This window comes from Lithobates pipiens, unplaced genomic scaffold (assembly GCF_037356315.1).
Source record: "Lithobates pipiens isolate NorthernLeopardFrog02 unplaced genomic scaffold, aLitPip1_a1.2 Scaffold_8, whole genome shotgun sequence".
NCBI classification, from domain to species: domain Eukaryota; kingdom Metazoa; phylum Chordata; class Amphibia; order Anura; family Ranidae; genus Lithobates; species Lithobates pipiens.
Window position 1 is genome coordinate 541563753 of NW_027507903.1, and position 72089 is coordinate 541635841.

The following is a 72089-nucleotide window of genomic DNA, read 5'->3' on the forward strand; positions in this document are numbered from 1 at the left end:
ACGTGTCAGGCCATATGAGTAGTGAAATGTCATGATGCATGAAAATCGAAACGTGAAACGTATGAGAAACGGATGAGGAGACTTGCCACTGCCCAAGCCAATTGAAAATGATCATCTCAATCCCTTAGCACCCATAAACGTGATGGGTGACCCCACAGTGGTGCAACATCATAAGCCTAACACAGGAAAATATGATCATGTAAAATGTATGAGCCACAAAGAACATGCCAGAAAACCTTTGTGATCCCTGATGACACGTAGAGATAATACCTATGGAAAAAAAGCAACATAGCATAACATACCAACGCTACCACTTGTAAACAAGCATGGATTATTGAAATCATGTTTGAAAAAAAATTAACATAACTGAACCATGCCTGACTTGTGGAGTACAGGAACACAGGGAATGACCTCTAAATGGAGGAGCTCCGGATAATACTTGTGACCCCTGCCAAGCTATGATGTGGAGTGTCTAGGTGAAACAGGAGGGAGCTACACCTAAATGGACTGATGGTTTATTTTAATTTTTTCCCTGGTCATGCGAATTTGGTATACCAAAGCACATTAATAAAAAAGTTGAAGTGGTCAAAAACTGCCATTAGATGTCAGTATACTGCAAAACACTAGCAATCTAACTCGAAACAATTTAGAAAATAAATGAAATTTGGGCATGAGCAGAAACAGGAGTCCAAACTGCTTTAGTTGTTCATCATTTGACCACATGCCCACAGGGCACCCCCCCCCCCCCCACAAATGACAGCAGTAAACAAGGTGGTAGGCAGTGTTGCCCTATGATTGGACCACCAAACCCCAGTAGGAACAATCATGTAACAGGTGAAAAGATTATAATCATCCCCTACTGTGATGCAACACATGCCTCCCGGCTGTACCAGCCCTCCTAGAAACAAGTGCCACCAGGGACCGGCCCATAGACCCCAGCTACCCTGAGTGACACACTGTCAGAAACCATGAATCAGACCGAGACAGAAGTACAATTAAGTCACACTTGTTTATTAATAAAAATAAAAAGGTAAATAGAGTAAGCGTATCCAAAGCATAGCCAGAGTCCAGTAACCGGATCGAGTAGTCAGCCAGTCCAAAGTTCAATAACCAGATCGGGTAATCAGCCAGGCCAGAAGTCAGGGATCCAAGTAGAGCAACAGCAAGCAGGATAAGGAGCCAGAAGGGATGTCAGAAATCCAGTCTGAGAACAGACCCACAGGAGATGGTTTCCTGTGATGTGACCAAGGCGAAGGCAGAGATGAAGTGAGCTGGACAGTTTTAAGTAGGCAGGTCAGACGAGCTGGATAAGGAACAGCTGGTAACTGTGGAGAGAGATGAGAGCTGGCAATTAGCAGACAGCTGAGCAGCCAGCCCAGAGAAGGAAGGGCTAAGCCAGCCCTGGCACACACATCAAGCCACAACCTCCCTACCAGGAACCCCCAAACGACACCTTCCTCCTCTGGACGCTAAGACCCATGCCACACATGACGCTAATGCCCAAACATTACTTGCCTGGCTCTGCCCCCCCCGGCCCCTACATAGCCAGCACCAAGGCCCCCAATAGTCCAGATGGGCTTCCCCCACCCCGCCTGTAGCCCCTCTGATCGATACCCGTATCCCGCACATGAGAACGGGGAGAAGCAGGGCCTTCTGCAGCCTCATGTCCACCCAGTGGAAAACGAAAATGCGGAAGTAACGTCAGAAAGGTTGTGCAGGAAATGATGCTTATCGACTGTACATGAGAGAACCGTTGACAGGCAATGGAGGATAGAGGGCGTGTTTAAATAAGCCCGACTCATCCTACAAATATAGGCTGACCTGCGGTCAGCCTTCCCATTTGCAACTCCATTAAAATCACCAGCCTTTATATCCTATTGTATCAGTCATCATACCCATGGTTTGGAGGCTTCAAAATAGCAAGTCTACATACTGACTTGCTATTATGCACTTAAACACAAAAGAAAGGTCTGAGTGACAGCATAACATTTTCCATTTGTGGCTAACTAATACCATCTTTTCATCCACAATATATTGTATTTGATAGACTTTAAAACAAAAGTTGAAGGAAAAGGGCTTAAGAATTGAATGTTGACACAATGGATACTGCGTGAGCCAATGGGAAAGTCAAAGCCAAACCATAAATTGACTCTAGACCAGGGAATTCTGCTGCCTGGTGCTTTTATAACCGTGAATGATATATATTCTACAGAGCACCTAGGATTTTCTGTGGACAATCTGTTTTCCACAAACACTTATTTAAAGGTCGAAGATTTGGCTCAGTTGCCTTTGGAAAGATTTGTAAAGATGGAAAGCTTTGGCATGTGAAGGTTGGCAAATGCATTTCCAGCCCAAAATACAATTAAGGGACACGATAGTTTACGGAACTTCTCAAAGGCTTGTTCAACAAGGCAGACAGCAATGCGTAAATTGCAGTAACCTATAGTAACCAGTTAGGATTAATTTTGCACTGACCAGCCTACAGTTACTAGAGGATTATGTACTTTGCATGTTGCTATTGCTCTTTGCATTCTAGTATTGATGAAGCTAGATCATATGCTGTATGTCAAATTATCAAATAGTATTGGTAGTTAAGGGATTGTCTCACCTCTAAACAGAGATAATGTCCAATTTTTTGTTGAAGTGTTCTGATTACAGGTCCACTTAAACCACTTGACCTCTGGAAGATTTACCCCCCTTCCTGACCACTACGTCACTTGTCCCTTGCTCAACCCAGTTGGGGCTGAGCAAGGGACGAGTGATGTAGTGGTATGGACGGAAGAGTGGCCACCATCTTGTTGGTAGGAAGCGCTGGACGCTTTCCTTTTGCTTGTATTACATTTGATCTATGTGAGTCTAAGCCCTTGTACACACGGTCGGAGATTCCGACGGAATGTGTCCGATAGGAGCGTTTTGTTGGATATTCCGACTTTGTGTGGTCTGCATCGGACTGTTTCTGTCGGAATATCCATCGGACCAAATTTTCCAACTTGCCGGAAATATTTTCTGACAAAATGCTCCGATCGGACATACTCCGATCATGTGTAGAGAATACCGATCGGACAAAGTGCCACGCATGCTCAGATCAAATTCCTTCATCAAAGCTATTGGCTACTAGGCTGAACGTAGTCCCATCGTAACGAAATTACATCATCACGTTCTGAAAGATCGGATTTTCCGACAACTTTGTCTGACCGTGTGTATGCAACAGTTTCGGACAAGATCCGTCGGACAAAATCATACGGATTTGGTTGTCGGAATCTCCGACCGTGTGTACAAGGGCTTAGATGTAGCTTTTATAGAATAAACTTGCCCTTTCGTTGGATGTTTGCGCAATGAGAGTCTTTCTTCCATTTTCTGTATATGTGCTATACCTTTGGAGCATACCCTTTAGCCATGGGTTCATTACATGTGGTGAGTCAGTGGAAGAAGGACCTTGTGCTGAGATTAAGTGAACCGTTGGATGAGTTGGAGGAACCATGAATTTGACCATCTGTAAATCTGTTTATTGTGTATATCCCAAGCACTGGCAGTAAGGGTCAGTTATATTAGGTGTTGGTGACAGCTCTCTTCAGCCTACTAAATACTCCTGATGGACTATGTTTTGATTAATATATCAATTTCATATTATTGATGAACTTTTTGATTATTTGCCACCATTTTCTAGCGCTACACCTTTTATCCCCTATTTCTATTATTGTACCCAACAATATTGTGTTAGCAGCTATTTTTATTATTATTATTTTCCTGTTGTTTTTATTTTAGTGCCACAAATCTTATTTTCTATTTTCTATTTGATTACCTCTGCATTTTTAATTTTTTGCGCTATAAACAAAAAAAAACACGATCATTTTGAAAAAAAAGTATTACTTTCTGCTATAAAAACATATATCTAATTAAAAAAAAAAAAAAATTCTTCATCAATTTAGGACAACATGTAATTTGCTACATATTTTTGTTAAAAAAATCAGAATAAGCACATATTGATTGGTTTGCGCATAAGTTATAGCGTGTACAAACGATGGGATGTTTTTATTTATTTATGACTAGGGATGGCCGAACGGTTCGCCCGGCGGTCGTTTCGAGGCAAATTTTGGCTGTTCGTGGCCCGCCCGATCGTCAGACTATTGCCGCTGTTCGCCCAGCGAACTTCCGTGTTTACTGTGTAAAAGAACTTTGACCTATGATGACACATCCATCATGTGGCCAATTGAGACATTACAGCACATGGACACTTGGACATTCCCCATAACTTATAAATAGACCCGATCCGGCGGCCATTTTACATTCTTTCGTATGTCACTATAGGGAGAGGTTGCTGTGTGGAGCAGGGAGAGACTGCAGTGACACAAATCGCTAGCTATTTGGTACACAAAAGTTCTTTTAAGGACTGGTATGGTATAGGTGTTAGGTGTAGTTCAGGATATAGGTTTGAGGCACTGCTATTCAAGTCATTGTTGCAGCAGCCTGTCTTTTGTCAGTGTAGAGAGAGGGACAGGAAGCTGTGTGCAGCAGGGACAGTCAGTTTAATCATTAGCTGTTACTATTAGGTCCACAAAAGTCCTTTTCAGGACTGGTATGGTAAAGTAGTACAGGATATAGTTTTGAGTGCTATTCAAGTTATTGTTGCAGCAGCCTGTGTTTTGTCAGTTTAAATAGGGACAGGCAGGAAGCTGTGTGTGGCAGTGAGGGACAGTCAGTTTAATCAGTAGCTGTTACTATTAGGTCCACAAAGATTCTTTTCAGGACTGGTATGGTAATAGGCTTGTACATGTATAATATTCTTTCTTCCAAATATAGAAGGAATATTATACTTGACTGCTGCCCTTCTGCTGCAGTAGTCCTTTAGGAGTATAGGGACTCGTTTCACAAAGGTCCTTATAAGGACTGGTAAGGTATAGTGTACTACAGTACATAGGGTTGAGTGAGGTACAGTCTGCTATTCCTTAAGGACTGGTATAGGTCCACAATATATAGGGTTGAGGTGCACTACTGCTGAGTGCTGCCCTATACTGCAGCAGTCCTTTATCAGTATAGAGACTGAGGTACAGTCTGCTAATCACAACCTACTAGTTCCACAAAGGTCCTTATAAGGACTGGTAAGGTATAGTGTACTACAGTACATAGGGTTGAGTGAGGTACAGTCTGTCTGCTATTCCTTAAGGACTGGTATAGGTCCACAATATATAGGGTTAAGGTGCACTACTGCTGACTGCTGCCCTATACTGCAGCAGTCCTTTATCAGTATAGGGACTGAGGTACAGTCTGCTAATCACAACCTACTAGTTCCACAAAGGTCCTTATAAGGACTGGTAAGGTATATTGTACTACAGTACATAGGGTTGAGTGAGGTACAGTCTGCTATTCCTTAAGGACTGGTATAGGTCCACAATATATAGGGTTGAGGTGCACTACTGCTGACTGCTGCCCTATTCTGCAGCAGTCCTTTATCAGTATAGGGACTGAGGTACAGTCTGCTAATCACAACCTACTCGTTCCACAAAGGTCCTTATAAAGACTGGTAAGGTATAGTGTACTACAGTACATAGGGTTGAGTGAGGTACAGTCTGCTATTCCTTAAGGACTGGTATAGGTCCACAATATATAGGGTTGAGGTGCACTACTGCTGACTGCTGCCCTATACTGCAGCAGTCCTTTATCAGTATAGGGACTGAGGTACAGTCTGCTAATCACAACCTACTAGTTCCACAAAGGTCCTTATAAGGACTGGTAAGGTATAGTGTACTACAGTACATAGGGTTGAGTGAGGTACAGTCTGCTATTCCTTAAGGACTGGTATAGGTCCACAATATATAGGGTTGAGGTGCACTACTGCTGACTGCTGCCCTATACTGCAGCAGTCCTTTATCAGTATAGGGACTGAGGTAGAGTCTGCTAATCACAACCTACTAGTTCCACAAAGGTCCTTATAAGGACTGGTAAGGTATAGTGTACTACAGTACATAGGGTTGAGTGAGATACAGTCTGCTATTCCTTAAGGACTGGTATAGGTCCACAATATATAGGGTTGAGGTGCACTACTGCTGACTGCTGCCCTATTCTGCAGCAGTCCTTTATCAGTATAGGGACTGAGAGTTTTGTCACAGGGTCATTTAAAAAATGACAGGCAGAGGAAGAGGCAGGCCCTTCCGCAGGGGTGGTAGGGGTAGGGCAGGAGCAACAGGCTTGAGCCAAAGTGGGAAGTTGCAGAAGGTGCGTTCAATTACTTTAAAGGACGCACCAGACTTGGTTGAGTGGCTCACTCAGCCTTACTCTTCTGCACCCTCCTCATCCTCTCGATCTCCACCCTCTTCTTCACTCTCTGCTATGTGCACCCCCAAAGACACTACCACCAACAACACCACCACATACCTTCCGCTTGAGTCACAGGAATTATTTTCCGATCCATATCAAGACATTTCTGATGCGCAGCCACTCTTGGCATTGGATCAGGAAGAGGAGGTAGCAACAACCGCCACTCAGCAGTCTGACGACAGTACCCAGATCAGCCCAAGGAGGAGGTTGGCCCCCGGTGTTGCTGCCTACTCCGAGATCTCTACTTATAGCGGTGGGGAAGGTGACGTCGATGATGACGTGTCTAGTGATGTCACGTGGGTGCCCACAAGAGAGGAAGAGGAGGGGAGTTCAGAGGGAGATATGAACCAGCAGATAGGGAGGAGAAGCAGGAATAACTTACATTGCACAGGAGGGACAAAGCAGACTGCTAATGTATCAGGAGCGAGTCATCGACCATGTACGGTCACATCTGGCGCTTCCAGGACGCCGGCACATGGCTCCGCAGTGTGGGCTTTTTTTAACGTGTCCGCTGCTGACAATAGCGTTGCCATCTGCAATCTTTGCAGTCAACGCATTAGTCACAGTAAGCCCAACACTCACCTAGGGACGACCGCCTTAAGAAGGCACATGAACAGCCATCACCGAGCCCAGTGGGAGCAACGGAACACACAAAGCCACACTTCAGGCTCTCACCCGTCCAGCCTCGTCTTCTACTTCTCCTTCTCCTCTCTCCTCACAATTGTCCTCCACTTCACCTTCCATCACGCCAAGCTCACGTTTTTCTGCAAAAAGGCAGGCTTCCGTGGGCCTAATGTTCGAGCGTAAAAAAAATTATGACGCCGGATAACCCTCTTGCCCAACGGTTGACGGCTGGCTTGTCAGAACTGATAGCCCGCCAACTACTGCCATATAAACTGGTGGACTCGGAGGCCTTTTGAAAATTTGTGGCCATTGGAACACCACAATGGAAGGTCCCAGGAAGGAAGTATTTTTCAGAGAAGGGCATCCCAGAGCTATATGGCCATGTTCAGCGGCAAGTGAATGTATCTCTGGCACACAGTGTCGGTGCCAAGATACATCTGACCACAGACATGTGGTCTAGCAAACACGGGCAGGGAAGGTATATCACTTTTACTGCCCACTGGGTCAACCTTATGACGGCCGTCAAGCATGTAACCCGTGGCACTCGTGTAGATTTGGTTTTACCGCCACGGATTGCATGCAGGCCTGGCTCTTCTCCTCCTCCTCCTACTACATCCTCATCCCTCTCCTCCTCAGCTGACTCCTCCTTTTCTTCTGCTAGCGTCTCTTCCGCTGCGCCGCTACAAGCTCCCCAGAACCTATTCGACATGGCAGGTGAGACGTTGCCATGCCGTGCTGCATCTGTTGTGCCTGGAAGCCAAGAGCCACACTGGCCGGGCACTCCTTTCAGCTTTGCGTTCACAGGCAGATCAGTGGCTAACACCGCTCAATTTGACAGTTGGTAAAGTGGTGTGTGACAACGGTGCACATTGAAACAGGGCAAAATTACGCACGTGCCATGCATGGCACACGTCTTAAACTTGGTCGTGCAGCGATTCGTTGTCAAATACCCTGGGGTCCAGGATATCTAGCGGCAGGCAAGGAAAATCTCGGCCCATTTCAGAAGATCTTACACGGCCATGGCTCTCCTTGCTGACATTCAGCGGTGACACAATCTGCTGGTCAGACGTCTTATTTGCGATTGCCCGACGCAATGGAACTCAACCTTCTATATGCTTGATAGGCTGCTCCAGCAGAAACGTGCAGTTAACGTCTACCTGTATGAACTCTGCGGCAGAACAGGTTCTGGGGAGCTGGTTTTTTTTTTCATCGCGCCAGTGGCTGCTCATGCGCGACGCATGCAGACTTCTGCGGCCATTTGAGGAGATCACCAAACTGGTCAGTTGCAGCCATGGCGCCATCAGTGACATGGTACCTTATGCCTTCTTTATGGAACGTGCATTGTGTCGTGTCATTGATCAAGCTGTGGAGGAGCAGGAGCGGGAAGATGAGGAAGTCGCAATGCTGGATGAATTCCCAGGGGGGGCTACTCTATCTGAGACAAGTCAACAACAGGAGTCTGAAGAGGAGTCAGAGGAGGATGGTGCCGGGGTGGATAAGGAGGAGCAAGAAGAGCATGCTTTAAACCTTTCTGGGATCCCTGTTGTTGTGCGTGGATGGGGAGAGGAGAATGAAGAGGACGACATTATCCTGGATGATGAGCAGGAGCCAGGCCACCACACCGCTTCCAGTTTAGTGCAAATGGGGGCCTTCATGCTCCAGTGTTTTAATAGGGACCCCCGTATAAAAAGCATAAGGGTCAAGGACCAGTACTGGGTGGCAACTTACTTAGACCCCCGGTACAAACACAAAACGGCAGAAATGTTACCGCCGTCACAGAGGGCTGTCAGAATGGAGCACTTCCAGGCCTTGCTTCGAGAAATGCTGCATTCTGCTTTTGCGTGCGCTGGCAGAGGAGCAATTCCCACTCCCAGAGAAGGAGTTGCGGGTACCAATCCAACAGCGCCTGCAAGAAGAGGCCGATTTGAAGATGTGTTGGTGACTTCGGATATGAGGTCATTCTTTCAGCCGACCCATCGACAGGTGTCATCTGGATCCAGCATCAGGGAACACCTAGACCGTCAGGTGTCCGACTACATCGGGTTAACGGCCGATGTGGATGCTCTGAGGAGTGATGAACCCCTGGACTGCTGGGTGGGCAGGCTTGACCTCTGGCCAGAGCTTGCCCAATTTGCAATGGAACTGTTGGCTTGCCCCTCATCCAGTGTCCTGTCCAAAAGGACGTTCAGCGCAGCAGGGGGGATCGTGACCGATAAGCGTACTCGCCTAGCTCACGACAGTGTTAACTACCTCACATTTCTAAAAATGAATGAGGCATGGATCTCGGAGGAATTCAACACATGTGACCAGTAGACCATGTATATGTCTATAAACGATTTTTTTAATCGAGCACACAGAGCTTCTTTCTTCATTTGGCTCACTTCCTTGTCCAAAAAAAGCACACCGTACTATATGCCCGTACCTTCCTGTTTGAAGAGGTTGAGCGGTGTCATATTTCTACTGGGGCTGCTTATTATGAGGGGCTCCCACCATCCCTGTGCTGTGCTGACTTCCTCCTGGGGCTGCTTATTATGAGGGGCTCCCACCATCCCTGTGCTGTGCTGACTTCCTCCTGGGGCTGTACCTCTGCTGTGCATATTATGAGGGGCTCCCACCATCCCTGTGCTATGCTCATTATGAGGGGCTCCCACCATCCCTGTGCTGTGCTCACTTCCTCCTGGGGCTCCTTATTATGAGGGGCTCCCACCATCCCTGTGCTATGCGTACATCCTCCTGGGGCTGCTTATTATGAGGGGCTCCCACCATCCCTGTGCTGTGCTGACTTCCTCCTGGGGCTGTACCTCTTCTGTGCATATTATGAGGGGCTCCCACCATCCCTGTGCTATGCTCATTATGAGGGGCTCCCACCATCCCTGTGCTATCCTCATTATGAGGGGCTCCCACCATCCCTGTGCTATGCTGACTTCCTCCTGGGGCTGCTTACGGTGCAGGTGTCAGTGCTGTATATCACGGTGCTGGTGTCAGTGCTGTATATCATGGTGCTGGTGTCAGTGCTTTATGTCACGCTGCTGATGTCAGTGCTCTATATCATGGTGCTGGTGTCAGATCACTCTATCACGGTGCAGGTGTCATTGCTGTATGTCACGCTGCTGATGTCAGTGCTCTCTATCACGGTGCTGGTGTCAGTGCTGTATATCACGGTGCTGATGTCAGTGCTTTATGTCACGCTGCTGATGTCAGTGCTCTCTATCACGGTGCTGGTGTCAGATCACTCTATCACGGTGCAGGTGTAACTGCTGTATGTCACGCTGCTGATGTCAGTGCTCTCTATCACGGTGCTGGTGTCAATGCTGTATATCACGGTGCTGGTGTCAGTGCTTTATGTCACGCTGCTGATGTCAGTGCTCTCTATCACGGTGCTGGTGTCAGATCACTCTATCACGGTGCAGGTGTCATTGCTGTATGTCACGCTGCTGATGTCAGTGCTCTCTATCACGGTGCTGGTGTCAGAACACTCTATCACGGTGCAGGTGTCTTTGCTGTATGCCACGCTGCTGATGTCAGTGCTCTCTATCACGGTGCTGGTGTCAGTGCTGTATATCACGGTGCTGGTGTCAGTGCTTTATGTCACGCTGCTGATGTCAGTGCTCTCTATCACGGTGCTGGTGTCAGATCACTCTATCACGGTGCAGGTGTCATTGCTGTATGTCACGCTGCTGATGTCAGTGCTCTCTATCACGGTGCTGGTGTCATATCACTCTATCACGGTGCAGGTGTCATTGCTGTATGTCACGCTGCTGATGTCAGTGCTCTCTATCACGGTGCTGGTGTCAGATCACTCTATCACGGTGCAGGTGTCATTGCTGTATGTCACGCTGCTGGTGATCATCTCCTGCACCCTCTTCTTTGCCTACCCTGACCTTCCCTCTCCTCCATTGCCTTCATGCGCTCCACAGTCCTGAATTGTCACAATTTCACATATAAAAAAAGAATGCTTGTAGTTGTTGATCCCAGATTCACCTCATACATGTGTTATGTCATTGGCCATGTGGTGGGACTATGTTTGCACAGCTAGTAATTATTTTGGGGCTGCAAATTTGACCTGTAGGTTTGCAAAGTTCGCCTCCCATTGAAGTCAATGGGGCCCGCCGCGAACGTTACGGTTCGCGAACTATCGGCCGCGTTCGCGGTCCGCGACACGTCCCGTCGGAAGTTCGTCCATCGCTATTTATGACTAGAAATGGCGGCGATCAATGACTTATAGTGGGACTGCGATATTGCGGTGGACAATCGGACACTAACTGAAGCTTTTGACACCTCTTTGGGAAACAGTAACCCTAATATAGTGATCGGTGCTAAAAATATGCACTGCCACTGTACTAACGACACTGGCTGGGAAGAGGTTAACATCAGGGGGCATTTAAAGGTTTAAATCTGTTCACTGTAACTGCTTAAAAAGTATTAGCTGGAGTTTACCACTTCTGCCCCCCCCCCCCAGACTGACAATGTTGTTGTCTGTCATACCCCTTGTGCTCCTTCATCCAAAGTGGAGGCACTCTAATACAGGAGGTGTGTTACTGACCAGATCACCAGTGAAAAAAAATCCTAAAAAAGAAAACTAATGCAGCCACCATATCTAATAATAGATAGGGGTGCAATATATAACATTTTTGGGTTTAATACAGCTTTGAATTAAAAAAACAAAAATGTAAAGAAAAATATATATATATATATATATATATAATTTGCCATTATCTGATCACCTCTGATTATCTTTCCTGTGTGTCAAAGTCATTATTTTGCAATTAATCAACTGTCAACCAAGCTGTCAGTTAAAATATTTGTCTGTTTTCTTGGGTCTGATGACTGAAACAGCCAGTGTAGGCGAAGGACTCTGTGTTCGCCATAAGGGTTGTAGCACTGATTGTGATTAGAGATGTGCTCTGGTCCAGTAACAGGGGAAATTTACAGCCTGAATTCCATTTAAGCTGTCAGTGCACAAAGCTCTCCACCCCCCTGCAGCATTGTTCTGAAAATAATTGCAATGAAACTTTCCACTGTTATCTATCCAAAAAAAAAAAGCCTACAGATCCCAGGAACATAGTCTGACTCATTCAGGAAGGGAGTATCAAATGAATTGTCCCTTTGCCTTTACGGTTGTCAGAGAAACTCTCTACCTGCTAATAGATTTGCTCTGAAAGCAGGATCCTGCCTATTGTGTCCAGCAGGTGGTATCCTTGATTTCCCAGTAGTACCATAGGAAGACAATTTAAAGAACAGTTCCGGGAACAGTAAGGCTTTTTAAAGGCAGATATAATCTGTAGTAAGGCTCCCCACAGGCTGTAATCAATAGGGAGCAAAAAGTGGCTTACATTTGTGACCTTATGACTTTGCAACCATACCAGACCATGTGGCTATACAGTGACACCCATTTATCCCCCACATCCCCCAAAGCTCCCCTACATGTACAGTATCTCACAAAAGTGAGTACACCTCTCACATTTTTATAAATATTTTATTATATTTTTTCATGTGACAACACTGAAGAAATGACACTTTGCTACAATGTAAAGTAGTGAGTGTACAGCTTGTATAACAGTGTAAATTTGCTGTCCCCTCAAAATAACTCGACACACAGCCATTAATGTCTAAACTGCTGGCAACAAAAGTGAGTACACCCCTAAGTGAAAATTTCCAAATTGGGTCCAATTAGCCATTTTCCCTCCCAGTGACATGTAACTTGTTAGTGTTACAAGGTCTCAGGTGTGAATGGGGAGCAGGTGTGTTAAATTTGCTGTTATCGCTCTCTCACTCTCTCATACTGGTCACTGGAAGTTCAGCATGGCACCTCATGGCAAAGAACTGTATGAGGATCTAACAAAAGAATTGCCGCTCTACATAAAGATGTCCTAGGCTATAAGAAGATTGCCAAAACCCTGAAACTGAGCTGTAGCATGGTGGCCAAGACCATATAGCAGCTTAACAAGACATGTTCCACTCAGAAAAGGCCTTGCCATGGTCAACCAAAGACGTTGAGTGTACGTGCTCAGTGTCATATCCAGAGGTTGTCTTTGGGAAATAGATGTATGAGTGCTGCCAGCATTGCTGCAGAGGTTGAAGGGGTGGGGGGTCAGCCTGTCAGTGCTAAGACCATACACCGCACACTGCATCAAATTGGTCTGCATGGCTGTTGTCCCAGTAGGAAGCCTCTTCTAAAGATAATGCACAAGAAAGCCCGCAACCAGTTTGCTGAAGACAAGCAGACTAAGGACATGGATTACTGGAATCATGTCCTGTGGTCTGATGAGACCAAGATAAACTTATTTGGTTCGGATGGTGTCAAGAGTGTGTGGCGGCAACCAGGTGAGGAGTACAAAGACAAGTGTGTCATGCCTAAAGTCAAAAATGGTGGTGGGAGTGTCATGGTCTGGGGCTGCATGAGTGCTGCCGGCACTGGGTAGCTACAGTTCATTGAGGGAACCATGAATGCCAACATGTACTGTGACATACTGAAGCAGAGCATGATCACCTCCCTTCAGAGACTGGGCCGCACTTTCCGAAGTGAACTCCATGCCCAAGAGGGTTAAGGTATGGCTGAAAAAAAATGGTGGCCACACAAAATAGACACTTTGGTCCCAATTTGGACATTTTCAATTAGGGGTGTACTCCCTTTTGTTGCCAGTAGTTTAGACATTAATGGCTGTGTGTTGAGTTATTTTGAGGGGACAGCAAATGTACGCTGTTATACAAGGTGTACACTCAGTACTTTACATTTTAGCAAAGTGTCATTTCTTCAGTGTTGTCACATGAAAAGATATAATAAAATATTTACAAAAATAAGGAGGGGTGTACTCACTTTTGTGAGATACTGTATATTATGCTTTGTTATTACCAATACATTCCTTTTCCATTGGTCTTTGGGCCAGCCATGTAACATACTGGGTGCTTTTTAGATCTCTAGCTGTTGGTAGTCCTTGATGATACAGAAATTGTCACTGATAACATCAGCACTGCCCAATGCAGCACTGGGAATGAAGGACAATGTGGTGAAGCACCTTTAGAGGGCCCCCCATGACACCCTGTACTCACAGGATATCCTCATTCTTCCAGGTTAAATTATGTCTATGAAATATTGGGGACACCTGGTGGAGAAATAAGATTACTGCATGGGACAGAGCCAGGAGAAAGTGAGTATTGCAGTTTGAGCTGCTTTTTTTAACTAGCTGGGGGACCAAAAAATAGAGTTGAGCTTTCAGTAGGAAACAGCAAAATAAATTCTATAGTTCATTAAGGTTGGGGGCACATATGCTGCAGCCGTGGCTCACAGCAGGGGGTCTGATGCGTGTCTGTCCACAGTTTCAGGTGCAAATCAGGTCCAAATCTTTGGCTGAATTCGCACCTGAAATGGACCAGAAGACGCACAGGACCCTTCTGCAATGCAGACCGCGGCCGCCCTGAAGGAGTGTGAACCAGCTCCATTCAGAGCCAGTCACACACTCCTGTCAGGCGAATTGGATGCAGGAAAACACGCATTCAACTCACATCAGTGTGAATCAAAGCTTAAGCCTAGGTTCACACTGTAGCGATGCAGGAACCAGCACAATTCCAGCACCGGTTCCTGCATGACATCTCTTCCGCAGGCAGCTCTCCGTGCGAACTGCTGCAGGTGTCAATACAATGTTAATAACACCCCCAGAATGGTTCACAGATCACAGCGCAAACTGTGGTTTCGGACAGGAATCAGATTGCATGGGTGAGAACACCCACCCATGTGATCCGATTCCAGTGTGGGGAAAAAAAAGGACCCTGCACCTTTTTTGTGCAAATCCAATGCAAGTTCAGCCATATGATTGTATGGCTGAACTCGCATTGCACAGACATCGCATGTGATCAGCACCGCAATGCGGATGCGAATCACATGTCTGTATTCGCTATAATGTGAACCCAGGCTTAAAATATCTTGTGTTTACAAAATAATTTTACATTTTAGGTTTCCACACTGTAGAATGTATGCTGCTGCTTTCTTAAGCTTCAGTTGAGCTTTATATATGAATATGGAAAGATGTATTCATCTGATATATTTAGATTTTTCTAAAGCATTTGTGACCAGTATAGAAGCTGAATGTGAGGATCTGGGGCAGCTATTCTCCACCAGGGTTCCTCCAGAGATTGCTAGGGGCTTCTTTAGCTGTGGCTAATTGGCCTACCATATGATGGTGCCTGCATAGTCCCAGAGCCAATACTACTTGTCAAAACAAACACCATGACTCAATTATCTTTTTTTAGCTCTTTATAAGGGTTGCATTCCGATCTTCACTGTAAGGGTAAGATTTTTCCTAATGACCACATGTTAGGGGAGTCTTCCATAAGGACCCCTGATTAATTGGCTTTAGTAAGGGTTTCCTAAAAACCTGGAAACTATTTTAGAGGTTCTTATTGGGTAAAAAGGTTGGGGAACGCTGATCTAGGGGCAAGAAATGGTTAAAGATGCATTCTGGACATCTATCATTCTCTGCACTTTTAATAATATCACAGATCCTCAATACATTTAATGGAAGTGAATTTATTTTACAAAGACAAACCAGACAACATTTCTTACATACCATATATTAATAGAAGCAAATGGTCAAAAAGAGTAAATTTTATATTATCATTATATTTAAAAAGAACAGAGAACTACCACTTATAAATATAACATTTTTTCACATCCAAAATCACATATAATCTGTCCCTCATAATGTTATATAACAATGAACTAAACTATGTTTTTGGTGCTGAAATATTGCATGTAGACAAGGCATGGGTCATGACATCAAATTTACAGTAAACCTGAGCTTGGGCCATTCAAGGCAAAGCATCAGGTTAACTTCATTTATGCCCTTACCATCTTGACTATTTGCTCACTTTGGATGCTTGGAGCGATAAGCCATATCTGGTTCTTCCAGGTTTGGGGACCATGTAAATCACTTCCCTTTCTCACGTACCCAATTCAAGAACTTTGTGACAGGGAGTGAGCCCTTTGTAATCTCTAAGTTGTGACCCACAAAGAACTTCCTCTTTTTACACTTGGCAGCTGATAGAAACAACGGGGTGCAAAGGAAATAGTATTGGACAAAGCACAGGTTTAAAGTGTAGCTGCAGTGATATGTACCAATATAAACCTTCTGCCTGCAGAATATAAATGCAGGTACAGAAAGATTATAAATATTGCTCCCCAGAAGCCTCCACAACCTGTGGTGCTCTAGTATGCAAATGACAACTTCACCTTGAAAAAAACAATAAATTAGATAAAACCCCCAACCAAATACTAGAAATAAATAATATACTGGTGGTATAGCCGCTAACCCCAAATGTGTAACCACAAGGCATAGAGTGAGGGATCGCTTTACTTGAATATATAGTGCAGATATAGGATGAAAAATAATTCAAAATTCCATAACAATATAGCTTACAGGTACAATAATGTTAACAATGAAAGTTCACGCACATAGTAAAGTGCAAATAATTCATAAGGTATTGAAAAGATATACCAATATATAAAATGTAAAAATAAACAGTGCTTTAAATAAATGTATATTTTTCTTCTTCTTAAACAAAATCTTCTTTTATCTCCAAATGTGAAATGTCATTACACCATCGCCATCATTTTCATTCGCACCCAATATGCTCTTCTGGAAAAACACTCACAAGATTGCCATGACCCCTTTAATCAAAATCTTTAATAAAGAGGTCATGGTAATCTGGTGAGTGTTTTTTTCCAGTAGAGCACATTGGGTGCAAAGGAAAATGATAGTGATGGTGTTATGACATTTCACATTAGGAGATAAAAGAAGTGTTTGTTTAAGAAGGGTAAAAATGAACTTTATTTAAAGCACTGTTTATTTTTACATTTTTATACTTTTTCAATGTCTTATGAATTATTTGCACTTTACTATGCACGTTCACTTTCATTGTTAACAATATTGCATCTGTAAGCTGTATTGTTATGAAATTTTGAATTATTTTTCATCATATATCAGCACTATATAGTCAATAGTGCCCCCTCACTTCATAACTTCACCTATAGGCTGGATTTGCAGAACGGCTTGTAGCAGGGGGTCCGGTAAATCCCCGTTCACTGTTTCAGGTCCGAATTAGATTTGAATTTTTGCCTGAATTCAGACCTGAAACAGATCCAAAGGACCCTTCTACAGTGCGCTCTATGGCCACCCCAGAGATGTGTGAACTGGCTCTATTGAGAGCTGATCACACTCTCTTGCCATGCGAATTGGATGTGGGGAAACCCGCATCCAATTTGAATAAATGTAAACCCACCCTCAAAGCTTTCTCTCGCTTGCTGCTTTCTTTACTGCTGGTTTATTAGTGTGGTGGGTGCAGAGGATGAAATGGAAAACTTCTCAGCTGAGGTCAATATTTAATTAAAAATGTGCTGTATGTTTTGGAGCTCTTAAGGTGTTCTGAAGATAACTTAAGTTATAACCTCTAAATGTCTGCATGGATAAGTAACTTGAAGCAGATTATAGAGCTTACTGCAGATATTAAGGTTAAGTTGAAATTTCCTTGGACAAGCTTGGTGCTTCATACAGGAGATCCCTTATGAAAGCACTACATGCTTGTCACATCTGTTGGCCAACTTTACAATAGCACATTTCTACAATCTAGGCGTGGCCAAAGGTAACAGATAGATGTCCACATACTATGAAACTATTGAATTACTTTTCCCTCTCCACATGCTACAGAGATGCTACAAGTATCTTTTCCATGTACCCAGCAAACACCTAAGGCATTACTAGCAATAGACATAAAACACAAAATTAATCCAGCCAATTGATTAGTTCATAATCAGCCTTCCAATTGTGCCTGAAGCACCCTATAGACATTATGAAAGGATTGGGTAATGACCATCTATAAGGAATATTGGCCATCTCTGTTGCATATGTTAAATACAGTCACTAGTATCTATGACAGTGAACATTAGATTAAGTGCATGGGCTTCGGAGAATGTATTGGAGAGTATGCTGGAGACAAGCCCAAAAATACTGGGCAGGCCCCGGCTCCAGCATAATTTCCAATGAGCTTTCTGAGCTTTTGGTGCATGTGCTTTCACAGCCACCATGCTATGTGGTAGGGGCTACACATAGGCAAAGTTAAATGTACAAGCTGCCAGAACCAAGACCAGAATACATGGTGTAAATGCTAGTCTGGACTTCTTAGTCAGTATTTGGTACATGCAATTAGGGCAGCCACTGCATACAGTTTCCTAAGTGCATAGTTTGCAGATTACACTAGAGACAGGACCTGAATATACTGTTTGACCTTGAAAATTGTTTTACAACTACGCAGTGTGCACAGAGCACCTAGTCATGTTAATGTAGCTCAATATTATATGTAGTGACTATAACCATTGATAAATTGACCAGATATGTATAACACAGCTCAATCATTATAGTCATAAAAATATTATTTCCCTATGAGAAAGGGGCCTGGGAGAACCACTATCTAACCCCTGACACAAATAAACAGACAAAATACTTTATATTGAAGGAGGCACAGCTTCCCAGTAGAGGTCTTTAGAAAGAAGGTCTGACAATACAACAAATGGTATTAAATATTATCCAACTCTTTGGTCATAGACAGTTAATCATCTTCAGAGGAGTCCTGGGTGGAGGAACCTGCAATAGTTCCTTCATTGCGGAAACTGCGCAGATACACCCGAAGTTTCTGTGGATCGACATTTCTCTTTCGGTTAAAGTCTGCTTTGGGCAGTTGCTGGGAACATTTGTCACCTTGCAGGGTTTTGAAAAGGCTGGCTAAATTAGGGCCAATCTGGGTCATTAGATTACTCTTGATGGATTTGACAGTCTCTTCATCACAGTCCATTATGCTGCTTAACAGCTTGTTGTAATACCTGGAAATAAAAGAGAAAAGTCAGCACTCATGGACACTATTGGACGTTTTCGGTATGGTATAGTTATTTATCTAAAACTTTGTTAACTGTATTTAAGATCAAGCTTTACCATACATATTCAATATTACAATCGTATGGAGGATTTATTATGCACTGTTGGCACCTCTCTATTGCCTGCAGGGATGAATACATTGACTAGCATGAATATGGCTAGTTAACTCCAAGCTAAGGTTTGCTAGGTTGTGTCACTTTAAACCCATTCTGCTCAGTGAACTGTTCAAATGTCCACATGACCACTTACCAATTCAATTTTGCATATTGAGTATACTGAAACAGGAAGCCCTGGCTGAGAACTAGAGGTTACCCAGTGTGATCCAGTAGGGATACTGTTTTTTTGTTGAATGGGCAATATGGCTGGGAAGAATCCCTACCCCACTGACAATGGCTTAATAAGGAAGTAGCAAACTTGCATGGCACTTCTTACCCACCCAGCCTTAATAAAATGGTGCCCCTAGGCTGAGCCAGGATCCAGACATGCAGACTGGGTAAACTGATCGCCCTGATATTGTGAGTATAATGACGGTTATTTTATTTTTAAATAAAATGTATTGTGGTATTGCGCTAGGTCAGTGTGCCCCTCTCTTGTTGTTATTTTGCAGTCTATAAAGATACCCACTGTCCTGAGGGGGCAGCAAGGCCATAAGCACCAAGGAAGAGATTCCTACACCACATATACCTCATAGTTCACTATTTGAGCGCAGGAGAATGACTTTTGCATGGACTAATCACCCGTCTGGCAGTGCCTACTTAGTTCTGGTGTCAATGTCATTTTGGCAGAGTTAGAAGCAGAGGTACAAGTGCAGCGTTTTCTCTTCTTTGTTTCAGATAACTAAACAATGTCAACAATGACCTTGCTTTTGCTGGGTATGTAAAAGGCCATTTCTCATGCCATTCACCACCAATTCAAGGAGGCATTACTTTTCCCACCAACCACAAATGTAAGTAGGCATTTAAAGTAATCACCAGTGTAAAGGGGCTTTTAATAGATCTGGTCCCTTTCACTGGCTATTAGTGTACAGGTAAACTTTATTAGGAGGCAGGTTGTCCTCCGGTCATGAAGAATAGAAAATAAGAAAGCTACCCAGGCCACCCCCAGAATCAGTAGATAGGAGGTATAAATGGGTGATAATAAAGGCCACTGGCCACCTGTGTTAAAGGTGTTTCTCATTAGTGTTTCAAATTGGGTGCCACAGAGATTTTACTAGAATTGGGAAAGGGGGGGGGGGGGGGTAGCTAGGTAGAAGAAGTTGTGGAAGTGCATAGAGACCTGTGATTAGTATTTGGTCTCATAAAGAAGACGATTACATTTTGCTCAGGAGATATTTTGAGGGTCAATTCTAACCAGGAATCTCACAGGAACGTGCTTGTGTTCTTGTGCAATTTGATCGCAGTGCATTTTCAGCCCATTCATTTGACTTGGGCTGAAATCGCATTGTGCCACACCAAAAGTAGTGCATGCACTACTTTAAAAAATGTACTGTAAGCAGATTGCTTGGTACTTCTGTAATACTTTGGATCTGGTGCAGGCAAATGCAATGCAATGCAAATGCAACCTTCATTTGGGGCCTTAGCATTTCATTGACACCAACTGTAGATCGCAAGGGCAGTGTATTTTAAATGCAGTGTGGGAAAAGCTCACAGAACGTGAAGTTTCTGCACCATGTTCTGGTGTGGACTGCCCATAAAACAGAACAACCGATGCAGTCTCTTCCACATCAAACCAAAATAAAAAAATGCATAACAATTAAGGAAAGAACACATACTGTAACCTAATCATGCAGCAATTATTGGGCCACATGCATTTTCCTCCTGTCCTCACAAATTTTATGTAAAAAACAATTACCTGTATACATTACTCTAGAACATTTGCCAATTGCCTGAACATTTGTCCAGAATGAAAGAAAAAAAATCAGGAGATGAAATAGGGTAATGACAAAAAAGACATACTTGTTGGAAAATTGCTGTGGCAGGTGTATAACCTCTGTAATTGCTTCTGGGTTATTTTGGGCAACACTGCAGAGCTCTAATTTGGAATAACAGTCCTCCTGGACTTCAGAGATCATTCGCTGCAGACTGGAGCATCTGCGGATAGCCAGGAACACCTTGGAAGTTATTCCTATCACTATACACTTCAAACTTTCCTTCACAAACACTTTACCCTGTGGGAAAAGGGAGAGAGATGAACACAAGTTAGTTAGAACCACATCTCAGTGGGAATGGTAAAAATAAGAAAACACAGGTACCACACTAAGGACCAGCCTGGAATACAATACATTTTTCTTTTTGAGTTTGGATATACTTATTGTTGTGGGTTTGTGTCACCAGACGCACAAGTTTGAACACATCCTGCATTACTATGTCTTTATTTGGCCATTTGGAGAATTTTACTAAAACCAAAGCACCCAGAATCTGGTGCAGCTGTGCATGGTAGCCAATTAGATTCTAACCTTAGCTTGTTCAGTTAAACTGTGACAAAAACTCGAAAGCTGATTGGTTACTACACACTGCTTCACCAGATTCTGTGTGCTCCAGTTTTGGTTAATCCCCCCCCCCCCCCCATTGTATTTTTGAAGGGACCAATTGAAATTACTTGTATTGTTACGTACAGGTCTTTCCAAAGGTTCTATCTGCAAGACTTTCTTCCAACATTATACAAATTATTGTTGGAAGCAGGACTTGCTGTAAACCATGTTCTTTTTCATGTTTGCACATTTTACCTGTTTTTAAAATGAAACTCCACTGTATCTGAGCACCACAAACCAAAAATGCTATTTAATTCATTGTTAATATTCAAAGCAAACTCACCCATCAATTCAGGTCTCTAAGCATTATTTTGCTGAGAAATCATTTTGAAAAACACCCTCCTAGCATTTCTGGTAGTGGCCATCTTGAGTAAGGGCAGATGATTCATGTAGAATTTACTGTCTGGAATTCATCTGCCCTTAGCTAAGGCTGAGAACCCTCCCTCCCCTCCTGAGGACTGCTGGGAGGTATGACATCATTTGCCTAGGCCTAGAAACTAGAGAATAACTGAAGAAATGTAAAAAAAAGTTTAAATCAAGTAAATATGATATACTTTGCTATCTATTTACTAATGCTAACAACACAAGGATTAAAAACAGTCCATGTTTATTTAGAGAGTGAAGTTCTGCTTTGAAACACACTGCAAAATGCATAAAGCCCCTTTTCAGAGGGGTGGACTCCACCTGCGCAATGGGGGATCTGTACACTGATCCCCCACTGAGTAAGCGGATGACAGGTCTGTGTCCGTTCTGCTATTGCCCGCTTTCCTCTATGGGCGGTCGGATGGAAAAAGACCACCTGTCCATTTCCACCTGACTGTCATCCGATCTGATCCACAAGGTGGATCGGGAATGGATCCCCCATCAGTTTGTTTTTAGGTTGAATGTTGGTTGTTCGTTGACATGCGCTGCTCTGTAGAAAGCAATGGATGGTCCATTCGGGTCTACCTAAAAAGTGGCACACTGACTTGATCATCGGCCCGCCTGTATGAAAGGGGCCTAACAATGTATCAAATGAGAAAATGCCTTGCTGTAGTGGTGACAAAATTAAAATGGAATTATATTTCATAAAATTAGGACTCGCTTCAAACTAGTGTGGATTCTGATGCGACTTGAGTCGCAAAGAATCACATGACAAGGGAAATCCCATTGATTTCAATGGTGCATGTCCACATCAATGGAACTCAGAATGGTACGGTTTCGGTAAAGGTTATTGTGCTACTTTGGTGCTATTAAAAGTGCGACTTAACTCCACATAATTCACATCAAAGTCGCAGTGTGACCCAAGCCTAAATGCAAATTAAGTTAATTTTACTTGGAAACAATTCACTGATTTTTTTTTATTTTTTTATTTCATTGCCTTGTCTACATTAGTATTATTGAATAAAAATTGAATTATTATTTGATAAAGTATTCACATGTATATATGCATTTTTCCACTTAGTTAAACTGTGATAAATTGACTTTGACTGTTTGTTTTAGTAACTGAGCAGAAATTAATATTACTCTTAAAAAAAACGACTCCATGTTTAATTATTTTATTGATTTACCTAAGGGTGGTCGGTCATACACGCCTTTTTAAAAAAAAATCCAATTGATTTGTGGTTCGATCAAAACAATAAAATCTGCAAAAAACTGAATAGCCATAACTTCCCTTCCCGAAATGTATCAATCATTTTGCATTGATCGGCAGCCCTTACAGTAGATACCTTATTCATGAATAATACCATATCAGATAATTAGATTACATGATGGAAACAGAGATACAATCAATGATTTATGATTGTAAGTTATGATCTTATCTTAAATATTGATCTAAATCTACGTTCTGTGTGTGGCATAAAAATTTGCTGTCGACTATGGATTGATTATTCTATTCAGAAGAGATCAATCAGAAAAGAAACTGATTTGTTTATTGAAGCATGTTTGGCCACCATTAGATAGTTAGATGTTTATTGCCTGTTCTTATTTTAGAAATCTCTACGATTTATTATTTCATTTACAGCATTATATTACATAGTTACATAGTTAGTCAGGTTGAAAAATACACAAGTCCATCTAGTTCAACCAAAAAATAAATAAAAAATAATACAATCCCATATACACAATCCTTCACCCACAGTTGATCCCGAGAAAGACAAAAAACTCCAGAAAAGCATGCTCCAATTTGCTACAGCAGGGAAAAAATTCCTTCCTGATTCCCTGAGAGGCAATCTGATTTTCCCTGGATCAACTTTACCTATAAAGGTTAATACCCAGTTATATTATGTGCATTTAGGAAAGAATCCAAAAATACAACTATTCTAATAAACTGCTAGAAGCAATACCCTCCCAATCATGCAAAATAAACCATTACAGAAATGACACAGTGCCCCTTAGTGGTCAAGTTCCAAATTATGTTGGTTAATTTTTGCTAGGCTGAAAAGTGAGCAGTGGGTGGCCCTGGCTTCATAAAAGTCAATTATAAAATTGAAGGTGGAAGATTGTTGGCTGTATAATGACTGTATCACCCAGAACTGATGAGCACTCTGATATTTCTTTAAAGTATTTTTTTTTTAAATAATAAGCATGTCAATGGTTTTGCACAGGGCAGCCCTGAACCTCCTCTTCTGTGGTCTCTCGCTGGCGCTCCTGGCTCCATCACTTCTGCGAGTGCCCCCCTAGGAATCTGCTTCTTATGGAGGCTCTTGTGTTGGCTTAATACAGAGTCGGGCTGCCTGCATATGCAGACATAGACTGTGCAGCTCAGCCCCACCCCTTCATCTCTGGATTTGATTGACATCAGCAGGAGTCAATGGTGCCCGCTGCTATCAATCTGCCCTATGAGGAGGGAGAGGGGGGATCATCTGCACTGAAAGTTTTTAACCCTAATGCAAAGAATGCATTAAGAAGGCAAAAAACCTTAAGGCTTTAGAGCCACTTTAATTTTGCTAGGACATGTATAAAGGTGATGCAAGTGAATGAAGTATAGGCTTATACTGATGTCACTTTCTCTGTACTACTTCTTTACAGGGCAGAGTGACATCACTTTTTCTGATTAAATGCTGCTTGATCCACGTGTCTACTGAACAATGCAAGCACTTTCTCTTCTTGACTCCATGGATGAAGAAAACAAATACAGAGCGGCGTGTATATAGAGAAGCAGGAGTATCCTGAGAGCCTATGACAAATGGTTAGATGGCACTGTGTGTTTACCAATCTGGAATGAGCAATATTCTGATTTGCGGGAATGCCTTGTAGCACTGGTTGATGTAGGTATGTCACTTTACCTGAGTGTCAAACTTGGCAGCATTGAAAAGAAAAGACTTGCAGATGTCATATAATCCATCGGTGTCACAGGTGGTATTCTCCAAGCAGGCAAAGGCTCCGCAGCCAACTTGCAATGCCCCATTCAAGCAGCGAACTACTTCTACTAAATGGGAGAGAGAAGAATGCAGTGTCAGTATTAATTCACCTATATCACCACCTACAACAAATTGATTCACTTACCCCTATTAGTGGTACACATAGTTTTATTGAAGATTACAGCAGATAAAACATTTTCACAACTGCATTTCTATACCGGAAAAAGAATGGTAACCTCAATGCCCAGGGCAAAGATTCCAAAGAGCCAGGAGGAGGTGGTGGTCGGGGGGTGTATAATAACATAAGAAACAGTGTGCAAGCTGTCAGTGTACCTGTATGCAGAAGCTAGCAGTTGTGTTTACAGGCTTCAGGAGCACTGCACTGACAGGAGGGAGGAGCTGGAAGGCGAGAGAGCACAGCCCTGCCTCCTCCTGGCTCTCCTCCACTCCCAGCTCTGTCCTGGACACTTGTGCAATTGGCTGTGGGCTGTGCTCTCACTCCCCTCCTGCCTCCTACCAGTGCAGAGCTCCTGTGTCTGTGACTACTGCTGCCGGCTTTTGAATATAGGAGCGTTGTCCTGGCAGGAAGGAGGAGAGAAAACACAGCCTGCACCACTTCCCTCTCTCCTCTCCACTCCCAGTACTGGACTATTAGGAGTAGTGATGCTGATATCATTACTCATGTCAGCCTTGTAACAGAAGGAAAGCACCCCCATCCCTACAATAAACCATTGCACCTGGTGCATCCGCCCCTCCCAGGCCACCCCATGTCCCGGCCCTGGGTAACCTAATAACAATAGGGCACATTACAAACTATCTGTATTATTATGCACATAGTATATCATCTTACATTACAGAATAATGTTAAAATGTAATTATAAGAAATGAAGAATTACCTGCATTGAGATGTGAACCAAAGTATATCATAACTCTTGCATTGATTAATAAAATAAAATAAAAAACTCATAGAAAGGAGTACATTCCTACCTTTCCCAGAGAAAATGCTACTCTTGGCTCTCTTTAGTTCTGACAACAGGGGGAGAAGCAGTGGACAGTCTCTTCTTTAGACTTCTCCCAGCCAGGCCCCCTACCCCAAAGCACCTTGTCACCCAATGGCACTGCCCCCTTCTGATGTCACATGATGCCATGTGTAACGTCAGAAGAAGCGGTGCCACCAAGGGGCCGTACCCAGGTGGCCCCACCGTTGCGTAAAAAAGAGCTGTCAAACCCAAATAGAGTTTATACATGGGGAGACCTCTTAGAAGGTGAAGCGTCTTTTCCATTTTTTCGGGTCGCAGGCAGCGTGATTGATGGTGGATGGACATCGGGGGATACTATTTTTTTCTTCTTTTAATAAAGGATTACTTTTTGAGACTTATTTTGGTTAATGGGTACCCGATACTCATTTACATAGGTGGGGAGTGGGTTCCAGATTCCGATAAGGTAGAAGTGACAGAGACTAGTAAGGATAACTGAACATTTACATTTCAAACTAAATATCGTGACCTTCACAATTTTTACTTACTTGCTGCTCAATATTTTCTTCCATTTATATACTGATTTGTAATGACTCCCCTATGTATCAGGGAATGTGATTATTAAATAGTAAGAGGAGCAAGGAGGAACAGACACTGGGCAGTAGTGATGGACGAACTTCCGACGGGACGTTTCGCGAACGCGAAATGCGAACGGACCCAAACGTTCGCGAAACCGACCGTTCGCCGCGGGCCCCATTGACTTCAATGGGAGGCGAACTTTGCAAACCTTCATGTCGAATTTGCGGCCACGTGGTAATTATTAGGGGGTAAAACGTAGTCCCACCATCTGGACAATGACATAATACATGTATGAGGTGAATTTGGGATCGATAACTACAAGCATTTTTATTTTATTTGGGAAATTGTTCTAACAATTCAGGACTATGGAGCTAATGAAGGCAATGGAGGAGAGGGAAGGTCAGGGACCAGGGTAGGCAAAGAAGAGGGTGCAGGAGATGATCACCAGCAGCGTGACATACCGGAATGACACATGCACCGTGATAGAGGCATCTGACAGCAGCACCGTAATACAGAGCACTGACAGCAGCACCGTGACATACAGCGCTGACAGCAGCACCGTGACATACAGCGCTGACAGCAGCACCGTGACATACAGCGCTGACAGCAGCACCGTGACATACAGCGCTGACAGCAGCACCGTGACATACAGCGCTGACAGCAGCACCGTGACATACAGCGCTGACAGCAGCACCGTGACATACAGCGCTGACAGCAGCACCGTGACATACAGCGCTGACAGCAGCACCGTGACATACAGCGCTGACAGCAGCACCGTGACATACAGCGCTGACAGCAGCACCGTGACATACAGCGCTGACAGCAGCACCGTGACATACAGCGCTGACAGCAGCACCGTGACATACAGCACTGACAGCAGCACCGTAAGCAGCCCCAGGAGGAAGTCAGCACAGCACAGGGATGGTGTGATCCCCTCATAATAAGAACCCCCAGGAGGAAGTCAGCACAGCACAGGGATAGTGTGATCCCTTCATAATAAGAACCCCCAGGAGGAAGTCAGCACAGCACAGGGATATCATAAGCAGCCCCAGTAGAAATATGACACCGCTCAACCTCTTCAAAGAGGAGGGTAGGGGCATATAGTACGGTGTGCTTTTTTGGGTCAAGGAAGTGAGCCAAATGAATTAAGAAGGTCTGTGTGCTTGATTAAAAAAATAGTTTATAGACATATACATGGTCTACTGGTCACATGTGTTGAATTCCTCCGAGATCCATGCCTCATTCATTTTTAGAAATGTGAGGTAGTTAACACTGTGGTGAGCTAGGCGAGTACGCTTATCGGTCACAATCCCCCCTGCTGCGCTGAACGTCCTTTCGGACAGGACACTGGATGAGGGGCAAGCCAACAGTTCGATTGCAAATTGGGCAAGCTCTGGCCAGAGGTCAAGCCTGCCCACCCAGTAGTCTAGGGGTTCATCACTCCTCAGAGCGTCCACATCGGCCGTTAACCCAATGTAGTCGGACACCTGACGGTCTAGGCGTTCCCTGATGCTGGATCCGGATGACACCTGTCGATGGGTCGGCTGAAAGAATGACCTCATATCCGAAGTCACCAACACATCTTCAAACCGGCCTCTTCTTGCAGGCGCTGTTGGATTGGTACCCGCAAATCCTTCTCTGGGAGTGGGAATTGCTCCTCTGCCAGCGCACGCAAAAGCAGAATGCAGCATTTCTCGAAGCAAGGCCTGGAAGTGCTGCATTCTGACAGCCCTCTGCGACGGCGGTAACATTTCCGCCATTTTGTGTTTGTACCGGGGGTCTAAGTACGTTGCCACCCAGTACTGGTCCTTGACCCTCATGCTTTTTATACGGGGGTCCCTATTAAAACACTGGAGCATGAAGGCCCCCATTTGCACTAAAGTGGAAGCGGTGTGGTGGCCTGGCTCCTGCTCATCATCCAGGATAATGTCGTCCTCTTCATTCTCCTCTCCCCATCCTCGCACAACAGGGATCCCAGAAAGGTTTAAAGCATGCTCTTCTTGCTCCTGCTCATCCGCCCCGGCACCATCCTCCTCTGACTCCTCATCAGACTCCTGTTGTTGACTTGTCTCAGATAGAGTAGCCCCCCCTGGGAATTCATCCAGCATTGCGACTTCCTCATCTTCCCGCTCCTGCTCCTCCACAGCCTGATCAATGACACGACGCAATGCACGCTCCAGAAAGAAGGCATAAGGTACCATGTCACTGATGGCGCCATGGCTGCGACTGACCAGTTTGGTGATCTCCTCAAATGGCCGCAGAAGTCTGCATGTGTCGCGCATGAGCAGCCACTGGCGCGGTGAAAAAAAACCCAGCTCCCCAGAACCGTTTCTTTCGCAGAGTTCATACAGGTAGACGTTAACTGCACGTTTCTGCTGGAGCAGCCTATCAAGCATATAGAAGGTTGAGTTCCATCGCGTCGGGCAATCGCAAATAAGACGTCTGACCGGCAGATGGTGTCGCCGCTGAATGTCAGCAAGGCGAGCCATGGCCGTGTAAGATCTTCTGAAATGGGCCGAGATTTTCCTTGCCTGCCGCAAGATGTCCTGGACCCCAGGGTATTTGACAAGGAATCGCTGCACGACCAAGTTTAAGACGTGTGCCATGCACGGCACGTGCGTGATTTTGCCCTGTTTCAATGCGCTAAGCAGATTGGCACCGTTGTCACACACCACTTTACCAACTGTCAAATTGAGCGGTGTTAGCCACTCATCTGCCTGTGAACGCAAAGCTGAAAGGAGTGCCGGGCCAGTGTGGCTCTTTGCTTCCAGGCACAACAGACGCAGCACGGCATGGCAACGTCTCACCTGGCATGTGGAATAGGTTCTGGGGAGCTTGGGCGGTGCAGTGGAAGAGACGCTAGCAGCGGAAAAGGAGGAGGCAGCTGAGGAGGAGAGGGAGGAGGATGGAGTAGGAGGAGGAGAAGAAGAGTCAGGCCTGCATGCAATCCGTGGCGGTAAAACCAAATCTACACGGGTGCCACGGGTTACATGCTTGACGGCCGTCAGAAGGTTCACCCAGTGGGCAGTAAAACTGATATACCTTCCCTGCCCGTGTTTGCTAGACCACGTGTCTGTGGTCAGATGTATCTTGGCACCGACACTGTGTGCCAGAGATACATTCACTTGCCGCTGAACATGGCCATATAGCTCTGGGATGCCCTTCTCTGAGAAATACTTCCTTCCTGGGACCTTCCATTGTGGTGTTCCAATGGCCACAAATTTGCGAAAGGCCTCCGAGTCCACCAGTTTATATGGCAGTAGTTGGCGGGCTATGAGTTCTGACAAGCCAGCCGCCAACCGTTGGGCAAGAGGGTTATCCGGCATCATCATTTTTTTACGCTCAAACATTAGGCCCACGGAAGCCTGCCTTTTTGCAGAAAAATGTGAGCTTGGCGTGATGGAAGGTGGAGTGGAGGACAATTGTGAGGAGAGAGGAGAAGGAGAAGTAGAAGACGAGGCTGGACGGTGAGAGCCTGCAGTGTGGCTTTGTGTGTTCCGTTGCTCCCACTGGGCTCGGTGATGGCTGCTCATGTGCCTTCTTAAGGCGGTCGTCCCTAGGTGAGTATTGGGCTTACCGCGACTAACGCGTTGACTGCAAAGATTGCAGATGGCAACGCTATTGTCAGCAGCGGACACGTTAAAAAAAGCCCACACTGCGGAGCCATGTGCCGGTGTCCTGGGAGCGCCAGATGTGACCGTACATGGTCGATGACTCGCTCCTGATACATTTGCAGTCTGCTTTGTCCCTGCTGTGCAATGTAAGTCATTGCTGCTTCTCCTCCCTATCTGCTGGTCCATATCTCCCTCTGAACTCCCCTCCTCTTCCTCTCTTGTGGGCACCCACGTGACATCACTAGACACGTCATCATCAACGTCACCTTCCCCACCGCTATAAGTAGAGATCTCGGAGTAGGCAGCAACACCGGGGACCAACCTCCTCCTTGGGCTGATCTGGGTACTGGCGTCAGACTGCTGAGTAGCGCTTGTTGCTACCTCCTCTTCCTGATCCAATACCAAGAGTGGCTGCGCATCAGAAATGTCCTCTTGATATGGATCGGAAAATAATTCCAGTGACTCAAGCGGAAGGTATGTGGTGGTGGTGGTGGTGGTCGTGTTGTTGGTGGTAGTGTCTTTGGGGGTGCACATAGCAGAGAGTGAAGAAGAGGGTGCAGATCGAGAGGATGAGGAGGGTGCAGAAGAGTAAGGCTGAGCGAGCCACTCAACCAAGTCTGGTGCATCCTTTAAAGTAATTGAACGCACCTTCTGCAACTTCCCACTTTGGCTCAAGCCTGTTGCTCCTGCCCTACCCCTACCACCCCTGCGGAAGGGCCTGCCTCTTCCTCTGCATGTCATTTTTTAAATGACCCTGTGACAAAACTCTTAGTCCCTATACCGCTGAAGGACTGCTGCAGTATAGGTGAGCGGTCAGCAGTGGTGCACGTCAACCCTATCTATTGTGGACCTATAGCGGTCCTTACAGAACAGCAGACTGTACCGCACTCAAGCCTATGTACCGTAGCACCCTATACCAAGTTACCAGTCCTTATAAGAACTTTTGTGGACCAAGCAGGTTGTGTATTAGTGTTTAGCAGACTGTACGTCAGTCCCTATACCGCTGAAGGACTGCTGCAGTATAGGGCAGCGGTCAGCAGTGGTGCACGTCAACCCTATCTATTGTGGACCGATAGCGGTCCTTACAGAACAGCAGACTGTACCGCACTCAAGCCTATGTACCGTAGCACCCTATACCAAGTTACCAGTCCTTATAAGAACTTTTGTGGACCAAGCAGGTTGTGTATTAGTGTTTAGCAGACTGTACGTCAGTCCCTATACCGCTGAAGGACTGCTGCAGTATAGGGCAGCGGTCAGCAGTGGTGCACGTCAACCCTATCTATTGTGGACCGATAGCGGTCCTTACAGAACAGCAGACTGTACCGCACTCAAGCCTATGTACCGTAGCACCCTATACCAAGTTACCAGTCCTTATAAGAACTTTTGTGGACCAAGCAGGTTGTGTATTAGTGTTTAGCAGACTGTACGTCAGTCCCTATACCGCTGAAGGACTGCTGCAGTATAGGGCAGCGGTCAGCAGTGGTGCACGTCAACCCTATCTATTGTGGACCGATAGCGGTCCTTACAGAACAGCAGACTGTACCGCACTCAAGCCTATGTACCGTAGCACCCTATACCAAGTTACCAGTCCTTATAAGAACTTTTGTGGAACAAGCAGGTTGTGTGTTAGTGATTAGCAGACTGTACGTCAGTCCCTATACCGCTGAAGGACTGCTGCAGTATAGGTGAGCGGTCAGCAGTGGTGCACGTCAACCCTATCTATTGTGGACCGATAGCGGTCCTTACAGAACAGCAGACTGTACCGCACTCAAGCCTATGTACCGTAGCACCCTATACCAAGTTACCAGTCCTTATAAGAACTTTTGTGGACCAAGCAGGTTGTGTATTAGTGTTTAGCAGACTGTACGTCAGTCCCTATACCGCTGAAGGACTGCTGCAGTATAGGGCAGCGGTCAGCAGTGGTGCACGTCAACCCTATCTATTGTGGACCGATAGCGGTCCTTACAGAACAGCAGACTGTACCGCACTCAAGCCTATGTACCGTAGCACCCTATACCAAGTTACCAGTCCTTATAAGAACTTTTGTGGAACAAGCAGGTTGTGTATTAGTGTTTAGCAGACTGTACGTCAGTCCCTATACCGCTGAAGGACTGCTGCAGTATAGGTGAGCGGTCAGCAGTGGTGCACGTCAACCCTATCTATTGTGGACCGATAGCGGTCCTTACAGAACAGCAGACTGTACCGCACTCAAGCCTATGTACCGTAGCACCCTATACCAAGTTACCAGTCCTTATAAGAACTTTTGTGGAACAAGCAGGTTGTGTGTTAGTGATTAGCAGACTGTACGTCAGTCCCTATACCGCTGAAGGACTGCTGCAGTATAGGTGAGCGGTCAGCAGTGGTGCACGTCAACCCTATCTATTGTGGACCGATAGCGGTCCTTACAGAACAGCAGACTGTACCGCACTCAAGCCTATGTACCGTAGCACCCTATACCAAGTTACCAGTCCTTATAAGAACTTTTGTGGAACAAGCAGGTTGTGTATTAGTGTTTAGCAGACTGTACGTCAGTCCCTATACCGCTGAAGGACTGCTGCAGTATAGGTGAGCGGTCAGCAGTGGTGCACGTCAACCCTATCTATTGTGGACCGATAGCGGTCCTTACAGAACAGCAGACTGTACCGCACTCAAGCCTATGTACCGTAGCACCCTATACCAAGTTACCAGTCCTTATAAGAACTTTTGTGGAACAAGCAGGTTGTGTATTAGTTTTTAGCAGACTGTACGTCAGTCCCTATACCGCTGAAGGACTGCTGCAGTATAGGGCAGCGGTCAGCAGTGGTGCACGTCAACCCTATCTATTGTGGACCGATAGCGGTCCTTACAGAACAGCAGACTGTACCGCACTCAAGCCTATGTACCGTAGCACCCTATACCAAGTTACCAGTCCTTATAAGAACTTTTGTGGAACAAGCAGGTTGTGTGTTAGTGATTAGCAGACTGTACGTCAGTCCCTATACCGCTGAAGGACTGCTGCAGTATAGGGCAGCGGTCAGCAGTGGTGCACGTCAACCCTATCTATTGTGGACCGATAGCGGTCCTTACAGAACAGCAGACTGTACCGCACTCAAGCCTATGTACCGTAGCACCCTATACCAAGTTACCAGTCCTTATAAGAACTTTTGTGGAACAAGTGAGTTGTGAATGTTTAGCAGACTGCAGCAGAAGGGCAGCAGTCAAGTATAATATCCTTTCTATATTTGGAAGAAAGAATATTATACATGTACAAGCCTATTACTGTACCACTGATACCAGTCCTGAAAAGAACCTTTGTGGAACTAATAATAACAGCAAGTCTTTAAAATTACCCTCACTGCCTGACAACACTGCTTCCTTCCTGTCCCTATACAAATTGGCAAAAAAAGAGAACGATTAGTGGTTACTGGAACAGCTCTTTTGTGGACCTTGATAGTAACAGCTAATGATGATGATGATGATGATGATGATGAAAGACTAATCTGGCTGTCCCTGTAGCATACACCGTCCTTTCCCTTTCTCTAAACTAACAAAAGACACTCAGGCTGCTGCAAGAATCAGCAGCACAGCAAACCTATCAACACCTAACACCTATACCAGTCCTGAAAAGAACTTTTGTGTACCAAATAGCTAGTGGTTTATCTCTCCCTACTCCACACAGGAACCTGTCCCTATCTTAACAGAAGAAAGAATGTAAAATGGCCACCGGATCGGGTGTATTTATAGGTTAGGGGGAATGTACAAGTGTCCATGTGCTGTCATGTCTCAATTGGCTGTCCTGTATCACATGATAAACGTGTCACCAAAGGTTAAAGTTCTTGTATACATTAAACACGTAAGTCCGCCGCGGCGAACGACGGAAAAAGGCGTTCGAACGTGCGGACCGCGAATGTCGGAAATTCGCCGCGAAACGACCGCCGGGCGAACCGTTCGGCCATCACTACTGGGCAGCACTGCTAAGCAGAGCTTACATAGACAATGGGCAAATATTACTATCTGAGTTACACATACTCTATAATATGAATATAAATATACATATAATTACCTAAATGTAAACCCTTAAATTCTAAAACAGGGCTTGACAAATTTGCTTTGAATCTAGGAACCAGCTAAAAAAGTTTGAAGCAATTTTTTTAGCTTAGCATGGGTTGTCAGTGCCCATGTCAAAGTAAGTTATTTGCACCCCCTAACCCTAACTTACTTACAGCAGAGTGGCCAGCCAGTAACCCCCGACATAACACCATTATGTCAGGGTTATAGGCTGGCCAGAAATAATGTCAATAAAAACCTGTTATAGGGGGAAACTCTGCTTCGTTAGGACCCTTTCACTCCTGGGTGTTTTGGGATTGCGGCAGAATCGCTGTGATTCTGCCTTCAATCTCAAAACGTACTACAATCGCAAAACGCAGGTTCAGGAGCCATTATTTTCAATGGCACCTAAAACACAGTGCGGTTTTGCCAGGACCGTTGCATCATTTACAGCACAGCAATCACTGCAAATCGCATTGCATGAATCTTGTCACCTAAAAAGGAGCAAGGAGCTTATTTTGAGTGACAAGCTTCATGAGATGGGACTTGCCGCACGACAAACACAGCAAACATGCACCACGTTGTAGGTGCCATTGAAAATAATGGCACCTAAACCTGAGTTTTGTGATCCCAAAATGCCCAGGTGTAAATAGAGCCGCCCTGGTTCACACATATGCGATTCTGGATGCATTTTGAAACTCATAGATACACATGACAGGCTAGATATTATGTGTTCCCAATGAGGCGGTTCACACAGATGTGATCCACACAAGTTGGATTTTAAGTGCCATTCAGAAAAGGGTCCTATACGAGTTTGTAGCAGTGCGTTTCAGACCTGCAAGTGGTAGCGTGGAATGCTGATATAAGCGTTAACATAGGATTGCTTTTGACAGGAGTTTTTGGACTGAAGTCAATGGGAGGTGTTTTTGCATTGAGGTCAGTGGACGGCATTTTTGCATTGAAGTTGATGGGAGGCGTTTTTGCATTGAAGTCAATGGGATGCGATTTTGCATTGAATCCAATAGGAGGCAGTTGTGAAAGGAGAGAGAGAAAGTCAAAATCACACCTGTACTGAAATCAAACAGAATAACATTGTCATTTCAGTACACAGGTGTGAACCTAGGCGCTAGGATGCAATTTCTAGTCACCTGGGATTTGTCGAGCCCCATTCTAAAACATAAACTAACAAAGGATCTTGTATTAAGAAAAATATGGAGGCTGCTATAGCTTACCTGATAATGCTAGCTGCCTGGCTGCCTAAAGCGTATAACCTATATTATACTGTATACGGGGCACAGACCTTGGACAAACATGCAACCAGTAAAGTCAGAATGAAGTCATCACTCCTAAGGGGCATACTTGTTCCAGATTAGTGACTCAGAAAGAACTGCAACCAGCGGGTCAGCATGGCAGGCAGGCAACTAGCATTTTCAGAAGGAAAGGTTAGTAGTGGCAGCCTATGTTTTTCTTTTCAGTGTTCCCAATAGCAGTTCAATTCTATCATATTTCAGATACAGGATAAAATAGTAATCTCCCCAATATTTCTCTTTCAATATTTTCTATTTTAGGTAAATAAAGTGCAACCTGATACATTTTATTGTACATTTCTACATTCTGTTTTATATATTAATTTAATTTATAATTAAAACTAAAAAATAAAAGGAAATACTGTGTGGATGTTAGCACAAGGACCCCCATGTACCATATTCACACCCTGACATGCCAGTGTGCCCGCATGTCACAGAAATCAGCACACAGACCCCCATGTAACATACTGACACCCCAACATACCAGTGTACCCCCATGTCACAGAAATCAGCACACAGACCCCCATGTAACATACTGACACCCCAACATACCAGTGTACCCCCATGTCACAGAAATCAGCACACAGACCCCCATGTAACATAATCGCACCCCTACATACCAGTGTACCCCCATGTTCTAGAAGGCAGCACACAGACCCCCATGTAACATACTCACACCCCAACATACCAGTGTACCCCATGTTCTAGAAGGAAGCACACAGACCTCTATGTACCATACTGACACCCCTACATACCAATGTACCTCTGTGTCATAAAAGTCAGCCCACAGACCCCCATGTACCATAATCACACCCCAACATACCAGTGTACCCCCATGTCAAAGAAATCAGCAAACAGACCCCCATGTACCATAATCACACCCTACATAACAGAGGTCAGCACACAGACCCCCATCCATGTACCATAATCACACCCCTACATACCAGTGTACCCCCATATCACAGAGGTCAGCACACAGACCCCCATGTACTATAATCACACCTTTGCATACCAGTGTACCCCCATATCACAGAAGTCAGCACAAAGACCCCCATGTACTATAATTGCACCTTTGCATACCAGTGTTCCCCCCTATCACAGAGGTCAGCACTAAGACCCCCATGTACTATAATCACACCTTTGCATACCAGTGTATCCCCATATCACAGAGGTCAGCACAAAGACCCCCATGTATTATAATCACACCTTTGCATACCAGTGTACCCCCATATCACAGAGGTCAGCACAAAGACCCCCATGTACTATAATCACACCTTTGCATACCAGTGTACCCCCATATCACAGAGGTCAGCACTAAGACCCCCATGTACTATAATCACACCTTTGCATACCAGTGTACCCCCAAATCGCAGCGGTCAGCACAAAGACCCCCATGTACTATAATCACACCTTTGCATACCAGTGTACCCCCATATCACAGAGGTCAGCACAAAGACCCCCATGTACTATAATCACACCTTTGCATACCAGTGTACCCCCATATCACAGAGGTCAGCACAAAGACCCCCATATACTATAATCACACCTTTGCATACCAGTGTACCCCCATATCACAGAGGTCAGCACTCAGACCCCATGTACTAAAATCACACCTTTGTATACCAGTGTACCCCCATACCACAGAGGTCAGCACACAGACCCCCACGTACTATAATCACACCCCTACATACCAGTGTACCCCCATACCACAGAGGTCAGCACACAGACCCCCACGTACTATAATCAAACCCCTACATACCAGTGTACCCCCATATCACAGAGGTCAGCACTCAGACCCCCATGTACTAAAATCACACCCTACATACCAGTGTACCCCCCATATCACAGAGGTCAGCACACAGACCCCCCACGTACTATAATCACACCCTACATACCAGTGTACCCCCAAATCACAGAGGTCAGCACACAGACCCCCACGTACTATAATCACACCCTACATACCAGTGTACCCCCATATCACAGAGGTCAGCACACAGACCCCCATATACTATAATCACACCCCTACATACCAGTGTACCCCTATGTCAAAAAAATCAGCAAACAGACCCCCATGTACCATAATCACACCTTACATACCAGTGTACCCCCATATCACAGAGGTCAGCACACAAACCCCCATACCCCAGAGGTCAGCACACATTGCCCATCACACTGCCATGCCCTCTCCTCACCTGAGCTCTGGGATTGTCCTCTGCTCCTCCTGGCTCCAGGGAAGTCGCTGTGGTCTGTCTCATAGGCTGAGCTCAGGCAATGTACGAGCAGAGGGAGGAGGAGGAGGAGGAGAGGGAGGAGGATGCTCTTGTCATTCATTCTCTGCCTGTGTGTTCCGATCGTCTCTGCACAGTGATGGATCGGACACAATTTATACACTACTCTTATCAGCGGCCAATCAGCAGTCTCCTCCCAGCAGCCAATCACTGACCAGGCTCATTCATAAAAAAAAAAAAAAAAGAATTCTGATCCCCTCACTCACAGGTTATTCCCAGAAATCCCCAGCACCTGACACCACTCCCCCTGACACTGGGGGGACATGTGTCTCTGGGGGGGTGGCATGTGTCATTGGGAGGACATGTATCACTGGGGGGCCATGTGTCTGGGGGGGGTGGCATGTGTCATTGGGGGGACATGTATCACTGGGGGGACATTTGCCACTAGGTAGGGGGACATGTCTCTGCTCAGAGTAGCATATATCACTGGGGGAAGGGAGGGGGGGGATGTGTCACTGTTTTGTTGGACAGGTGTCTTTATGAGGGGCATATATCACTATACAGCATCATTGAGGAAGGGGAGGGGTCATGTGTCACTGGGGGACATATATTATAGGGGGGGGGGGGGTGACTTCCAGTAATAATACACAGATATACAGGGGAAAGGGTGCAGCTGGCAGTCTGCTGTAGGTTAGTTCAGATTCTTATATTTTGTATTTATTTGTCTGTAACCCTTTCCTGTTGTCTTGTTTAATTCACATAGTAGCACTCCAGCTACAATCCTGGTGTTAAGCCCATTTCAAAACGATCGTACAATATTCAGGTCGTTAGTACAGAGCTTTCGAGAGCTGATCACGACAGTTCATCCGATATTATTCTATCGGACATGCATGAAATTGTTTTCTGTACAATGCCAGATTTTTGTTTAAGCAGTACAGCTGTCGTTCGAAAATGCAATACAACATATGACATCACTTCCGAATTTGTTTTCTGTCGTACGGAAACTTTCATGACTTTAGTAAACTCATCAGATTCGATCTGAGATTAGCATGAAAAAAACAAACAAAAAAACAGACAATCATTCGTCCGATAATCTCATTGTGTGTACCGGACATTAGTAGCTCATCCAACAACTTCTACATTAAACATAAACAATTAAACCCGAAAATGAAGATAATGATGAGCAAAGCACCAATCTCACAAGATCATTACATAGTATACAAAATCCAGCTCGATTTTGCTACATAGAAAACATTTGTATCATTGTAATTCGTGCAAAGATCCCCTAATGAAAACATACTGCTCAATACTTCTACACAGGGTTGGGACAAGGTAATCTAGAGCTCAGGGCGAACATGCCAAATTGCCCCCCCCCCCAAGATGTATGAGCAAAATCCCCCCCCCCAAAAAAAAAAAAAAATTGAGGACCAGTCTGCATGCTTACCCTCTAAGCAGAAATGCCCATTCCTACCAGTACAAATCCGCCCCCCTGCTGAAAGCATAAATCTTTGACCCCCCCACCTTACATCCTCTCTCTGCCAGTATGCTAGCACAAATCCTCTACCCCTCAAATTTCCCCTTCAAGCACAAATCCTCTCCTCCCAACTCCAGATCCCCCCTCCCAGCACAAATTCCACTCCACCAACCTAGCACAAATTCTCCCTCCTAACATAAATCCCCCAAATCACCACTCCTAGCACAACTTTCCAAACCTCCCCTCCTAGAACAATTCTTACCCACTGCCGCCCCCCCCCACATCCCCCCAACATAAATCCCCTCCGCCCTATCTCCTTGAGGTACTCCCCCACCTCACATGATACCACAGTTCCCAGCGCAGCCACCCCTCCTGCCCACCCCTTGTCCCAGCCCTGCTTCTACATCCATCTATAGATGAAATATTGACGAGTATGTTTTTATTTAGGGGATCTTTGCACGAATTGCAATGATAAAATTTTTTCCTATGTAGCCAGAGTTGGACTTTGTATACTTTGTAATTTTTTAGTTTGACTGATGCTAGGTTCGCACTATTGTGGGTGTGTGAAGGCCTTCCAGCACCCACAGACAGCATCAAAATTCTCTGCGACTGCGTTTTTCCCTGCATTTTAAAGTGGAGTTCCACCCCCCCCTCCAAAAAAAATGTCATTAATGTGAATGAAATAAAAATTTTTTTTGGAGAAAATGTTTTTTTTACTTTTTTATGCCTGTTGCTATGTGGTCCCTCGAAATCTGCCTCCTTCAGCGCCTGAGCTCCTGACGTCACTTCCCTCGGCGCCTCCGCCCCCTACTGCTCCTGGGAGATGTGCGTCATCATTTCCCAGGAATCAGTGGGCTGCGCCAAGGGCTAGGTTGCCATAACAACGGGACGGGCACTTCCGACGATGCTGCCCGTTGTTATGGCAACCTGTATACTTTACAGAGCCCTTACGACGCATTACTGCGCATGCGCGAGAACAGGGCGCACCGTAACCAGGAAGATAGTACTTGTGGGCTTCACATGCCCACAAGCAAAATGGGAATGGCCTGGACACGATTATATAACTGAATTTTTTATAATACAGTGGACATCAGGGGACGAAATCTAAACAAGTGAGTGTTATGTTAATGTTCTGACCGAGAAGTGTTTAAAAAAAAAAATAGAACATGTCGTTGGAACTCCGCTTTAAGCAGTCCATTCGCACTGATCATTGAACGCAGTTTATTCCTCTCAGAAAAAAGCGGCTGAAAAAACGTGTCTCCGCACGTGTTTAGACGCGCTTATGTGTGTTCATGTATTTGGTAATGCCATTAGAATGCATAAACGAGCCTAAAAGCGTCTAGAGCGTTTATGAGAGTTTATATATGTTTTGTGTTTTTTCTGCTCAAAGCTCCTCTCCTGAACATGCTGTTGATGGGCTTTTTTCAGCCTCTAAACACTCCTCTTCTCATACACCTGCACGTAAACATCTATCTGTGCAAGGACACATAGGGATGGATTTATTAAAAGCAAGTCCAGAAGACTGTGCACAGCTTAGTGAATGAGGTAAAGTTTCACTTTGCAAAGAACATCCAATCAGATGCAAGGACAACTAAAAAAAGCATTTTTGCCTGCACATGATTGGATGATGGATGTCAGCAGAGTTTCTGCTCATTTACTAAGCTCTGACCTTATTTTAATAGAAAAAAAAAAATTAGACTTTACAATCACTTTAACCCCCCTGACGGTATTCCCGAGTCTGACTCGGGGTGGATTTTTCATACCAAAAGCGGTATCCCCGAGTCAGACTCGGGACTGCATCGCTGGATCCAGGAGGAGGTTTACTTACCTTCTCCCTCGGATCCAGCGTTGTCTCCCCGCTGTACGAGCGAGCCGTGTCTCGCTCGATGCATTACATCGCCGATCTCCGTTCCCTGCGAGCGTTGCGACGCACGGGCACGGAGATCGGCGCCAAATTCAAAAAGTGAAACAAACAGTAAACATACAGTATAATGTAATCTTACAGATTACATTGCTGTATGTAATTATTTCACATCCCCGTTGTCCCTAGTGGTCTGCCCAGTGTCCTGCATGCAGTTTTATATAATAAAAACTGTTCTTTATGCCTGGAAACTGGAGATTGTCCATAGCAACCAAAACTGTCACTGTACATCAAAAATGATTTTAGACCAGCTAGAAAACAGCGATAATAAATTAGAATCACTCGCAGAATTGAGCGATAGCGATTTGTGGGGAGATCCGTCATCAAATACTGAAAAGTAATGACAGTGACAATTCTGCAACTGAGCAAATTTCAGTGTTTTTGATTTGATAAAATTATTGAATAATTTTTATTATTGTTATATTATTATTTGGTACAATTTTTTATAATTATTTATTATATTATAATTTATGATTTAATTTTTCAAACTTTATCATACCCGGGATGTCTGCTAGACTCTGGTTTGGACAGATTTAAGAGAGTTATTCCTAAGAATTACAGGACTACAATATAAAACGCCAAATTTTCATGCAAAATAATGGTACCGCTTTTAGCACCTAAAATCCGAAATAATCGTACCGCCAGGGAGGTTAAAGGCAATAAAAAAACAAAACAAACATGTCTATACTTACCTGCTCTGTGTAGTGGTTTTGCACAGAGCAGCTCCAATCCTCCTCTTTTCGGGTCCCCTGCCAACGCTCTTGGCTCCTCCCTCCTGCCAAGCAGCTTGCTATGGAGGCACCCCAGCAGCCTCACTTCTGAGCCGCTGATCTGCGTGTCCATCCACACACAGAGCCATGGCTCGCCCCCGCCCTTCTTTCTCCTCATTTGCTCACTGGTTGTGATTGACAATGGCTTTGCTGCTGTCTCAGCCAATGAGGAGAAAGAGTTCCCAGCGAGCCGAGGCTCTTGTATGCTGGATCGCAATTGGGCTCAGGTAAGTATTAGGGGGGCTGAAAAGGAGAGGAGGGGGGTCTGCTGCACACAGAAGGTTTTTTTACCATCACGCATAGAATGCATGAGGGTAAAAAAAATCCTGCCTTTAGAATCACTTTCACCTTTTTTTTTTTTACATATGCACACTCCCAGGGGGATTAACTACGATTGGAAAAAAATGCACCAATTTCTATATGCACATTTGTTTAGCATTTTATGTACTAAATAAATAAAAATAAAAATGACAATTTGTTAATTTGTTGCATGACAGTGGTGCGCTGGTTTTGGCAAAACAATGTATACAACTTATGTAATAGCATTGTTAATTTTGAACATGAAAAGGGCATTGATATTTACACTGATGTGTACAAAGATGTGTTTTCCTTTGTTAAATCTGTGTTCCAGCCTGGGGGAAAAAAAATGAAAAGTCAGCAGCTACAAATACTATAGCTGCTGACTTTTAATATAGGGACACTTACCTGTCCAGGGAGCCTGCAATGTCGGCACTCCAGCCAATTTTCGGATCGGCTCTCGGTTGCTGCCACCGCCATTCGTTGTAAGGGAAGTGAAGCACACTGTTCTTTGTAACTGGCTCGGCATTGGAGGAAGGAGGGGTGGGGATGGCACCGCGGCACAGTCTCCTGGAAATGGGGACAGTACCTGTTAAAAACAGGTGCCCGTTCCTCCCTTCTCCTGAAAGGTACCAAATGTGCCACCGGAGGGGGAGAAAGCAGATCAGTAGAGGTTCCACTTTTTGGTGGAACTCCTCTTTAAATCCCTCCCTTATGTCCATTTACCTGCCACCATCACATACGTCATTTGCAGAGTATATCACTGCATAAGAGCCACATCTTTTAAAAATACTTGTTAAATGCATGATTTGCCTGTGTATGCTGACACTTACTATGATCCCAATAAACTAGAAGGGGTGTACCATCAATTCACTGTTGGTTATTCCTAAAGACAGTCAAATCCCTAATTGGGTGATATTTCATTTGTTAAAGTGATTGATATTTAACATCCCTGGCGGTATGATTATTTCCGATTTTTGGTGCTGAAAGCGGTACCATTATTTTGCATGGAAATTTGGCGTTTTATATTGTAGACCTGTAATTCTAAAGCCTCATACACACAGTCAGACTTTGTACAAACTTTCCCGCGGACTTTTGTACAAAGGGCGTTGGCCATAAGTTTGAATTGCATACACTTGATCTGACTTTTTAGGTAACAAACACGAACGTAGTGACGTTTCAAGGTACTGACAACACTTCAAAAGAGGACGTTCAATTACTCCTGCGCCACCTTTGGTCAACTTCTGTATTGTTGTCCAATCTTTTGTATTTGTTCTCAGCAAGCGTGTACTACTTTGTACAAAAGTCCGATGGTTTTGTGTACACACGATCAGACTTTGCTCCATCAGACTTAAGGCCCGTACACACGATCTGACTTTTTGACAACAAACATGCAAATTAGCTGTTTTGGCAACATCTGACCGTGTGTACGCTCCATCGGACAAACTTTTTCGGTTTTCATCGGACTTTTGTTGGCTGTTTGAACGAACAAACTTTCTGGCAACAAAAGTCCGATGGAGCAAAGTCTGATAGTGTGTACAGTAAACCATAGGACTTTTGTACAAAGTACAAAAACGCATGCTCAGAACCAATGCAAAAGATCAGACAACAATACAGAAGTTGACCAAAGGTGGCGGTAAAGAGCAGAAAAAGCACGTGATTTGGTGAAAGTTGGCTGAAAAAGTCCTGCTGTGTGTATGCAATACAAGTTCTCGGCTGACGCCCCTTGGACAAAAATCCACAGGAACGTTTCTACAAAGTCCGATCGTGTGTATGAGGCTCTATGTTGTCAAAAAGTTTGTCCGTTCGCAGAGCCAACAAAAGTCTGATGAAAACCAAAAAAGTTTGTCCGATGGAGCATACACACGGTCAGATGTTGCTCCAAAACAGCTCATTTGCATGTTTGTTGTCAAAAAGTCTGATCGTGTGTACGGGCCTTTAGTAATAACTCACTTAAATCTGTCCAAACCAGAGTCTAGTAGACATCCCGGGTATGATAAAGTTTGAAAAACAAAATCATAAATTATAATAATAAATAACTATAAATAATTATACCAAATAATAATAATAAAAATTATTCTATAATGTAATCAAATAAAAAACCCTGAAATTTGCTCAGTTGCAGAATTGTCGCTGTCATTACTTTCAGTGTTTGATGACAGATCTCCCCACAAATCACTATCGCTCAATTCTGCAAGTGATTCTCACATATTAACGCTGTTTTCTAGCTGGTCTATAACCACTTTTGATGTAAAGGGACGGTTTTGGTTGCTATGGACAATCTCCAGTTTCCAGGCAGATAGAACCGTTTTTATAATACAAAACTGCATGAAGAGCACTGGACAAACCACTAGGGACAAAGGGGATGTGAAATAATTTCATACAGTAATGTAATCTGTAAGATTACAGTGTACTGTATGTAATGTGTGTGTTTCACTTTTTGAATTTGGTGCCGTTCTCTGTCCCCGTGCGTCGCAACACTCGCAGGGAACGGAGCCCGGCTCCGTGATGAATCAAGCAGAGGACGAGCCGCTCACACTGCGGGGAGACATTGCAGGATCCAGGTAAGTAAGTTCTTCCTGGATCCTGCGAAGCAATCCCTAGTCTGGCTCGGGGTTACCCCTTTTAGTTCTGAAATTCCACCCCGAGCCAGACTCTGGAATACCGCCAGGGTGGTTAAAGAAATATATTTGTATTTACAAACAGGTTCATACTTACCTGCTCTCTGCAATGGTTTTGCACAGAGCAGACCCTAACCTATTCTATGGGTCTCCCACTGGTGCTCCTGGCTCCTCCTCTTCTCAGTGGTATTCCTATGGGGTACCACCTGTGGGCTCACTCCCGAGTTCTGTTGCCTGCATCCATAGACACAGGCAGTGCAGTGTAGTCTGACTCCTGCTCCATCCTCACAGGATTTGACTGATAGCAGTGGAGGCGCATGGCTCCCAAGGCCTCATCAAAGGCTGTGAGAGTTAGTGAGTGCTTTTTACATCTCAGTGCTATTGAACACTGTCTATCTCTATATGTGCACATTTTAAAGGGAGAGTCCACCTTTTAGACCATAGGGGTTATTTACAAAAGGCAAATCCACTTTGCACTGAAAGTGCACTTGGAAGTGCAGTCACTCTAAATCTTAGGGGAAGATCTAAAATGAGGGGAAGCTCTTCTGATTTTATCATCCAATCATGTGCAAGCTAAAATGCTGTTTTTTATTTTCTTTATATGTCCCCTTCGGATCTACAGCGACTTTACTTCCAAGTGCACTTTCAGTGAAAAGTGGATTTTCCTTTAGTAAATAACCCCCCATGTTTCATGTTGCTCCCATATTGTAACATGAGGCATAGTGGGTGATTTGCTAAAGGCAAATAGACTGTGCACTTTGCAGTTGCTCCAGAATTTATTAAAAAAACCCTTCCTGCAGACCGTACGCACATATGCAGCCTTGGTTTTAAGGGATTATACCGGGATAGTACCGTCTTTTAGAGCAAACTTTTGGCTCTTCAGTGATAACAACCAATGTGGCTAAAATTTGCTCGGCTGTTATCCCGAAGGAGTAAGAAGGGACATCCCCCCCCCCCCCCACTTCAGCAACTCTTCCTGGACCTCCAGTCCCACTGGGGGACCCGATCCATGATCCGGCACTTCCGTCGGTTAGAGTAAGATTGGAAGGAAGACGAAAATGGCTTCAATCCAGTCTCCTTTGTGTAAACACAGAAGTGACGTCATTATTATTATTATTATTGATTTATATAACGCCAACAGTTAACGCATCGCTTTACAATGTATAGGGGAGACAACACAATTACAGTACAGTTCAATACAAAAGGTACAGGAGGGCCCTGCTCATAGAGCTTACATTCTAAAGGGAGGGGGTGGTGGTACAAAAGGTAATAGCTGCAGAGAATGATTTGATGGGGGTGGCTCGGGGACAGTTAGGTGGGTGTGGGATAGGCTTCCCTGAATAAATGAGTTTTCAGGGAACTCTTAAAGGTGGACAGGGTAGGGGCTGAGTGGACAGACTGGGGCAGGGAGTTCCAGAGGATGGGAGAGGCTCTGGAGAAGTCTTGAAGACGAGCATGAGAGGAGGTAACAAGGGAGCTAGAAAGCAGGAGGTCCTCAGAGGAGCGGAGGGGACGATTTGGGTGATATCTGCAGATGAGGTTGGTGATGTAGATGGGGGCGATGTTGTGGAAGGCTTTGTATGTTATGGTTAGCATTTTGAATTTTACACGTTGGGGTAGGGGAAGCCAGTGAAGGGATTGGCAGAGAGGGGCAGCAGTCACGGAACGATTAGTGAGGTGTATTAGTCTAGCAGCAGCATTCATAATAGACTGGAGGGGGGATAGCCTGCTTAAGGGTAGGCCATTAAGGAGAGAGTTCCAGTAGTCAAGGCGGGAAATAATCAAGGAGTGAACGAGTTGCTTTGTGGTGTCATTAGTCAGGAAGTATCGAATTCTGGAGATGTTGCGGAGATGAAGGCGGCAGGATTTAGCCAGTGATTGGATATGGGGGCTGAAGGAGAGGTCAGAGTCAAGGATTACACCCAGGACCCTGGCATGTGTGGAGGGACCAATGGTTGTGTTGTTGATATTAATGGTGAAGTCACAGGGGGGGATCGTGAAGGAGGAACTATAACAAGCTCCGTTTTAGAAAGATTGAGTTTAAGGAAGTGGTGTGACATCCATATCGATATGTCATTCAGTAAGTTTCAATAAGAGATTTGTGAGGAGATTGAGGGGGTGAGTTGAGGAGTGGAGAGATAGATCTGGGCGTCATTGGCATAGAGGTGGTATTGGAAACCATGGGAGCTTATCAACTGGCCCAGGGAAGAGGTATAGAGTGAGAATAGGAGGGGCCCAAGGATGGAGCCTTGGGGTACCCCAACAGAAAGAGGAAGGGGAGCAGAGGAGATGGAGTTGTAAGCGACACTGAAAGTGCGCTGATATAGGTAGGAGGAAAACGTCATGTCATCACTTCCGGTTAATTCGGCTGCTAATGGCGGTGTTTTAAAAAAAAAAAATTACAGTATTCAGAATCACTGTTTTTTGCGATCTGAATACTTTGAAGTGCAAAAAAGGGATTTGGGGCCTTTTAGATACCCGATCCCTTTATAAAGACTACCTGTCACACCCTATTACTGTCACAAGGGATGTTTATATCTCTTGTGACAGCAATAAAAGTGATCACATTTTTTTTTAAATGACAATGTAAAAAAAGTTAATAAATAAAATAAATAAGAAAAAAACAGTTATGTAAACAGTGTTCAAATCACACGGGAGGTATTGCCGCGATCATGAGAGCGAGAGCAATAATTCTAGCACTAGACCTCCTCTGTAACCCTAACCTGGTAACCGTTATTTTATTTTTTTAAAGTGCCGCCTATGGAGATTTCTAGGTACCGTAGTTTGTTGCCATTCCATGAGTGTGCGCAATTTCAAAGCATGACATGTATCTATTTACTTGAAGTAACATCATCTTTCACATTATACAAACATTACTGTTTAGTTTTTTTTTTTAATTCACAAAAGTGTATTTTTCCCCCAAAAAAATTGCGTTTGAAAGTCCGCTGCCCAAATACAATGTGGCATAAAATATTGCAACGATCCCCGTTTTATTCTCTAGATTGTCTGCTAAAAAAATATATAATGCTTGGGGGGTTCTAAATAATTTTCTAGCAAAAAAATATGGATTTTACCTGGTAAGCAACAAATGTCAGAAATAGACTTAAAAGGGTTAAAGTGGTTGTAAATACTATTTTTAAACTTTATGCTACAGGTTAGCCTGTAGCTAACCAGGATATCTCCTAAACCTGCACGGTTTAGGAGATATCCCCTGTCCCCTACATGTGCTGATGACATCAGCACATGCGCACTAGAGAAAACTGATGCAATGGCACCTATGTGCCGCTGCATCAGTCTGCGTGGCATTACTGGTGTCTCCCAAGCACATGCGCAGGAGGGACTTCACTGTGGCTCCGGCCAATCACAGGACTGAGGCCGCGATACCCGGAAGTAACTCCGGGACGAAATGTCAGTGGCCAGAGGGGGAGACAAGGACAGGGGGCTTCAATCTGAGTTAAGTAATACATAATGAGCTAGTATGCTATGCACACTAGCTCATTATGCTTTTGTCTTGCAGGTTGCCTTTTTTTTTTTTACAAGAGTTTACTTCCTCTTTAAATGATTTAAAGCTTCACTTTTTAAAGAATACCCAATCTGAAAGGGAAAAAAAAAACTGTAGTTTTTCTTGCATATGATTGGATGATGGAAGTCAGCAGAGCTTCTGCTCATTTACTAAGCTCCGGTGCACTTGCTCTTTCAGAGTGCAACTACACTTTGCAAAGTGCCTAGTCTATTTGCCTTTAGTAAATCAACCCCATAGTCACATACAGCATTTCCCAAATCCACACTGCCTCCCCCCGACATTATCCTTCAATGCACAGGGACTATACAAAGCGCACCAGCGATCCCTCCCCTCTCTCCCCAATCTGTAGTCCAAGCCGCTTTTCCTCCAGCAGGTTCGTACCTCCATACAAGATGCAGGCATTTGACACCCAGTGACAGTGTCAGATGCTAATGATTCTCCAGTGACCTCCAGGCTAAACAAATATTGTCTAAATATAAGAGCCATATATATTTTCAGTGTATTTCTTTCAGCTTCGTGCAGCAATCCAGCTTGAAACAATTCCATTATTTCCTGTCAGGGCTGCTGACAAAAATCATGGGGCCCCGTATATTCTACCTGACAGAGCCCACTTCAGCCCACCCCTGGTCCCTCCTTCAGCCCCACCCCTGGCCCCTCCCCAGATCCCGCCTTGAAACAAAGTGCAGGTTTGTCTACAAGTGTCCCTATCCAATAAAAATGTCTTCAAAAGTTTAGGCCAATATGTATTCTGCAATATATTTTTGGTAAAAAAAAGCCCAAAAAGCGTATATTCACTGGTTAGCGCAAAAGTTATTGCGTCTACAAGCTATGGGATGCATTTATGTATTTTTTATTTATTTTTACTAGTAATGGTGGCGATCACAGACTTGACAGTGGGACATGCCAATGCCATAATGTGCTGCAGACAGTGCCACCCATGCCACCAATGCCATAATGTGATACAGACAGTGCCACCTATGCTACCAATGCCATAATGTGCTGCAGACAGTGCCACCCATGCCGCCAATGGCATAATGCCATTGATAGCATGGGTGGCGCTGTCCCTGCCAGCAGCACATGCGTTGTGGCATTGGCAATATGGGTGGCACTGTCTGCAGCATATTATGGCATTGGCGGCATGAGTGGCACTGTCTGCAGCATATTATGGAATTGGCGGCATGGCATGGGTGGCACTGTCTGCAGCACATTATGGCATTGGCGGCATGGGTGGCACTGTCTGCAGACTGCAGCACATTATGGCATTGGTGGCATGGCATGATGTGCAGCAGACAGTACCATCCATGCCACCAACGCCATAATGTATAGATGCTGCTGCAGACAGATACCGTGATATAGTAGATCTTGAATCATCACCCCCCGAGCAAGCACACACCTGTGTTAGCCGGGCCCCACGAGTCACTTCCTCTCTGATCCTGCTGCTACTGCCTGGAGAGTCAGTCAGTGTCACAAACAATTGCAGTCAGGTGCCAGCTGCTTCCTTCTTCTGCCGCCGCTGTTCGCCTCACTGCCTCTTCTCTCAGGCCGAGTGGAGAACAGAGCAGAGTGCCATGAGCAGAGAGAGAGGAATCACTCTGTGGTGCCAGGGATGGCAATATGCAGGCTGTTGGCCGGGAATTGAGCCAGCAGGAGGAGTGGGCGCAGAAGAGAAATGCGCCCGTAATAGAAATAGGTGCGTCACTGCCCTCTTCATATTAGTTTAACAGGAACATGCCAAATTTTGATCCATATATGGCCACTGTAGTCGAAGAGAGGTCAATATACTGATCAATTCCACTGTCAGACCACAAAGACACAGTGGGGGATTCCCCCATCCATATCAAGTGTGTGAATGGGGGATTGGATCAGTTTTTTTCTTTCAACACCTTGGTTAAAAAAAAAAAAAAAAACATCTAGGGCCAGTAGTGGATTATTTTGCTCAGACCCATCAACCAGAGATTTATTTAGCTGGGAATTGTCTGTTTTCACTCTTATATGAGCCCTAAACAGCCTAATTCTTATCCTTGTGTTTCATTTGGCCTTTGCATTAGGGCCATATGTGTTTTTTCTAGCATAAATTGATTATCTAATCTTGCTGCGGACTGGGTCTTGGTGTCATTTGACAACAACCTCTCAGTGCTGAAAAGCATAGACAACTACTTGCCGCACATTAACCTGAGACCCTAAATAAATATAGGAGATTAAATGTCATACCAAATTATTCTGTGTTCTTCCAACATTGATTTTAGAACCCGATTTGGGATATGAAACCAAGGGATGTGCATAGAACGCAATGGTGGGGGCAACATTCATTTTCTGTAGACCTACACATCCCACAATGCCTATATAGTGTCATGATGCAGAGATGTCAGATTTCCATTTTATACAGTGGATATAAAAAGTCTACACACCCCTGTTAAAATGTCAGGTTTCTGTGTAAAAAAATGAGACAAAAATAAATCATTTCAGAACTTTTCCACTGTCCGACTCAATTGAAAAACAAACTGAAATCTTTTGGGGGAGAGGGGGAGTAAAAATAAAAAAATAAAATAATATGGTTGCATAAGTCTGCACACCTCTTCACCCCTTTTAACCGGGGATGTAGCTGTGTTCATAATCAAGCAATCACATTCAAACTCATGTTAAATAGGAGTCAGTACACACCGTCCATCATTTAAAGTGCCTCTGATTAACCCCAAATAAAGTTCAGCTGTTCTAGTAGGTCTTTCCTGACATTTTCTTAGTCGCATCCTACAGCAAAAGCCATGGTCCGCAGAGAGCTTCCAAAGCATCAGAGGGATCTCATTGTTAGGTTTCAGTTAGGAGAAGGGTAAAAAAGTATGGCACAACAGTTACATTACCAAGAACTGGATGTCCTTCCAAAATTGATGCAGAGACCAGAAGAAAACTGGTCAGGGAGGCTGCCAAGAAGCCTACAACAACATTAAAGGAGCTGCAGGAATATCTGGCAAGTACTGGCTGTGTGGTACATGTGACAACAATCTCCCGTATTCTTCATATGTCTGGGCTATGGGGTAGAGTGGCAAGACGGAAGCCTTTTCTTACCAAGAAAAACATCCAAGCCTGGCTAAATCTTGCAAAAACACATCTGAAGTCTCCCAAAAGCATGTGGGAAAATGTGTTCTGGTCTGATGAAACCAAGGTTGAACTTTTTGGCCATAATTTCAAAAGATATGTTTAGCGCAAAAACAACACTGCACATCACCAAAAGAACACCATACCACAGCGAAGTACAGTGGCAGCATCATGCTTTGGGGCTGTTTTTCTTCAGCTGGAACAGGGGCATTAGTCAAGGTAGAGGGAATTATGAACAGTTCCAAATATCAGTCAATATTGGCACAAAACCTTCAGGCTTCTGCTAGAAAGCTGAACATGAAGAGGAACTTCATCTTTCAGCATGACAACGACCCAAAGCATACATCCAAATCAACAAAGGAAGGGCTTCACCAGAAGAAGATGAAAGTTTTGGAATAGCCCAGCCAGAGCCCAGACCTGAATCTGATTAGAAATCTGTGGGATGATCTGAAGAAGGCTGTGCGCAGGAGATGCCCTCACAATCTGACAAATTTGGAGTGTTTTTAAAAAGAAGAATGGGCAAATATTGGCAAGTCAAAATGTGCCATGCTGATAGACTCATACCCAAAGAGACTGAGTGCTGTAATTAAATCAAAAGGTGGTTCAACAAAGTATTAGTTTAAGGGTGTGCATACTTATGCAATCATATTATTTTAGTTTTTTATTTTTACTTCCCTCCACCTAAAAGATTTCAGTTTGTTGTTCAACTAAGTTTTACAGTGTACAGAGGTCACATTAAAGGTGGAAAAAGTTCTGAAATTATTTATCTTTGTCTAATTTTTTTACATCACAGAAACCTGACATTTTAACAGGGGTGTGTAGACTTTTTATATCCACTGCATACACATATTATCCCATCGCCCCATTCTTTATTCATGAACTTCCCTGATAGAGTGCCACACCTGTGGTTGGCACCTATCTTGGCAGCTGTTCCTGGACACTTTCACATCCTGCCCTGAGGAAACTTTCCTACAAATACCCAGTGTGTTTTACAGTTACTTTTTTAATGGAGCGGAACCAGTGGCAGGTGAAGGGATGTTAACCCTGCAGTTCCCACCAATGGCTCAATGCTGTAGTTAGGTTACCTGGCTAATTCCACTGTGAGTGCTCATAATTTAGCTAATAATAACCACAGTAATGTTCTTTAGTCTCTTTCCTTTTTTCCGGCCCTGCACTGAGACTCCATAACATTTTTATTCTGTACTTACAGGATGCCTCATTACACTCACTGCGGATGTCTGTGCTCTGAATGTAATGATATAAGGTGTATGGTGAGTACCAAGCGCCCCCGGGGTGTGGAAATGGAGAGAGCTGCGGTTCAGGGGAAATGTTTTCTGCAGTAGTGCCTTGGAAAAGGCAACCCACACTCCCACGTTATATAGATACTGCAAAATGACATACCAACCAGCTTTTCAGAGATGAGAAGGAGGGATGCATTTTAGGACAAAGTATGTAGGAAAAAGACATGCCCCTGCAACCCTACTGGGTTATGTGCCTCATGTAGAATTAATACATTGAAAATAATTGGCTAAATCTGTTGGCAAGTCCTACGCAGTGCCGGACTTTCCATAGGGCTTGACTGGGCTCATCTGTCTTCAGTGCCACATATAAGTGCCATCTGTCATCAGTGTCACGTGTCATCAGTGCCATGTATTAGTGCCATCTGTCATCAGTGCCACGTGCCATCAGTGCCATGTATAAGTGCCATCTGTCATCAGTGCCATGTCAGTGTCACGTGTCATTGTCCTGGTGCTCCAGGGCCTTCAAAAGTGTAATAGGTAGTCAACAAGTTAGATGTGTAATTTATGCTCCAAGAACGCCTGATGATGCTCCTCTCTATGTGACTAAGCTGTGAAAAAGTCCCACACACGTGGTATGGTAATACTCAGGAGGAGTAGCAGAATGTATTTTGGGGTGTCATTTGTGGTATACACATGCAATGTGAGAGAAATAACTTATTACAATGACAATTTTTGTGAAAAAAAAAAATCTTCATTTTCAGATTAATTTAAAGTGGTTGTAAACCCATGGTGGAAAAAAAAGCAACCTGCAAGGCAAAGGCATAATGAGCTCGTATGCATAGCATACGAGCTCATTATGAATAACTTACCTGAGAACGAAGCCCCCGAAACGGTCCTCCGTCTTCATGTCTGCCGCTGCCATGGAGTGACATCCGGGCCTCGCTGCTCCGGCGCTGTGATTCGCCGGAGCAGCGATGACGGCACTCCCGCGCATGCGCACGGGAGCTGACACTCGCGGCATATCGCCGCGATCTGTGGCCTGCCCAGTGCGCCTGCGCACCGCTGTCTACGGCGCATGCGCCGTAGGCAGTGGGGGCTGTCTTTTTGTAAATATCTCCTAAACCGTATAGGTTTAGGAGATATTTCTTGGACCTACAGGTAAGCCTTAATCTAGGCTTACCTGTAGGTCAAAGTGGTTTGTAAGGGTTTACAACCACTTTACCATGTTTAATAGACTTCAGCAATTAACATAAATTATGTAATTATGTTTAGTTGTTTGTTCAGAATCGTGATCTCGATTTTTATTCTTAGTTTATCCTGAATTGTGTAGCTCTAATGCATAGCTTGTGTATGTATCATTTTGTTCTATTTAAAGTAATGTATAGAAGATAGGGCCTGAAAGTGACTGAAGCCCAGGGGCCCCCACCACCCTAAGCAGGGCAGGACTTAGGGTGGTGGGGGCCCCTAGGCTTGAGTCACTTTCGGGCCCTACCTTCTATACATTACCGTATTTATCGGCGTATAACATGCACCCCAAGTTTAGGAGGGAATTTTAAGGAAAAAACTTACATTTAAATGCCCATCAATGCAGCCTTATCAGTGTCCATCTGCAGCCTTGTCCAGTGTCACTGCAGCCTTGTCAGTGTAGCCTTATCATTTGCAGCCTTGCCCCAGTGTCATTTGCCGCCTTGTCATTGCAGTCCTGAAGTTTAAAAATGGCGCAGAAGAGATACAGAGTCCTGTGTATCTCGGCAGCTCTCGGGGACTCTCGGGTCCTCTTGCAGACCCGAGCAGAGCCGAGAGTGGCCAAGTGTACGCGGCTCACAGTCACGCCCAGTCCCTGTGTTATGTCCATCATAGGGTGGGACTGGGCGTGACTGTGAGTGGAGCCAAGCCGAGTACACTCGGCTATGAATCTCAGCGGGGCCCCCTATTGGGTGGAGCCCATGGGCTTGAGCCCAGTCAAGCCCAATGGTAAGTCCTGCCCTGACCCTAAGCCCTGCCCTGGTTCTAAGCACTCAAGACTCTGCTAGGTGGCCCACCTAAATACAAGGATGTCCAGGGGCCTAACATTTTAGCCCACAACTGCCTCACAAACCACACTTTATTTCAACATATGTATGGATGGTGGCTGGGTTGAAAACTCGTCACTACAGCACTCCCTTGGTCAACCATATCACTGACCCATAAGTGGTTGCAGTACTCACATTGAAGGGCAACATATTGTTCCATGATTCCAGGTCAGGGTTCTGATGGTTCAGGTGAACACCTGGGGCTTGTGTAATTCGGGGGCCCAGATCACCTAGTGGATGTTTTGTATAGGGGTCTGCCCTTCACCTGTAAGAGGATAACTTCTTTACTTGACCAGCACAACTCCCGACCAAACCAGAATTACACAGTGTACTTTGTATCCAGGACCCTGTCCACCACCATCCCACCTTCCACTCATCCAATCCACTCAGGTGTTAGGCATCCTCTTGAATAGCATCACTTCAACCAAAATCAAAGTTCTTTACTTGTAATAAAGAGTATATAGTCCACCAAACATTGGCAAGGTGAATAAAGCACTTCAGGTTTCAGTCCAATAAACCCATATCTTTTGTTATAGTCTAAAGACCTTGTCCTTGATTCCTTCAGGTCAGTGTAGGCATCTCAAGGCCCAAAGTTAGGGAAGCTCACGTAGTGTTATCAACATGGTTCCACTTACCCTCTGCTACATTCTTCCTGTCCACGAAACACAAATCACCACTCAACTTCACCACTAAATTTCCTTTATTTTGGCTTTCAAAATAACAAATGCAATTGTGTAGCAGTTGGATGAACTTAGTCAGGGCTGACGCAAGCTGCCCATGAGGTCAACTGAGGCAGCTACCTCAGGTGGCACTCATGGGTGCATGGTGGGGCGGCACAGTGGCCTGACTAGACACTCTGTTCTCAGTGCAGCTCAATAACCCTGCGCCTGGCAAACCAAAGGCTGAGCATTGCTGAACCCCTTGCCCAGCCACTGCCCCATCACACAAGCAGGCACAGCGGCTGAGCCTCTTCAGTAACATGGAGTATGTTATGTTATGTGGTCATTCAGTGTCACTGAGTATAGTGCTACAAGCCACTGCACTTACCTGTGTGACAGATGTGCAGTGGCAATACAGGAATCCCGGCTCAGTGTTACTGAACTTTTACTAGGCTCCATATCACTTATTGATTATGTGAGTCTGGGCACACACATACGTTGGCCACCTGTGTTGCAAGGGAGTGCAAAAAATGGCTGCCTTGTGTGTTACCTGCCCCTGCCGTTGACCCTGTGTTTAGTACTGTATAACACTTTTAGTATATTTTTATAGCAGTCTATACACCAGACCAGTGTATCCGCAACCTTTTTTCAGTCAAGGCACCCTTTAAAATTAGAGACAATCTCAAGGCACCCCATTCTAAAATGTAAAAACCCATTCTAATAGTTTTACATAATGCACCAACATCCATACGTAGGACACCCAACATTAGGGATGATTTATTGTTCCAAATCAAATACACTTTTGCACACTGGTACTGACTAGTATTCCAATGTTTCTCTTTTCCCTCAATTTCTCTCCATCGGTCAGCTAATGTGACCCCAGTGCTGAGGGAAAACTGCAGAGGAGGGTCAAATAAGGATGCTGTGGAGGCAACAGACATCATCTTTATTGACGGATAGATCCAGTATTTTTAGTGTTAATATGTGGTCATACCCCTTTAGCACCTCGTAGATTACATGCATGGACACGCTATTGGGATCTGAGCACTAGTGATGGACGAACTTCCGACGGGACGTTTCGCGAACGCGAAATGCGAACGGACCCAAACGTTCGCGAAACCGACCGTTCGCCGCGGGCCCCATTGACTTCAATGGGAGGCGAACTTTGCAAACCTTCATGTCGAATTTGCGGCCACGTGGTAATTATTAGGGGGTAAAACGTAGTCCCACCATCTGGACAATGACATAATACATGTATGAGGTGAATTTGGGATCGATAACTACAAGCATTTTTATTTTATTTGGGAAATTGTTCTAACAATTCAGGACTATGGAGCTAATGAAGGCAATGGAGGAGAGGGAAGGTCAGGGACCAGGGTAGGCAAAGAAGAGGGTGCAGGAGATGATCACCAGCAGCGTGACATACCGGAATGACACATGCACCGTGATAGAGGCATCTGACAGCAGCACCGTAATACAGAGCACTGACAGCAGCACCGTGACATACAGCGCTGACAGCAGCACCGTGACATACAGCGCTGACAGCAGCACCGTGACATACAGCGCTGACAGCAGCACCGTGACATACAGCGCTGACAGCAGCACCGTGACATACAGCGCTGACAGCAGCACCGTGACATACAGCGCTGACAGCAGCACCGTGACATACAGCGCTGACAGCAGCACCGTGACATACAGCGCTGACAGCAGCACCGTGACATACAGCGCTGACAGCAGCACCGTGACATACAGCGCTGACAGCAGCACCGTGACATACAGCACTGACAGCAGCACCGTAAGCAGCCCCAGGAGGAAGTCAGCACAGCACAGGGATGGTGTGATCCCCTCATAATAAGAACCCCCAGGAGGAAGTCAGCACAGCACAGGGATAGTGTGATCCCTTCATAATAAGAACCCCCAGGAGGAAGTCAGCACAGCACAGGGATATCATAAGCAGCCCCAGTAGAAATATGACACCGCTCAACCTCTTCAAAGAGGAGGGTAGGGGCATATAGTACGGTGTGCTTTTTTGGGTCAAGGAAGTGAGCCAAATGAATTAAGAAGGTCTGTGTGCTTGATTAAAAAAATAGTTTATAGACATATACATGGTCTACTGGTCACATGTGTTGAATTCCTCCGAGATCCATGCCTCATTCATTTTTAGAAATGTGAGGTAGTTAACACTGTGGTGAGCTAGGCGAGTACGCTTATCGGTCACAATCCCCCCTGCTGCGCTGAACGTCCTTTCGGACAGGACACTGGATGAGGGGCAAGCCAACAGTTCGATTGCAAATTGGGCAAGCTCTGGCCAGAGGTCAAGCCTGCCCACCCAGTAGTCTAGGGGTTCATCACTCCTCAGAGCGTCCACATCGGCCGTTAACCCAATGTAGTCGGACACCTGACGGTCTAGGCGTTCCCTGATGCTGGATCCGGATGACACCTGTCGATGGGTCGGCTGAAAGAATGACCTCATATCCGAAGTCACCAACACATCTTCAAACCGGCCTCTTCTTGCAGGCGCTGTTGGATTGGTACCCGCAAATCCTTCTCTGGGAGTGGGAATTGCTCCTCTGCCAGCGCACGCAAAAGCAGAATGCAGCATTTCTCGAAGCAAGGCCTGGAAGTGCTGCATTCTGACAGCCCTCTGCGACGGCGGTAACATTTCCGCCATTTTGTGTTTGTACCGGGGGTCTAAGTACGTTGCCACCCAGTACTGGTCCTTGACCCTCATGCTTTTTATACGGGGGTCCCTATTAAAACACTGGAGCATGAAGGCCCCCATTTGCACTAAAGTGGAAGCGGTGTGGTGGCCTGGCTCCTGCTCATCATCCAGGATAATGTCGTCCTCTTCATTCTCCTCTCCCCATCCTCGCACAACAGGGATCCCAGAAAGGTTTAAAGCATGCTCTTCTTGCTCCTGCTCATCCGCCCCGGCACCATCCTCCTCTGACTCCTCATCAGACTCCTGTTGTTGACTTGTCTCAGATAGAGTAGCCCCCCCTGGGAATTCATCCAGCATTGCGACTTCCTCATCTTCCCGCTCCTGCTCCTCCACAGCCTGATCAATGACACGACGCAATGCACGCTCCAGAAAGAAGGCATAAGGTACCATGTCACTGATGGCGCCATGGCTGCGACTGACCAGTTTGGTGATCTCCTCAAATGGCCGCAGAAGTCTGCATGTGTCGCGCATGAGCAGCCACTGGCGCGGTGAAAAAAAACCCAGCTCCCCAGAACCGTTTCTTTCGCAGAGTTCATACAGGTAGACGTTAACTGCACGTTTCTGCTGGAGCAGCCTATCAAGCATATAGAAGGTTGAGTTCCATCGCGTCGGGCAATCGCAAATAAGACGTCTGACCGGCAGATGGTGTCGCCGCTGAATGTCAGCAAGGCGAGCCATGGCCGTGTAAGATCTTCTGAAATGGGCCGAGATTTTCCTTGCCTGCCGCAAGATGTCCTGGACCCCAGGGTATTTGACAAGGAATCGCTGCACGACCAAGTTTAAGACGTGTGCCATGCACGGCACGTGCGTGATTTTGCCCTGTTTCAATGCGCTAAGCAGATTGGCACCGTTGTCACACACCACTTTACCAACTGTCAAATTGAGCGGTGTTAGCCACTCATCTGCCTGTGAACGCAAAGCTGAAAGGAGTGCCGGGCCAGTGTGGCTCTTTGCTTCCAGGCACAACAGACGCAGCACGGCATGGCAACGTCTCACCTGGCATGTGGAATAGGTTCTGGGGAGCTTGGGCGGTGCAGTGGAAGAGACGCTAGCAGCGGAAAAGGAGGAGGCAGCTGAGGAGGAGAGGGAGGAGGATGGAGTAGGAGGAGGAGAAGAAGAGTCAGGCCTGCATGCAATCCGTGGCGGTAAAACCAAATCTACACGGGTGCCACGGGTTACATGCTTGACGGCCGTCAGAAGGTTCACCCAGTGGGCAGTAAAACTGATATACCTTCCCTGCCCGTGTTTGCTAGACCACGTGTCTGTGGTCAGATGTATCTTGGCACCGACACTGTGTGCCAGAGATACATTCACTTGCCGCTGAACATGGCCATATAGCTCTGGGATGCCCTTCTCTGAGAAATACTTCCTTCCTGGGACCTTCCATTGTGGTGTTCCAATGGCCACAAATTTGCGAAAGGCCTCCGAGTCCACCAGTTTATATGGCAGTAGTTGGCGGGCTATGAGTTCTGACAAGCCAGCCGCCAACCGTTGGGCAAGAGGGTTATCCGGCATCATCATTTTTTTACGCTCAAACATTAGGCCCACGGAAGCCTGCCTTTTTGCAGAAAAATGTGAGCTTGGCGTGATGGAAGGTGGAGTGGAGGACAATTGTGAGGAGAGAGGAGAAGGAGAAGTAGAAGACGAGGCTGGACGGTGAGAGCCTGCAGTGTGGCTTTGTGTGTTCCGTTGCTCCCACTGGGCTCGGTGATGGCTGCTCATGTGCCTTCTTAAGGCGGTCGTCCCTAGGTGAGTATTGGGCTTACCGCGACTAACGCGTTGACTGCAAAGATTGCAGATGGCAACGCTATTGTCAGCAGCGGACACGTTAAAAAAAGCCCACACTGCGGAGCCATGTGCCGGTGTCCTGGGAGCGCCAGATGTGACCGTACATGGTCGATGACTCGCTCCTGATACATTTGCAGTCTGCTTTGTCCCTGCTGTGCAATGTAAGTCATTGCTGCTTCTCCTCCCTATCTGCTGGTCCATATCTCCCTCTGAACTCCCCTCCTCTTCCTCTCTTGTGGGCACCCACGTGACATCACTAGACACGTCATCATCAACGTCACCTTCCCCACCGCTATAAGTAGAGATCTCGGAGTAGGCAGCAACACCGGGGACCAACCTCCTCCTTGGGCTGATCTGGGTACTGGCGTCAGACTGCTGAGTAGCGCTTGTTGCTACCTCCTCTTCCTGATCCAATACCAAGAGTGGCTGCGCATCAGAAATGTCCTCTTGATATGGATCGGAAAATAATTCCAGTGACTCAAGCGGAAGGTATGTGGTGGTGGTGGTGGTGGTCGTGTTGTTGGTGGTAGTGTCTTTGGGGGTGCACATAGCAGAGAGTGAAGAAGAGGGTGCAGATCGAGAGGATGAGGAGGGTGCAGAAGAGTAAGGCTGAGCGAGCCACTCAACCAAGTCTGGTGCATCCTTTAAAGTAATTGAACGCACCTTCTGCAACTTCCCACTTTGGCTCAAGCCTGTTGCTCCTGCCCTACCCCTACCACCCCTGCGGAAGGGCCTGCCTCTTCCTCTGCATGTCATTTTTTAAATGACCCTGTGACAAAACTCTTAGTCCCTATACCGCTGAAGGACTGCTGCAGTATAGGTGAGCGGTCAGCAGTGGTGCACGTCAACCCTATCTATTGTGGACCTATAGCGGTCCTTACAGAACAGCAGACTGTACCGCACTCAAGCCTATGTACCGTAGCACCCTATACCAAGTTACCAGTCCTTATAAGAACTTTTGTGGACCAAGCAGGTTGTGTATTAGTGTTTAGCAGACTGTACGTCAGTCCCTATACCGCTGAAGGACTGCTGCAGTATAGGGCAGCGGTCAGCAGTGGTGCACGTCAACCCTATCTATTGTGGACCGATAGCGGTCCTTACAGAACAGCAGACTGTACCGCACTCAAGCCTATGTACCGTAGCACCCTATACCAAGTTACCAGTCCTTATAAGAACTTTTGTGGACCAAGCAGGTTGTGTATTAGTGTTTAGCAGACTGTACGTCAGTCCCTATACCGCTGAAGGACTGCTGCAGTATAGGGCAGCGGTCAGCAGTGGTGCACGTCAACCCTATCTATTGTGGACCGATAGCGGTCCTTACAGAACAGCAGACTGTACCGCACTCAAGCCTATGTACCGTAGCACCCTATACCAAGTTACCAGTCCTTATAAGAACTTTTGTGGAACAAGCAGGTTGTGTATTAGTGTTTAGCAGACTGTACGTCAGTCCCTATACCGCTGAAGGACTGCTGCAGTATAGGTGAGCGGTCAGCAGTGGTGCACGTCAACCCTATCTATTGTGGACCGATAGCGGTCCTTACAGAACAGCAGACTGTACCGCACTCAAGCCTATGTACCGTAGCACCCTATACCAAGTTACCAGTCCTTATAAGAACTTTTGTGGAACAAGCAGGTTGTGTGTTAGTGATTAGCAGACTGTACGTCAGTCCCTATACCGCTGAAGGACTGCTGCAGTATAGGTGAGCGGTCAGCAGTGGTGCACGTCAACCCTATCTATTGTGGACCGATAGCGGTCCTTACAGAACAGCAGACTGTACCGCACTCAAGCCTATGTACCGTAGCACCCTATACCAAGTTACCAGTCCTTATAAGAACTTTTGTGGAACAAGCAGGTTGTGTATTAGTGTTTAGCAGACTGTACGTCAGTCCCTATACCGCTGAAGGACTGCTGCAGTATAGGTGAGCGGTCAGCAGTGGTGCACGTCAACCCTATCTATTGTGGACCGATAGCGGTCCTTACAGAACAGCAGACTGTACCGCACTCAAGCCTATGTACCGTAGCACCCTATACCAAGTTACCAGTCCTTATAAGAACTTTTGTGGAACAAGCAGGTTGTGTATTAGTGTTTAGCAGACTGTACGTCAGTCCCTATACCGCTGAAGGACTGCTGCAGTATAGGTGAGCGGTCAGCAGTGGTGCACGTCAACCCTATCTATTGTGGACCGATAGCGGTCCTTACAGAACAGCAGACTGTACCGCACTCAAGCCTATGTACCGTAGCACCCTATACCAAGTTACCAGTCCTTATAAGAACTTTTGTGGACCAAGCAGGTTGTGTATTAGTTTTTAGCAGACTGTACGTCAGTCCCTATACCGCTGAAGGACTGCTGCAGTATAGGGCAGCGGTCAGCAGTGGTGCACGTCAACCCTATCTATTGTGGACCGATAGCGGTCCTTACAGAACAGCAGACTGTACCGCACTCAAGCCTATGTACCGTAGCACCCTATACCAAGTTACCAGTCCTTATAAGAACTTTTGTGGAACAAGCAGGTTGTGTGTTAGTGATTAGCAGACTGTACGTCAGTCCCTATACCGCTGAAGGACTGCTGCAGTATAGGGCAGCGGTCAGCAGTGGTGCACGTCAACCCTATCTATTGTGGACCGATAGCGGTCCTTACAGAACAGCAGACTGTACCGCACTCAAGCCTATGTACCGTAGCACCCTATACCAAGTTACCAGTCCTTATAAGAACTTTTGTGGACCAAGCAGGTTGTGTATTAGTGTTTAGCAGACTGTACGTCAGTCCCTATACCGCTGAAGGACTGCTGCAGTATAGGGCAGCGGTCAGCAGTGGTGCACGTCAACCCTATCTATTGTGGACCGATAGCGGTCCTTACAGAACAGCAGACTGTACCGCACTCAAGCCTATGTACCGTAGCACCCTATACCAAGTTACCAGTCCTTATAAGAACTTTTGTGGAACAAGCAGGTTGTGTGTTAGTGATTAGCAGACTGTACGTCAGTCCCTATACCGCTGAAGGACTGCTGCAGTATAGGTGAGCGGTCAGCAGTGGTGCACGTCAACCCTATCTATTGTGGACCGATAGCGGTCCTTACAGAACAGCAGACTGTACCGCACTCAAGCCTATGTACCGTAGCACCCTATACCAAGTTACCAGTCCTTATAAGAACTTTTGTGGACCAAGCAGGTTGTGTATTAGTGTTTAGCAGACTGTACGTCAGTCCCTATACCGCTGAAGGACTGCTGCAGTATAGGGCAGCGGTCAGCAGTGGTGCACGTCAACCCTATCTATTGTGGACCGATAGCGGTCCTTACAGAACAGCAGACTGTACCGCACTCAAGCCTATGTACCGTAGCACCCTATACCAAGTTACCAGTCCTTATAAGAACTTTTGTGGAACAAGCAGGTTGTGTATTAGTGTTTAGCAGACTGTACGTCAGTCCCTATACCGCTGAAGGACTGCTGCAGTATAGGTGAGCGGTCAGCAGTGGTGCACGTCAACCCTATCTATTGTGGACCGATAGCGGTCCTTACAGAACAGCAGACTGTACCGCACTCAAGCCTATGTACCGTAGCACCCTATACCAAGTTACCAGTCCTTATAAGAACTTTTGTGGAACAAGCAGGTTGTGTGTTAGTGATTAGCAGACTGTACGTCAGTCCCTATACCGCTGAAGGACTGCTGCAGTATAGGTGAGCGGTCAGCAGTGGTGCACGTCAACCCTATCTATTGTGGACCGATAGCGGTCCTTACAGAACAGCAGACTGTACCGCACTCAAGCCTATGTACCGTAGCACCCTATACCAAGTTACCAGTCCTTATAAGAACTTTTGTGGAACAAGCAGGTTGTGTATTAGTGTTTAGCAGACTGTACGTCAGTCCCTATACCGCTGAAGGACTGCTGCAGTATAGGTGAGCGGTCAGCAGTGGTGCACGTCAACCCTATCTATTGTGGACCGATAGCGGTCCTTACAGAACAGCAGACTGTACCGCACTCAAGCCTATGTACCGTAGCACCCTATACCAAGTTACCAGTCCTTATAAGAACTTTTGTGGACCAAGCAGGTTGTGTATTAGTTTTTAGCAGACTGTACGTCAGTCCCTATACCGCTGAAGGACTGCTGCAGTATAGGGCAGCGGTCAGCAGTGGTGCACGTCAACCCTATCTATTGTGGACCGATAGCGGTCCTTACAGAACAGCAGACTGTACCGCACTCAAGCCTATGTACCGTAGCACCCTATACCAAGTTACCAGTCCTTATAAGAACTTTTGTGGAACAAGCAGGTTGTGTGTTAGTGATTAGCAGACTGTACGTCAGTCCCTATACCGCTGAAGGACTGCTGCAGTATAGGGCAGCGGTCAGCAGTGGTGCACGTCAACCCTATCTATTGTGGACCGATAGCGGTCCTTACAGAACAGCAGACTGTACCGCACTCAAGCCTATGTACCGTAGCACCCTATACCAAGTTACCAGTCCTTATAAGAACTTTTGTGGAACAAGTGAGTTGTGAATGTTTAGCAGACTGCAGCAGAAGGGCAGCAGTCAAGTATAATATCCTTTCTATATTTGGAAGAAAGAATATTATACATGTACAAGCCTATTACTGTACCACTGATACCAGTCCTGAAAAGAACCTTTGTGGAACTAATAATAACAGCAAGTCTTTAAAATTACCCTCACTGCCTGACAACACTGCTTCCTTCCTGTCCCTATACAAATTGGCAAAAAAAGAGAACGATTAGTGGTTACTGGAACAGCTCTTTTGTGGACCTTGATAGTAACAGCTAATGATGATGATGATGATGATGATGATGAAAGACTAATCTGGCTGTCCCTGTAGCATACACCGTCCTTTCCCTTTCTCTAAACTAACAAAAGACACTCAGGCTGCTGCAAGAATCAGCAGCACAGCAAACCTATCAACACCTAACACCTATACCAGTCCTGAAAAGAACTTTTGTGTACCAAATAGCTAGTGGTTTATCTCTCCCTACTCCACACAGGAACCTGTCCCTATCTTAACAGAAGAAAGAATGTAAAATGGCCACCGGATCGGGTGTATTTATAGGTTAGGGGGAATGTACAAGTGTCCATGTGCTGTCATGTCTCAATTGGCTGTCCTGTATCACATGATAAACGTGTCACCAAAGGTTAAAGTTCTTGTATACATTAAACACGTAAGTCCGCCGCGGCGAACGACGGAAAAAGGCGTTCGAACGTGCGGACCGCGAATGTCGGAAATTCGCCGCGAAACGACCGCCGGGCGAACCGTTCGGCCATCACTACTGAGCACAGGTATATCTTGTTTCTGTTGTATTGCAAGTCAGTGGCCAGACCTAAACCTTGTATCTCTCCCCCATGTTGTTTCTTTTTGTCCCAGGTTGACATTGTGTCCACAGTAACATTTGAAATGGCAGAGCAGAGAAGGACTGGCTAAAAAGGGATTACTTTGATGCAGTTGGTCAGCTTAAAGCGGAGTTCCACCCAAAAATTGAACTTCCACTTTAAGAGAAGGTGACCCCCTGACATGCCACATTTGACATGTACAGTTTTTGGGGGGGAGCAGATACCCTCTTTTCAGAGGGTTCCAGCTTCTACTTCCTTCTGGTGCACCCTCGGTGCCGGAAGGAAGATCACCTCTCCCCTCTCCCTCTAGGCAATAATCTGTGACACGTTGCAGGTCCCAGATGATTGTGCGGCCAGTCACGACGCGCAGTGCGGCACGTGCATGCGCAGAGGTGTCCACAGTTACAATTCCGGCGCCACCGAGTGGAGGGGGAGACGAGCGGGGCTTCCAGGTGCTGACTTTTAATATTATTTTTTGTAAGCGGAACTCCGCTTTAACCACTTTCAGACCGGACCATTTTGCTGGTCAATGACCAGAGGTCTTTTTACAATTTGGCACTGCGCTGCTTTAACTGGTAATTGCGCGGTCATGCAATGTTGTACCCAAACAAAATTTGCGTCCTTTTCTTCCCACAAATAGAGCTTTCTTTTGATGGTATTTGACTGACTCTGCGATTTTTATTTTTTGCAATATAAACGTAAAAAGACCGCAAATTTTGAAAAAAAATGATATTTTCTACTTTTTGTTATTAGAAAAATCCAATAAACTCAATTTTAGTCATACATTTAGGCCAAAATGTATTTAGCCACATGTCTTTGGTAAAAAAAAAGTCAATAACTGTATATTTATTGGTTTGCGCAAAAGTTGTCACATCTACAAACTAAGGTACGTTTTCTGGAATTTACGCAGCTTTTAGTTTACGACTGCCTATCTCATTTCTTGAGGTGCTAAAATGGCAGGGCAGTACAAAACCCCCCCAAATGAACCAATTTTTGAAAGTAGACCCCCTAAGGAAATTGATAAGAGGCATGTTGAGCCCATTGAATATTTTATTTTTTTGCCTCAAGCGATTGAATAATGACAAAAAAAAAAAATTTTTTTTTTTTTTTACACAAAGTTGTCACTAAATGATATATTGCTCACACATGCTATGAGCATATGTGAAATGACACCCCAAAATAAATGCTGCTGCTTCTCCTGAGTACGGGGATACCACATATGTGGGACTTTTTGGGAGCCTAGCCGCGTACGGGGCCCCGAAAACCAAGCACCGCCTTCAGGCTTTCTAAGGGCGTAAATTTTTGATTTCACTTCTCACTACCTATTACAGTTTTGAAGGCCATAAAATGCCAAGATGGCACAAAACCCCCACAAATGACCCCATTTTAGAAAGTAGACACCCCAAGCTATTTGCTGAGAGGCATGTTGAATCCATGGAATATTTTATATTTTGCCACAAGTTGCGGGAAAATTACAAACTTTTATTTTTATTTTTATTTTTTCACAAAGTTGTCACTAAATTATATATTGCTCACACATGCTATGGGCATATGTGAAATGACACCCCAAAATAAATTCTGCTGCTTCTCCTGAGTACGGGGATACCACATATGTGGGACTTTTTGGGAGCCTATCCGCGTACGGGGCCCCGAAAACCAAGCACCGCCTTCAGGCTTTCTAAGGGCGTAAATTTTTGATTTCACTTCTCACTACCTATTACAGTTTTGAAGGCCATAAAATGCCAAGATGGCACAAAACCCCCACAGATGACCCCATTTTAGAAAGTAGACACCCCAAGCTATTTGCTGAGAGGCATGTTGAGTCCATGGAATATTTTATATTTTGCCACAAGTTGCGGGAAAATTACAAACTTTAATTTATTTTTTTTTCACAAAGTTGTCACTAAATGATATATTGCTCACACATGCCATGGGCATATGTGAAATGACACCCCAAAATAAATTCTGCTGCTCCTCCTGAGTACGGGGATACCACATGTGTGGGATTTTTTGGGAGCCTAGCCGCGTACGGGGCCCCGAAAGCCAAGAACCGCCTTCAGGTTTTCTAAGGGCGTAAATATTTGACTTCACTCCTCACTACCTATTACAGTTTTGAAGGCCATAAAATGCCAAGGTGGCACAAAACCCCCACAAATGACCCCATTTTAGAAAGTAGACACCCCAAGCTATTTGCTGAGAGGCATGTTGAGTCCATGGAATATTTTATATTTGGCACAAGTTGCGGGAAATTTACAAACTTTTATTTTTTTTTTATTTTTTTTTCACAAAGTTGTCACTAAATGATATATTGCTCACACATGCTATGGGCATATGTGAAATGACACCCCAAAATAAGTTCTGCTGCTTCTCCTGAGTACGGGGATACCACATATGTGGGACTTTTTGGGAGCCTAGCCGCGTACGGGGCCCTGAAATCCAAGCACCGCCTTGAGGCTTTCTAAGGGCGTAAATTTTTGACTTCACTCCTCACTACAGTTCCTCACTACAGTTTTGAAGGCCATAAAATGCCAAGATGGCACAAACCCCCCCCCCCAAATGACCCCATTTTGGAAAGTAGACACCCCTAAATTTAGGGGTACACTAGTGAGACTCACAGGTAAAAAAGCACCTAGGCTGTCAGCGACTGTATCAAAACGCTACAAGAAAAACGGTTAGCGATCACAGGGATCAGGCCTGACTCTGCGAACGCTGCAGTTATGCATGTTGTGTTTTGTAAGTGACAGTGATCGATCAATACTGCACTTGGGTGGGCTGGTCTGGGCTTGGCGGAGGGGCTAAACGCAGGTGCTAGCAGGTATCTGGGCTGATCCCGCTAACAATGCGTTTTGGGAAACCTAAACTGCTGGCGACGCTAATATAGATCTGATCAGATACTATATTACTAAGGGAGGTGTATGCTTTGTGCGTGGGTGTTAGCGGTACTGGCACTAACCTGACGCTGCCTGGGGCAACGCAGACCTTATCTGACCCTCAAACTTATATCACCCGCCGGGTGATCAGGGGGTTAAACCTTTATTAGGTAATAAATGGCGGGTGCCCTGAAACTATAAAAAACTGGAGTTAGTACTTACCGGTAACTCCTTTTCCGGTGGTCTTCCAGGACAGCCCTTGAGAGATGGAGCTCCTCCCATCGACACAGGAAACACATTGCCACAGTTCAAAAGGCGGTCCCTCAGGTCCCTGGTCAGTCATTCACCAAGAACCGAAGGATGGAACTGAAAAACATATAAAACCATAACAGGTAATAACATTAGTACATCACTACTAGTGATGGACGAACTTCCGACGGGACGTTTCGCGAACGCGAAACGCGAACGGACACAAACGTTCGCGAAAACGACCGTTCGCCGCGGGCTCCATTGACTTCAATGGGAGGCGAATTTCGCAAACCTTTAGGTCGAATTTGCGGCCACGGGGTAATTATTAGGGGGTAGCACGTAGTCCCACCACCTGGACAATAGCATAATACATGTATGAGGTGAATTTGGGATCGATAACTACAAGCATTTTTTTTTTATTTGGGAAATTGTTCTGACAATTCAGGACTATGGAGCTAATGAAGGCAATGGAGGAGAGGGAAGGTCAGGGACCAGGGTAGGCAAACAAGAGGGTGCAGGAGATACAGAGCACTGACAGCAGCACCGTAATACAGAGCACTGACATCAGCACCGTGACATACAGCGCTGACAGCAGCTCCGTGACATACAGCGCTGACAGCAGCTCCGTGACATACAGCGCTGACAGCAGCTCCGTGACATACAGCGCTGACAGCAGCTCCGTGACATACAGCGCTGACAGCAGCTCCGTGACATACAGCGCTGACAGCAGCACCGTGACATACAGCGCTGACAGCAGCTCCGTGACATACAGCGCTGACAGCAGCTCCGTGACATACAGCGCTGACAGCAGCTCCGTGACATACAGCACTGACAGCAGCTCCGTGACATACAGCGCTGACAGCAGCTCCGTGACATACAGCGCTGACAGCAGCACCGTGACATACAGCGCTGACAGCAGCTCCGTGACATACAGCGCTGACAGCAGCTCCGTGACATACAGCGCTGACAGCAGCTCCGTGACATACAGCGCTGACAGCAGCTCCGTGACATACAGCGCTGACAGCAGCTCCGTGACATACAGCGCTGACAGCAGCTCCGTGACATACAGCGCTGACAGCAGCTCCGTGACATACAGCGCTGACAGCAGCTCCGTGACATACAGCGCTGACAGCAGCTCCGTGACATACAGCGCTGACAGCAGCTCCGTGACATACAGCGCTGACAGCAGCTCCGTGACATACAGCGCTGACAGCAGCTCCGTGACATACAGCGCTGACAGCAGCTCCGTGACATACAGCGCTGACAGCAGCTCCGTGACATACAGCGCTGACAGCAGCACCGTAAGCAGCCCCAGGAGGAAGTCAGCACAGCACAGGGATGGTGTGATCCCCTCATAATAAGAACCCCCAGGAGGAAGTCAGCACAGCACAGGGATGGTGGGAGCCCCTCATAATAAGAACACCCAGGAGGAAGTCAGCACAGCACAGGGATGGTGGGAACCCCTCATAATAAGCAGCCCCAGTAGAAATATGACACCGCTCAACCTCTTCAAAGAGGAGGGTAGGGGCATATAGTACGGTGTGCTTTTTTGGGTCAGGGAAGTGAGCCAAATGAATTAAGAAGGTCTGTGTGCTTGATTCCAAAAATTGTTTATAGACATATACATGGTCTACTGATCACATGTGTTGAATTCCTCCGAGATCCATGCCTCATTCATTTTTAGAAATGTGAGGTAGTTAACACTGTGGTGAGCTAGGCGAGTACGCTTATCGGTCACAATCCCCCCTGCTGCGCTGAACGTCCTTTCGGACAGGACACTGGATGAGGGGCAAGCCAACAGTTCGATTGCAAATTGGGCAAGCTCTGGCCAGAGGTCAAGCCTGCCCACCCAGTAGTCTAGGGGTTCATCACTCCTCAGAGCGTCCACATCGGCCGTTAACCCAATGTAGTCGGACACCTGACGGTCTAGGCGTTCCCTGATGCTGGATCCGGATGACACCTGTCGATGGGTCGGCTGAAAGAATGACCTCATATCCGAAGTCACCAACACATCTTCAAACCGGCCTCTTCTTGCAGGCGCTGTTGGATTGGTACCCGCAAATCCTTCTCTGGGAGTGGGAATTGCTCCTCTGCCAGCGCACGCAAAAGCAGAATGCAGCATTTCTCGAAGCAAGGCCTGGAAGTGCTGCATTCTGACAGCCCTCTGCGACGGCGGTAACATTTCCGCCATTTTGTGTTTGTACCGGGGGTCTAAGTACGTTGCCACCCAGTACTGGTCCTTGACCCTCATGCTTTTTATACGGGGGTCCCTATTAAAACACTGGAGCATGAAGGCCCCCATTTGCACTAAAGTGGAAGCGGTGTGGTGGCCTGGCTCCTGCTCATCATCCAGGATAATGTCGTCCTCTTCATTCTCCTCTCCCCATCCTCGCACAACAGGGATCCCAGAAAGGTTTAAAGCATGCTCTTCTTGCTCCTGCTCATCCGCCCCGGCACCATCCTCCTCTGACTCCTCATCAGACTCCTGTTGTTGACTTGTCTCAGATAGAGTAGCCCCCCCTGGGAATTCATCCAGCATTGCGACTTCCTCATCTTCCCGCTCCTGCTCCTCCACAGCCTGATCAATGACACGACGCAATGCACGCTCCAGAAAGAAGGCATAAGGTACCATGTCACTGATGGCGCCATGGCTGCGACTGACCAGTTTGGTGATCTCCTCAAATGGCCGCAGAAGTCTGCATGTGTCGCGCATGAGCAGCCACTGGCGCGGTGAAAAAAAACCCAGCTCCCCAGAACCGTTTCTTTCGCAGAGTTCATACAGGTAGACGTTAACTGCACGTTTCTGCTGGAGCAGCCTATCAAGCATATAGAAGGTTGAGTTCCATCGCGTCGGGCAATCGCAAATAAGACGTCTGACCGGCAGATGGTGTCGCCGCTGAATGTCAGCAAGGCGAGCCATGGCCGTGTAAGATCTTCTGAAATGGGCCGAGATTTTCCTTGCCTGCCGCAAGATGTCCTGGACCCCAGGGTATTTGACAAGGAATCGCTGCACGACCAAGTTTAAGACGTGTGCCATGCACGGCACGTGCGTGATTTTGCCCTGTTTCAATGCGCTAAGCAGATTGGCACCGTTGTCACACACCACTTTACCAACTGTCAAATTGAGCGGTGTTAGCCACTCATCTGCCTGTGAACGCAAAGCTGAAAGGAGTGCCGGGCCAGTGTGGCTCTTTGCTTCCAGGCACAACAGACGCAGCACGGCATGGCAACGTCTCACCTGGCATGTGGAATAGGTTCTGGGGAGCTTGGGCGGTGCAGTGGAAGAGACGCTAGCAGCGGAAAAGGAGGAGGCAGCTGAGGAGGAGAGGGAGGAGGATGGAGTAGGAGGAGGAGAAGAAGAGTCAGGCCTGCATGCAATCCGTGGCGGTAAAACCAAATCTACACGGGTGCCACGGGTTACATGCTTGACGGCCGTCAGAAGGTTCACCCAGTGGGCAGTAAAACTGATATACCTTCCCTGCCCGTGTTTGCTAGACCACGTGTCTGTGGTCAGATGTATCTTGGCACCGACACTGTGTGCCAGAGATACATTCACTTGCCGCTGAACATGGCCATATAGCTCTGGGATGCCCTTCTCTGAGAAATACTTCCTTCCTGGGACCTTCCATTGTGGTGTTCCAATGGCCACAAATTTGCGAAAGGCCTCCGAGTCCACCAGTTTATATGGCAGTAGTTGGCGGGCTATGAGTTCTGACAAGCCAGCCGCCAACCGTTGGGCAAGAGGGTTATCCGGCGTCATCATTTTTTTACGCTCAAACATTAGGCCCACGGAAGCCTGCCTTTTTGCAGAAAAATGTGAGCTTGGCGTGATGGAAGGTGGAGTGGAGGACAATTGTGAGGAGAGAGGAGAAGGAGAAGTAGAAGACGAGGCTGGACGGTGAGAGCCTGCAGTGTGGCTTTGTGTGTTCCGTTGCTCCCACTGGGCTCGGTGATGGCTGCTCATGTGCCTTCTTAAGGCGGTCGTCCC

General features: G+C 45.8%; 1 protein-coding gene across 2 annotated transcripts; it reads right to left on the reverse strand.

Moving 5' to 3' along the window:
• Nucleotides 1-15443: 15443 nt before the first annotated feature.
• STC1 (stanniocalcin 1) lies at nt 15444-37590 on the reverse strand. 2 transcript variants are annotated; one of them, XM_077469732.1, is made up of 4 exons: nt 37430-37590; nt 24660-24799; nt 20816-21027; nt 15444-18808 (listed from the first exon to the last, which is right to left on the reverse strand). In XM_077469732.1, the coding sequence occupies exons 1-4, from the start codon at nt 37566-37568 to the stop codon at nt 18538-18540; spliced, it is 762 nt and encodes a 253-aa protein (XP_077325858.1). In that variant the 5' UTR covers nt 37569-37590; the 3' UTR covers nt 15444-18537. The 2 variants fall into 2 exon arrangements, with proteins under 2 accessions (XP_077325858.1, XP_077325857.1); XM_077469731.1 differs by having other exon boundaries at nt 24660-24802.
• Between the last annotated feature and the right edge of the window lie 34499 nt (nt 37591-72089).

What these genes read in the sequence shown, in the direction of transcription:
- STC1 (XM_077469731.1), bottom strand. Translation starts at nt 37,568, where the DNA reads ATGAATGACAAGAGCATCCTCCTCCCTCTCCTCCTCCTCCTCCTCCCT. An exon ending in AGGACAATCCCAGAGCTCAG is followed by an intron (nt 24,803 to 37,429) that starts GTGAGGAGAGGG and finishes TCTCCCATTTAG; the next exon opens with TAGAAGTAGTTCGCTGCTTG. An exon ending in CCACAGCAATTTTCCAACAA is followed by an intron (nt 18,809 to 20,815) that starts GTATGTCTTTTT and finishes TTTTATTTCCAG; the next exon opens with GTATTACAACAAGCTGTTAA.